Consider the following 60,948-nt stretch of genomic DNA (forward strand, 5'->3'; position numbering starts at 1 on the left):
CTAAAGATGTAGTTTTTAATTCTAAGCGAATAGCTGCATTACTAACGCACTGAGGAAGTTTTAGCAGTCGTCTTAGAAATTGATTTTGAATTACCTCCAAGGGCATCAAGTTTACTGCGGTCCCCCATAAAGGAACAGCATATGCCAATGTTGCAATTACTTTAGCTTTGAATACTTTCAGGGCATTCCTATGGGGCTGCTGCTGCTGCTGTGATGGATCTTGGGCTCAGGCTGAGACTCAGCAGAAGGCCCTGACCCACTGAAGATCAGGGAGCTAGATCGGGAGGCAGCAAACGGAGAGTAAATGCCAGCAGGGAGGGAGTCAGGGGGTGGAATTTCTCCTTATGTGCATTGCTGTGTACTTAGGCTGCTACTGGAATTTAATGGGAATAATGTGGGAGACAACTACTAGGAGTCTTTCTGCATCCTCCCTCCTGGCAGCCATGGCTGAAAATTCATGTTGAATATCAGCTGGAGGCGGGGAGGGAGCTTAATTGATACAAACCCTTCTGACAATTCCTCTGCGTTGATTTCTTTTAACCAGGGCAATGAATATACAGTGGTACCTCAGGTTACATACACTTCAGGTTACATACGCTTCAGGTTACAGACTCTGCTAACCCAGAAATAGTACCTCAGGTTAAGAACTTTGCTTCAGGATGAGAACAGAAATCACGCAGTGGCGGCGCAGCGGCAGCAGGAGGCCCCATTAGCTAAAGTGGTACCTCAGGTTAAGAACATTTTCAGGTTAAGAACGAACCTCCACAACGAATTAAGTTCTTAACCCAAGGTACCACTGTATACGGAACGCGGGTGGCGCTGTGGGTAAAACCGCAGTGCCTAGGGACTTGCCGATCGTATGGTCGGCGGTTCGAATCCCCGCAGCGGGGTGAGCTCCTGTCTTTCAGTCCCAGCTCCTGTCCACCTAGCAGTTCGAAAGCACCCTTAAAGTGCAAGTAGAGAAATATGGACCGCTTACTAGCGGGAAGGTAAACGGCGTTCCGTGTGCTGCGCTGGCTCGCCAGAGCAGCGATGTCACACTGGCCACGTGACCCGGAAGTGTCTGCGGACAGCACCGGCTCCTGGCCTTTAGAGTGAGATGGGCGCACAACCCTAGAGCCTGTCAAGACTGGCCCGTACGGGCAGGGGTACCTTTACCTTTACCTTACCACTGTATACATTTTTTACAATGTTTATGTACCCGACCTCCAACCAGGCACATGCAGCTTGGAATTACGTATAAAATGTCAGCAGTCAAAAAAGTTACCCTATTTAAAGAAAAAGGTTTTCAAGAGACACATTCCATTGCTAAAAATTAAGTTGAGCGATGTAATTCTAAATCACAAAGAGTTAGGAAAATCAAGAGGTAACCAACATGCCCTGCAATATGCTATATCAGGGGTCAGCAAGGTTTTTCTTGCCTGGGCTGGATTGGTCCCGCGAAGATCCCTCCATGGGCCGGATTGTGGGCCCATGTGAGTGCGCATGCCCGTGATTTTCGGCGCCACGGAAGCAAGTCCCTGCGCCATGCTGTGCCGATTTAGCGCAGCGGGCAACTCAGTTCGGGGGCCAGTGAAATGACCGCCACAGTCTGCTTCTGGCCCATGGGCCTTAGGTTGCTGACCCCTGTGCTATATAGTTGTTAGCACTTAGGCTAATGTGATACCAGGGACTAATTCCCTTTTGTTGTTCTGTACTTTGGGCGGCATTTGTGTTGGCTGAAAGTAGCCAGGGACACGAATTCCTGCTAGACCACAGAACAATGACCTTTCCTTTGCATCCTTTGAAGAATGAGGGATGCAGCCTGGTGATGCAGTTTAATAAACAGAAGGGGGAAATCAAAGTCTCAAAAATACTTCAGTTCTACATTGACAAATGTGCCACAAGGGAGACAATAAAGTGAATGCAGAATTGGCACTAGTATTGCTCTCCTTTTCCTGTTCCAGCATTGTATTTAAGTACTTAGCACCTAATTAAACAGGGACGCGGGTGGCGCTGTGGGTTAAACCACAGAGCCTAGGACTTGCCAGTCAGAAGGTTGGCGGTTCAAATCCCCGCGACGGGGTGAGCTCCCATTGCTCGTTCCCTGCTCCTGCCAACCTAGCAGTTCGAAAGCACGTCAAGTGCAAGTAGATAAATAGGTACCGCTCCAGCAGGAAGGTAAACGGCGTTTCTGTGCGCTGCTCTGGTTCGCCGGAAGCGGCGTAGTCATGCTGGCCACATGACCCGGAAGCATTACGCCGGCTCCCTCGGCCAATAAAGCGAGACGAGCGCCACAACCCCAGAGTCGGCCACGACTGGACTTAATGGTCAGGGGTCCCTTTACCTTTACCTAATTAAACATGAAAAGTGTCTAACCTTGGTCGCTGCTGTTTCAGTTTCTGGTATGGGTTAATGTTGCAAAAACCGTACATTACTCAGAAGCAAGCCCCACTAAATTCCACGGAGATGGCTCCCAGATACGACTGGAGCCTGAATTTGTTAGTCTTCGAAGGTTTCAAACAGAATGGTTAACAAGCCCCACCCCCTAACCTTTTCAGCCCTATGGAAACAGATTATTCCACCCAACCACAACTTACTCACTTTTCTGTGCCTTCTTTCCATAATGGGGAGGGATATGAAATGAACTAAGTGTAGGAGACCTGGGTTAAAATCACCACTCCCTTGGCCTGTGTTAAAATGTGGAAGGGGAGAATCATAACTGCCATGAAAAGAAGCCGGACTCGTTTGTTTTAATTGGTTCAAGGCAAAGCATGCTGGTCAGGGGAAAGTAGCCACAAGAACAAGCCCATTCTGTTGGACCTGGTGCCATGTCTACTCTGAATTCTACTGAATTCAATGGAGGGTAAGTGAGGTTAATATATTAAGTGCATGAAATCTCCCCCCAAAACAGGAGTCCTCTGGGTGTACCCCCATGCAGAACAAAACACTTTAAATTGTAAATTAAAAGTATACTAATACTTTTCCGAGAACACACACTTCAACATACAGACACTGCAAATATACCGTATTTTTTGCACCATAACACTCACTTTTTTCTTCCTAGAAAGTAAGGGGAAATGTCTGTGCGTGTTATGGAGCGAATGCCTGCGGGTGGCGGGGGGGGGGATCTGCTGCAGTCGTGAGCAGAGGATCCATGGTTCCCCTTTCTTACCTCCTCCGTGGTTACAAAGCATGGATCCACATGGATCCTCAGGATTTTTGCATTGGTCTACTCCAAACTCACTGTCAAATCACATGTCTGTGGCCACAGCATGAACCACAAAAATCATATATCCACTATTTCATTTAGAATATTTTTTTTTCTTGTTTTCCTCCTCTAAAAACTATGTGCGTGTTATGGTCTGGTGCGTGTTATAGAGCGAAAAATACGGTACAGTGGTACCCCGCAAGACAAACGCCTCGCAAGACGGAAAACCCGCTAGACGAAAGGGTTTTACGTTTTGGAGGCGCTTCGCAAAATGAATTTCCCTATGGGCTTGCTTCGCAAGACGACAGCCCATAGGGAAATCTCTGGGACAGCCGGACTTCAAGGGAATCCCTTGGCCCCCCGCCCGACTTCCCGAAGCTCTTTTGAAGTCTGGTGGGGGGAGAACGGCTTTTCTTCCCACCGCCAGCCTTCAGAACAGCCTTCTGAAGGCTGGCGGTGGGAAGAAAAGCCGTTCTCCCCCCGCCTGCCTACAGAAGAGGTCCGGGGACAGACTGTCCCCGGACCTGGTCTGAAGGCAGTCTCCATAGGAACGCATTAATTGATTTTCAATGCATTCCTATGGGAAACCATGCTTCGCAAGACAAAAAACTCTCAAGACGAAGAGACTTGCGGAACGAATTAATTCCGTCTTGCGAGGCACCACTGTATCTGTCATGGCTCAGACAAATTTAGTATGCATGCATTTTAAGATCAGTCAACATGGAAATAGCCTGAAATGTGCCTTTTAGCTTTAACTGTGATGTTTGAGAAAAGCTAGGGAGTGAAGATGCTGTGGAGGGAAATGCCATTGAAGAATCTGGAGGGGGGGGGAGAGAATGGAATTGCAATGGGACAGAAACAGCCTTGATTATGATGAATACCCATCAGAATGGAAATTCTGGCTCTCTTTTACATTCTTCATGTACACCAACAAGAAAATGATTCTTATCTTGCAAGGTTCTATGTTTGGTAAACTATTGGGAGGGATTGTATACACATTCATTTCCACCTTGTATTTTTAGCTGGTTTTGGTTAATCTGGGGGCATCTCCCAGTTGCTGTTGTCTAAATCCCAGCCTTTCCCCATACTGGGACTCACAGCAACTTATACAAATTACAACAACACAGATAAAACACAGATAATAGTTTAAAAGTAATGAAACTCTAATAGAATTTTAGATAGATAGCTGATAGATGATAGATAGATAGATAGATAGATAGATAGATGATAGATAGATGATAGATAGATAGATAGATAGATAGATAGATAGATAGATGATAGATAGATAGATAGATAGATAGATAGATAGATAGATGATAGATAGATAGATAGATATAGAGATAGATAGATAGATAGATAGATAGATAGATAGATAGATGATAGATAGATGATTGATAGATAGATGATAGATAGATAGATAGATAGATGATAGATAGATAGATAGATAGATAGATAGATAGATAGATAGATAGATGATATAGATAGATAGATATAGATGATGATAGATAGATAGATATAGATATAGATGACAGATAGATAGATAGATGATGATAGATAGATAGATAGATGATAGATAGATAGATAGATAGATAGATAGATAGATAGATAGATGATAGATAGATGATATAGATAGATGATAGATAGAAAGATAGAAATACAGATAATGAAAACAGCACAGCACTATTAAAAGCCCTTTCCTTAAAAATAAAATGGAGCCAGCTCCCAGAGGTCTGTCACCTGCCAGCAGGAGGACAGCAAGTCTGGCTTCTCCAGGGAGGAAGTTCCAAAGTTGTCTGGGAGGAGCCAGCACTGGGAAGGCCCTCTCCTGCATCCCACCAAGCGTGCCTGTGAGGGTGGCGGGATCGAGAGAAGGGCCTCCGCTAGAGACCTCAGAGCCTGGGCATGTCTGCAGGAGGGAATAGGGTCTTTCAGGAAGCCTGGAATTGTGCCTGGAAACAGATTGGTAGCTAGAAGGCAGCCAATTCATTAAACACCTAATGATGTATTGATGTGTAGATCTTCAACAAAGAACAATGAGTTGGTTTGCATGGATTATGGTTTGGCTGTACAGTTTTAGTTACTGGAAATAATGGTTTCCTAAGAAGCATACCGCATCAAACACTTTTAACTGGGGGTTTCCATAAAATATATTAGCTCACTAATAGCGGTTTCCTAGGACTGTATTTTTAGATGTAATAATCAAAGAACGTAAAAATTATTATTATTTTAAATTAATATTTATTAAGTTTCATAAACAAATTTTAAACAGATTTTAAACATAACAAACACCAATAGACTCACCCCAGAAAAAGAAAAAAGAAAATTATACCTCCAAATATTATATTTTGTTCACTAGTTTCTTGACCTCCTCACATCTACCTTTTTGTATTCCAATTCAAATATTTAGTTCAGCAAGTTCTTACCCTCTGTCATTTAACCTTATTCGACATCTTTAACTAATATAAAATTATAATTTCCATCAATATCAATCCAAATTTACATATTCTTATTAATCTTATTACTAACACCACTTATTTTCAATCCAACGTCCTTTTAACATTCATTAATTTTACAGTATTTCTGTATATAGTCTTTGAATTTCTTCCAATCTTCTTCCACCAACTCTTCTCCCTGGTCTCGGATTCTGCCAGTCATTTCTGCCAATTCCATATAATCGATCACCTTCACCTGCCATTCTTCCAGAGTGGGTAAATCTTGTGTCTTCCAGTGCTTTGCGATGAGTATTCTTGCTGCTGTTGTAGCAAAGAACGTAAAAATTAAACCAACCGTTTCCATCTTTTCTGTCAGGAAGTTCCATTTTCATGCAGAAGTTGAAAAAGTCTCAAAATACGCCATGCCACAAATGCACCGCTACTTTCACAACCTAGTAGTGTGAATACATACTTCCTCTACCCCAATATTTTATGAGTGTTGGCCTGCTTTTCCTGTTCCAACACAGAGCCAGGGGCAGAAGAAGGGGTGGGGGGGGCGGACCGCCCCAGGTGTCACCACTGAGGGGAGGTGACAAAATGCTGGCCGACACTCACCGTGGGGCCTGCAATGTGCCCAAGCGATGCGTCTCTCCTGGGAGAGATGCGGTGGCTTAGGCACCTGCAGGATCCATGCTGCCCAAACGGTCCGCCCGCTGCCTTCCCCCCAGCTGTAGGGTGGCTGAGTGGGAGGAGGAAGGCAGATTTCCGAGGCTCCGCTGTGTGCCCCACACCTATGGGAGGCTCGCACTGCCCCTGGGCATGCCGCCCCAAGCGCCCGAGTGGCTTCCTCTGCCGCTGCGTGACAGAGCATAGAGGTGAAAGAGACAAACATGAAGTACAGGGCTGAACAGAGGCCCTTCGCTGCTAATTCCCCATACCAAGGTCCACCCTTTGTCTCCAACTAGGAAAAATGGCATTATTTTTTTTATATAATAATATTTATTAAAGTTTCATAAGCAATCAATAACTTCAGAATTTAAACATAAAATACAAAAGCCAAGAAAAATAGCAACAATAAAAAAATACAAAACGAAACAAATACAAAGTATACAATAAAAAAGAGTTAACAAAATAAGAGAAAAAAGAAGATAAAAAAACACCAGTAATCAAAACAGAAAAAATATTAATATTTTCATATCTTGTATTTCCTTCACTAGTTTCTTGACCTCCTCACACCTTCCTTTTTGTATTCCAGTTCAGATGTTTAGTTCAGCAAATCCTTACCCTTTATCATTTAACCTTACTCAGCATCTTAACCTATAAGAAATATATATTTTCCACCGTTTTCAATACGTATTTACATATTCTTATTGATCTTTTTACCAACACCACTTGTTTCCAATCCAACATCCCTTTAACATTCATTAATTTTACAGTATTTCTGTAGATAGTCCCTAAATTTTTCCCAATCTTCTTTCACTGACCCTTCTCCCTGGTCTCGGATTCTGCCAGTCATTTCTGCCAATTCCATGTAGTCTATCACCTTCATCTGCCATTCTTCCAAGGTGGGTAGATCTTGTGTCAAAATGGCATTGTTTATTCCTTCAGTGCTCTGTTGCATAACTTGGGTAGATGAGCAGCAAAAGCCAAAGATCTTTTGACCCACCCACTTGCACAGCAACCCCTAGCATTACCGATGAGGAACACGGCACTTTTAAAATACGACCTGCTTGCCCCAGCTTTATTCTCCCCCGGTAAAGATATTATCACGGCCTGGTCTACATCTCAAGTTATTTAGCCTAGGTATAAACATATATTCTGCTCACCACAGAAATGAATGAAGTAGAACATAAACCAATAATTACAAACATGTACTCATTTCCCCCAAATGCCTTAAGGTGACAGGGTTTGTTTATGCTGTTGCAAGATGCTGAAATAATGGAAGCTGGTTTTTATATATATATGAAAACAATAACAAAAAAACAAAAACAAAAAACCTCTATTTCATGGAGGATGAACTGAATGTTCTGAAAAGTGATTGCCCACACATGCTGGCAAGGGACGAAAGCGTCAGCTCTGCTTCGTGGAGAGATGCCAGATGAACCGAGTACCACCCAGGGGGAGATGACGATAGGAGGCTGCCAGGCACCCCACAGGCTGTGCTTTTGGTGGTAAGAAGGGCCACCTCTGTCATTAAATCCCAATACTGTGCTGCTTGCAAAGGCCCAAGACTGCCAAATCGCTAAGGGTAAAAACAGCCCTTGAAAATAACAGCAGCTCTGTTCTTGAAGGCTTGAAAGCCATTATCCTGTTCACGCTTAGCATTTAGAACAGACAGAGGGGATGAGGCCCTCTCGATGCTGGTAGACTCCAGTTCCCATCAGCCCCTCCGGCCATCCCCTACTAAGAATAATAATAATAATAAATTTTATTTATATCCCGCCCTCCCCAGCCGAAGCCGGGCTCAGAGCGGCTAACAACAGTAAAATGATAAAACATTCTAAAACCATTTCATTATAAAATTAATTCAAATCAGATAAATGGCAACCATTGGGCTAGAGTTCTGTGAGGATTGCCAAAGGAGGGAGTCAGGACTAGCGCTGAGTGCCTGGCACTGCTCAGGTACTTTAGAATCAAAAAAAATAACGCGCAGTGGTACCTCTGGTTACGTACTTAATTTGTTCCGGAGGTCTGTTCTTAACCTGAAACTGTTCTTAACCTGAAGCACCACTTTAGCTAATGGGGCCTCCCACTGCTGCCACGCCGCCGCCGCACGATTTCTGTTCTCCTCCTGAAGCAAAGTTCTTAACCCGAGGTAATATTGCTGGGTTAGCGGAGTCTGTAACCTGAAGCGTATGTAACCTGAAGCATATGTAACTCGAGGTGCGACTGTACTTTTTAAAGATTTGGGGAAGTCACACCAAAGTCAAATTTTGGTTCACCATCTTGATTCAAAATGGCACTCAACATCCAAGCAGAGACTAAGGATGTCATTCTTCTCCTGGCAACCCTCATGGCAACGATGTCTCGAGAGGCAGCAAAACCCATGCCAAAAAAACAGGTGAGGTAACGGCAAAGATAGGAAAGGAAGTTGTAAGGGAACACCTAGCTACTTGAAATGAATTCAAATCTCCAGGGCCTGATGAGCTGCATCCAAAGGTACTAAAGGAGCTCGCAGGTGTAATTTCAGAGCCTTTGTCTACGATCTTTGATAATTATTGGGCCCAAGGGAGAGGGGCATTGAAGCATTCAGAGGACACAAAAATAGGTAAGCAATCTGGAAGCAATTCATAAATTTGTTGGCTAAAGGCCAGAAATGTTTAGGTACAGTACCAGTCCATAACAGGTTGTGAAACTGCCAAATTATTAATTTGTTGGTTATCGAAAGTTATACATCCAAGATGTTTTCAGTGCCATACAGAGAGAGATGCAATGAGTCAGAAATGAGTTCAGTTACTAAATTCCCTGGCTTCAAGTGAGCAAGGTGCTGATCTGCAACACACACAGGCCTTGCAGCTCACCTCCTTGAGAAGCTAAGTGCTACCAACACAAATGGTTCCCACATCCCATAATTTCATACTAGATTTGCAATGAACACGAGGCTTGGTTGCCTTCTCTGCAGCACAAACCACTCCACAAGAGCTATCATTTTCAGGAATAAGAGGCAATTTGATATATCAGAACGATCATTTATTCTTTGATTGCAATAAAACCATCATTTGCTTATAAATAAATACTGTAATTGAACCAGAAGTGTGGTTATTGGTGGTTCTCTGGAGTACACATACTAAGATTGGGCCATGCTAAATTTCCCAAATTAAGTGGTATCAAAGCCACTGTAATTTTTTAATATACATTATCATTGCTGCCAGACTCTGTTATCCAAAGACTTAGAAGTACACTCAGATCCTGTTGATGGTTGACCAGAGATCAAAGATGTATGAATATGTCCGTATGGAAACTTGTGAATTATGTAGGAGTAAAAGCATACCCACTCTAGTCAAAATGGTAAAGCATCCATTGGTCTTTGGGAGACGAACATCATTTTTCTTTATTTTAATATAAGTAATACAAAAATTAGAATTACATTATTACTATTATTATTACTACTACTACTACTACTATTATTATTATTATTATTATTATTATTATTATTACTGCTTCTGCTACTACTATTTTAGTTCAAGGCACTCTTTTGTGCTTTCTTATAAGAATTATTTCCTTTTTTCTTCCATCTAAACAATGAACAAATAATAAAAGTGGCTGATAGAGTGGTGCAGAGCTAACAACTTGCTCATAAATACAAGGAAGACAAAGGAGCTTGTGGTGGACTTCAGGAGACAGAAGAGCAACGTCCAGCCACTTCTGATTGATGGGGTCTGTGTGGAAAGGGTAACAACGTTCAGATTTTTGGGCATTGAATTACAAGAGGATCTGTCCTGGAGTGTCAACACAAGGGGGCTTGTGAAGAAGGCGCAGCAAAGACTGTACTTTTTGAGAATACTAAGGAAAAACCATCTTCTGCGGAAACTGCTGCTTGCCTTCTATCACTGTGCCATTGAGAGCGTGCTCACTTATGGCTTATGTGTGTGGTACGGAAGCTGTACTGCCCAGGACAGGATGGGGTTGTGCAGGGTTGTTAAGGCAGCAGAGAGCATTATTGGCTGCCCACTCTCCACCTTAGAGCAGATTTATGCCACAAGGTGCCATAGGAAGGCACTGGACATAGTAAAAGATCCATCGCATCCTGGTCACTGTCTCTTCGAGCTCTTGCCGTCGGGACGGAGATACAGGTCGATGAAGACAAGAACGAGTCGTCTTAAGAACAGCTGCTTCTCCAGAGCGATCTCGGCCCTGAATGGGAAGCCCGGACTTTGAAAGTCATCTAATCTCCCTTGCTGTATTATACTGTATTGTTTAATTAGTGTTTTTATGGAGCAGTCAAGTAATTTCGTTGTCCCCGAAGGGGGCAATGACAATAAAGATATTATTATTATTATTATTATTATTATTATTATTATTATTATTATTATTATTATTATTAAAAATATAACATGTCAGTTTAATTAAATGACCAATGCACTAAAAACAGTTTCCACCGTTCAGGTTTGTATTGGTAATTAATTAAACAATTAACTGCCAAACTTAGGAGCGCAGAACACTGATTTGCACTGTAAATGCATGTCTTCTGCTTTTTCTTCTGCAATCATTAATCTAAATACTCCCAGGTCTTACAAATTATTCAAGGCTAACATGTGGGGGAAATAACCCTGGGGCACCGGGAATGCTGAAAGCAGATGTGGAGCAAAACCAAAGGCTTATTTACCAGGGGAAAGTAAGGCTGAAAGATCTGGCCTTCAAAATAGAACTGGCTGACTCTCCTCTCCCTCCCCACCTTAAATGTACCAACATTTTAAAAAAATTCATTTAAGAATTTACAGGCTTGAGCTTGCGGCTACCTTGGAAGTTTTCCTGACTCCTGATCCAGTTGTATACAAACTATGAACCGCTGATAAGCTTGAAATCTCTGGGAATCTTGTTTCCAGGAGGAGTGGAAAAGCAACAGAAAAGAAAAAGGTTGGAGGAGAGGGAGGCTAAGCAAACGTGTGTCATGCTCTTAAGTACTAGGAGAGATGTTTAATTTGACAGAGCAGAACAACAGAATTATTTCTAAAGTGCAGCTAAAAATATTTCAAGTCACCGTTGGGAAAGCAAAGTGTACAAAGGCTAGGGCAGGGAGGGGGCGCGAACCTTTCCTCCAAGGCTCCTTGTCAGGCTAAAATTCAGCTGTATACACAGCAAGTTTGGACCTTTTTTCTTTTTTTATGCAATAATGTGGTATACGTGTAACTACTCTGAAATCAAAGCATGGAAGAGGGCTGTGGGATTTAGACACAGAATATCTGGATTTAAACCCTGGTTCACTTATCTCGCTCTCTCAGGCCCATAGTCATCATTAGTAAAGTGAGAATAATTAGGTTCACAGGCTTAAATACAGTTAAAAGCTTTAAAGGACCAAATTATACTCCTCCTTTGATTTGATTGATGTAACTCCATCTGTTGAAGGGAGTTTAATCTGATAAATGTTAGCATGGCCTGGAAATAATTTTCCTCTAGCGATTCTGCCCTAATTAGCAGCTTCTTCAGTTAATTTTCCATGGAGACATTCTTGTCTAGTCATTATTTTTCTTTTCAGTCCACTCTTCAAAACCAACATTATCTCTTGTGGATTTGAAGTTTCCATGGTGGAGAGATGGCCACTTAGCATTTTTCAGTGTTTTTGTATTCCTATTTACCCATCTCATCCTTGAAGAAGCAGGAAGAGCCTGACTAGCTGTGTGGTTAACCAGCCCAGCTGCACTATGCGCCCAGAGAACAAGGAGGCAGCGAGACTCGGACAGCAACTCTTCAACAAGGGGCTTAACATTTGCTGTTTGGAGTGGAGGCCTGTGTACATAAGACTGTCCTAAGGTGGTGTCTTTGTCAGCATCGCCCTTGAGCCAGTGCCACCAACTGGACTCACACACTTCAGCCCCGACTGGGCCAGGCGAGCTGGGTAGCACTTCCAGAGACCACCTTCTGCACAGTAACTGGTCAAAGTGCTGTGGACTCACAGCTTAGAGTTGTGAGCACCGGATTTACTCCAACAAGAAGACAGTCGTTGCACAGCAGAGTATAGCAGAGCATAAACGACTCGGAGAGCAGCTCTGTAGAATATCTTCTTTATTCTATCTACAACTATAATACACAACTATGTATAGAGCTAAATGAGGTCTAAGCAAAAAATGCTGAACTGCACTGAGTGTCTGCAGCTGCTCTTAGCAGCAACCTTATCTATACACACGATCTCTCTCTAACACTCAGTCTCTCTCTCTCTCTCTCTCTCTCTCTCTCTCTCTGATGAGAGGCTGGAGCAGAATAAGTAGAGAGCAGAAATCGGCCCCTCCTCTCTGGAGAATTAGCAGAGCACATCAGCAGATTCTTGGATATGGGAGGGGTGAAATCTCCTCAGTCTTGCTGTACCATATGTACTCTTGAGAATTCTTGGAGCAGGTGAGGTTCCTGCACAGTGGAGGTGGGCAAATGTTGTTCCCATCTTCACAAAGGGGGGAGGAGAAGACGAGCCAGGTAACCAACAACCAATGAGCTTGACATCAATACCAGAAAAGGCCCTAGAACGGAGAATTCAGCAGCTGGTATTTTGAGCACTTAGAAAAAGGATGCTGTGATTACTAACATGCGCTGCACTGTCCAGTATGGCAGTTCATCCTCAGAAACATCCCCCATAAAGAGCAGTGTGAAATAGGTGTTCTCGCTCCAGCTCTTTGGCATATTTTTCTGCCTGTTGGCTCTTCTATGCCTTCAGTTTGACTGAAGACGGTGTATACTTCCATTCAAGGAGTGACAGGGGTCTGTTCAACATGGCACAGCTCCATACCAAAAGTATGGTGGGTTCTTATCTGAGAGATGTGCTTTGCAGATGACGCAGCCTTGACAGCGCATTCTGAGAAAGCTCTACAGAAACTCGCCAGCTGTTTGGCCCAAGCGTGCGCTGAGATCAGCCTCACCACCAGCATGATAAAGACCAAGATCCTGGTCAGGATGTTGCTGGTTCTCCACATTATCAGCATTGGTGACCACACACTTGAGGTGGTAGAGGGTTTTGTCTACCTGGGCTCCACTATAACCAGCTTGATGCTGGTATTGGCAAGGCAGTTACAGCAATGGCCCGTCTCTCCAAAAGGGGTATGGGAGCATGTGATGCTAATGACCAATACCAAGATGGTTTACCGCAGGCATCCCCAACCTTCGACCCTCCAGATGTTTTGGACTACAATTCCCATCATCCATGACCACTAGGCCTATAAGCTAGGGCTCATGGGAGTTGTAGGCTAAAACATCTGGAGAGCCACAGGTCTACCAGGTTTGTGTGTTGAGTACCCTGCTTTATGGAAGTGAGTCGTGGGCAACTTACATTCTCCAGGAGCGATGCCTTCCATATATGCTGTGTCAAGATGATTTTGGGCATCACAAGGCAAGACATCAAACCAAGATGTGCCCATGTTCCTAGCTTGTTCACATTCCTGTATCAGCAATGTCTACACTGGCTTGGGCCATGTCTACAGAATGCAAGATGGCAGGATCACCAAGACGTTGGCTAGGCCAGTTGGCAGACCAACTCTGTGTTACAAAGATGTCTGCAAACGTACCATGAAAGCTGGCAACCTTTAAGCCCACAGTGTCGGAATTCCTTCCAGACGATCACAGTGCCTAGAGGTAGACAGGTCATACATCAATAGCAGTGACCAGAGGAAGAATGACTGCTGAGAGAAGCACAGAGGGAGGTGCCATGGTGCGCCCGTAGCAGCAAGACTGGATGTTGTCGTCTGCCCCACCTGCAAGAAAACATGTCTCTCCCATATCAGTCTGTACAGTCACAGCAGGAATTGTAACTCTCAAATGGTTTTATTTTACCTGCAAGGCCCCTTCTTCCATTGTCTCCCGAGACAGACGGATGCCAACAACAGATTCATAAAAGCCAGCATGGGTTTCTCAAAATCAAGTCATGCCAGACAAATCTTTGACTGAACCCAGAGTGTTCACTAATGGTTCTTCATCATCCTGGGAAAAGGGGACAAGTGGAGTGCCACAGGGTTCTGACCTGGGCCCGTTGTGGTTCAACAACTTTATAAACAACTTTGACAAAGGAATTGAGGGGCTATTCATCCTATTTACAGATGACACCAAACTGGTACAAGTAGCTGATGCCGTAGAAGACACAATCAGAATTCAAAATGACCTTAACAGATTTGGGAACTGGGCCCGAACTAGCAAAATGAATTTTTATAGGAGAAAATGAAATGTTCAACGCTTAGGCAGCAAAGGGATTGAGGGTTCTTAATACACCACAAGCTTAACATGAGTCAACGGTGAGATGCAGCGGCAGAAAAAGCAAATGCTATTCTAGGCTGCATCAAGAGGTGTGATCAAGAGAAGTAATAGTACCTCTCTATTCTGCCTTGGTTAGACCACACCTGGAATCCTGTGTCCACAGTTTAAGGATATTGGCATGGTAGAATGGGTGCAGAGGAGGGCAACCAAGATGATCAAGGGTCTGGAAACCAAGCCTTACAAGGAATGATTGAGGGAGCTGGGTATGTTTACCCTGCAAAAGAGAAGACTGAGAGGAGATATGATAGCCACATATCTAAAGGGCTGCCACATGAAAGCTTGTTTTCTCCTGCTCCAGAGGGTAGGATCTGAAACCATGGCTTCAAGTTACAAGGAAGGAAACTCTGCTTGTAGGCTTCCCCCAGACATCTGGTTGGCCACTGTGAGAAAAAGAGGATGGACTTGATGGGTCACTACTCTGATCCAACAGGCGTCTTATGTTCATTTAAAGGTAAAGGTAAAGGTACCCCTGCCCGAACGGGCCAGTCTTGACAGACTCTGGGGTTTGTGCGCCCATCTCACATCTAGAGGCCGGGGGCCAGCGCTGTCCGAAGACACTTCCGGGTCACGTGGCCAGCGTGACAACGCTGCTCTGGCGAGCCAGAGCCGCACACGGAACGCCGTTTACCTTCCCGCTGGTAAGCGGTACCTATTTATCTACTTGCCCCGGGGGTGCTTTCGAACTGCTAGGTTGGCAGGCGCTGGGACCGAGCAGCGGGAGCGCACCCCGCCGCGGGGATTCGAACCGCCGACCTTTCGATCGGCAAGCCCTAGGCGCTGAGGCTTTAGCCCACAGCACCACCCGCGTCCCTCTTATGTTCATTTAGGGCCAGTCTAATCTCTCCTCGCTGGTGTCGTTGCCTGAGTAGCAGTTAGCCAATGGATGAAGCCATCGTGTCTTTCTCCCTTGCTTCTGCAATCTCAGGGCAACTGGAAATTTCTGTAGCTGCTTTCAGGCAACATGTCTGAAACTACAAACGCTCCCATCCAAGAATCCCCATACAATTAAGTCCTACCTTTGTTTGGAAGAGGGGACGTGGGTGGCGCTGTGGGTTAAACCACAGAGCCTAGGACTTGCCGATCAGAAGGTCGGCGGTTTGAATCCCCGCAACGGGGTGAGCTCCCATTGCTCGTTCCCTGCTCCTGCCAACCTAGCAGTTCAAAAGCACGCCAAAGTGCAAGTAAATAAATAGGTACCGCTCTGGTGGGAAGGTAAACGACGTTTCCGTGTACTGCTCTGGTTCGCCAGAAGCGGCTTAAGTCATGCTGGCCAAATGACCTGGAAGCTGTATGCTGGCTCCCTCAGCCAGTAAAGCGAGATGAGCGCCGCAACCCCAGAGTCGGTCATGACTGGACCTAATGGTCAGGGGTCCCTTTACCTTTACCTTGTTTGGAAGAGAAAAAAGAAAACTAACAATTTCCCTGATAAATAACCAGAAAGCATTACACAGTACCTAATATGTTTATATATAATTTATTTTAAGAGACTGCTTCAACAAAGACGAGGTTAGTGCAACTTGAAATTCACATCTCACAACTAAGTGTATTACCACATTTCAAAAAACAAAAAAACAAAAAGTCGTCATTACGCAGGGAAGGGTCTTGTTTGCTTCATTCGCTACACAGAGATATAAACAACTGTTAATTATTCAAATTGCTTTTTAGCTGCATGTTACGCGTTTCCTGGACCGAAAGCACTTCTGCGCAGGAAGAAGTGTGAAAAGTATATGCAGTTTACACACGCGGCCATCATTCACACAAGTATCTGACACATCCTGGGAAGACAAGGAAACCACATTTCTGTGTTCTCCATGTAGGAAAAACGTAAGAAAGCAACCCTAAGTACTAAGTAAAATGCAGCTGTGGCAAAGCACCTCTTGCTTGCTGTTCAGACTAGGTGAAAACCAGGGCTTTAACCTTCACTTCAGCTTGGTTTTGGGGTGATGTAGACCTCAAGTCCTGTAGCACTTCTTGGAAACACCAGACTCTGTGAAGAATCTTGGAGAGGATGAAGAGTTCCTTTTCCAAGCTATCTTTCATACAGGTGGTGCTTCCGAGGCTCCATAATCCCCAGCTTTCTCATTTGGAGGTACGTGAAATACTTAAGTGGGTTTCAGAGTCCCAGGAGGAAGGCAGCAAGGGCTTCTTAATGTCCCTTTCCCAGCTGTTCTACAGCACTGCTTCTAGTTGTCATCCACTCCTCGCAACAGCTTCTGTGCCTTCAAGCTCTAGTCCAGGGAGAAAACTGAACAGGCAAGGTTTCTGGCCCTGCGGGTGTGTGCCATGGGAAACTGTACTTGAAGAATGTCAACTTGCCTTTTACAGGAACAAGATCTGCGCCACACCAAGGTGGCAGCAAAGAAACCATTAGGCTCAAGTGCAACAGTACTGTGGAGAAGGGGGTTCAGGAATTGATGCCTCGGCCACCTTCACTGTGATCACTGGGCTGGGAGCTCTTTCCTACCCCTCAAGCAGCCACAGATTTCATAGTACAAAGCTGTTAGGGGGCTAAAAGGGGGTCAACAGAGGGAGGCTGCTCTTCAAATTGAGGCCTCAAGATGCAAAAAGTGCAAAAAGTCAAAATTCATTGAGTGCCTTTATCAATGGCCAACTGATACCACAATCCTAAACAACATTTACTTGGACTTCGGTAGGATTTCCTTTGAAGTAAACTTCCTCAAGATCAAATCAGGCTGCGAGTTGCCCTAACTCTGCATAACTGATCCAACCAGCTGCCTTCCCAACTATCCGTAAATGCTTGGCATGAAAAAATACTCAACGTTACAACAGACAATAACAGCCTAAAATACAACTTCAGCTTTAACAGGAATGTACAAAGACGTCTCAAAACTAAAGTGGAAAAAGTGACCAGAAGCATGCTAAAATAATATTGAGAGAAGCAATGCTCAATGAAACATGGGAAATGCATTTTTACTTGAGGTGCCATAACCAGAATGAAGCTGAAGTCATAGGGGAGGAGCAGCAGCAGACTTTTGCTTCCAGATGCAGCAGCCCTCTTTGGGGATTTGATTATCAAAGATCTGCTCTGTTTTTGCTGGAGTGCAACACCAAAGCCGTACTGCTGCCCTCCAGCCAAGGGTAAGACACAAGGTAGTTGCTGTCCTAAGATTAAGCACTGATATGGATTGAGGGCAAAGCTCCACCCATCTCAGTGTCAAACTACGTCAACCTGTCCCAGACTGCAATGGCGAAAAAACCCATTGTTTCTAACCTCCTGTCTTATTCACACATTGCTTGCCTGTAGGGCATTCCCATGTTGAAGCAGGGGTGTGGCAACATTTTAGCCCCCCTCCCAATGCCCTTCCTTCAACATTCCCATGCTGAACTCTGCAAAGGCTTCTTGGACGTTAGCATTCCTTAGCAGGCTCAACAGACGACTGTCAAAGGAAGGAGGCGATGCATTTGGGGCAGAGCTCGAAGTATGGCCCCGATCCTGCTACAGCACAGAAATGTTCTGCATGTGGACAGACCTTGTCATTCCATCTCCAAAGTGAGTATATTAAAATGGCTGTGCAACGCTAATGCCAATTTTTCTTACAGGCTGTGATCCATCTACTTTAACACAAGCTGCTGTTGTCGCAAACCGTCCCAAATGTAACTTGCTTTATAAAAGATGCGACATTGGTCCTGGGACAGTACTTCAGAGATCAAAAGTCAAAGATGCTTCCTGACACCACCTCATAAACTACAAAAAATCCAGCTGTTGGTAGGCTATTAATTTTTGTGCATTTGATGCTACTGTTATATTTTATTGGGAGGCATTTAAGAATAACCTACTTATTTTTCTTCACATGTATTTGTTTCACATACAAAGGGGGGTTCATTTTATTTAAACAGAGCTTTTCATAGATATCAAAAAAGATATCAAAATTTAATTAGAGCACACCTCTGAACGCATGCTCTCAGCTCTCTCTAGCTGCTAAGAGAAGTCAATTTACAAGGAATGCAACCTTCCACCAGAGTCTTCACAGGACAGAGTGAGCAGACCTCCTATTCTGCTTGCATGTTCAGCTAGGCCTTAGAGGCAGCAGAGATCAACGCAGTCTTGCTTTGCTCTGGGGAAAGGGGCAAAAGCAAACTGCTAGTGGACTCTGAATACCTCTTGGAGCTTGTTAAGAGGAAAAGGACACAAAGAAAGAGGCAAATAAGTAGGAGGAGCGAGGTATAACTCTCTTTGTTTTGCCCTAGTTTAGCTGAAACCCTTATTACACACAACACACAAAAGCTCATCCTTCTCACTGCTGCTGCAGGCAAAACACAGCCTAGCCAGAAGTGCACACACACCGGCTGAATGGAGGGGCTTATGATGAAGATAAAAAGATGGGCTAAAAAGCATACAGAGCATCTCAAAGCACCTGACAGGACAGCTATGCTTACTTTCAACCCAAAGCTTATCACAATACAAATAGTACATTTGCTAATTAAAGTATATGCTACACATTTCCTTCTTCCCAAAGGAGGCATGAAGAAATCAGCGCATCTTCTCATACGGCATTCAGACATGTTCCTGAAGCCACCCAAAAAAGGTTTTGCTGCCTAGAGCTCTCTCCCCATCAGCAACTTTCTCCATTACTTCACAGTACTTCAGCACTGCTTGAAAGAGGTCTCCCACTTTCCAGCCTCTCTCTTGCAGTTTCTTTGAAAGCTGGGAAGAGAAAGCAAAAACAGGTTACATTAAAAAGTAAAGCTGAAAAGATAAATTACAATACAGTGGACGCTCGGGTGATCCGTGCAGAATGCATGTTCGCAACCCGCAGTGTTCGCAACCCACATCTGCGCATCTGTGCATGCGTGGGTTGCGATTCGGCACTTCTGTGCATGCGCAAAGCATAATTTAGCACTTCTGTGCATGCACGACTGCTGAAACCCTTTCTGGTACTTCCGGGTTTTGGCGGTCCATAACCCAAAAAACGCGGGGACGCGGGTGGCGCTGTGGGCTAAAGCCTCAGCGCCTAGGGCTTGCCGATCGAGAGGTCGGCGGTTCGAATCCCCGCGGCGGGGTGCGCTCCCGCTGCTCGGTCCCAGCGCCTGCCCACCTAGCAGTTCGAAAGCACCCCCGGGGGCAAGTAGATAAATAGGTACCGCTTACCAGCGGGAAGGTAAACGGCGTTCCGTGTGCGGCTCTGGCTCGCCAGAGCAGCGTTGTCACGCTGGCCACGTGACCCGGAAGTGTCTTCGGACAGCGCTGGCCCCCGGCCAATAGATGTGAGATGGGCGCACAAACCCCAGAGTCTGTCAAGACTGGCCCGTTCGGGCAGGGGTACCTTTACCTTTACCTTTAACCCAAAAAAACGCAACCTGAAGCGGCTGTAACCTGAGATATGACTGTACTATGGTTCACTGCGCTTCCCTTTGGCTTAAAACATACCCTGTTGGGCTTCCTTATCTGGTCCCAGGTTTCTTCCTTGACCTGCCCCTCCACTCAAACTGGGACCCTCAAAAATTGCCCCGACACTGCAATTAGGCTTGAAAGCACCCCTCCTCTCCTCAGCTGCAATTTCCATGAAGATCTCACCCAACACCCCCGCTTGGGCAGCTGGGCTTGAAAAAATGTTAAATGCTTTCCCCTGAAAGCCTAACCGCTGAATGAGGGGATGGGGGAGGCAGAGAGCATGTGGACGGGTGGCCAGGACCATATGTGTGTCATGGAGATGAGCGTGCCATTTGTATATATTAACGTGAGCATGTTTGGAAGAGAGTGCAGGGTGGCTTTTCCCACAGCTAGTACACAACCCCTGCAGGGCTGCTTGAGAAAGAATGTGGCTTTCAGGACAAAAATTGTCTTGCTTCCCTGACATAAAGGACAACTTGCTTCCACTTCACTCTCTGCTTCAATCCCAGCAACAAAGGAAGTATTTCTAACCAATGCATTAGCCATTTGTTTTCTTTAACTTATAATTTGCAAGTCGAGTAATTTTAAGCTTCTTTCCTTAAAAAATATATATCCAGACTAACAACCACAGTATTAAAATTACAAGCCAGAAACGTTTTGATATTTTACAGCTGTAAAAACAAGGCACTCTCAAAGTCCAGAATTTCCTCTGATTTTCTTAAAGATGCCATTCTTAAGGGTGACACTCCCAAAAAATCTGTACTACATGGTAATGTAGGTAGCAGATAACAGCCCCCCCAAAACCAATGCTGAACAAATATTCATACATCTATCATCATCCCCAATAAATAAGCATTTCACAGTTGTACAAATTAACACTAAAATATGCATGTCCAAAAAGTGTGGTTTCACTGGTATTATTTACTCTATTATCAAATGAAACCACTGACTCCAAGTTAAATTTTTAAGAAGCATGAAGTTCCACAAAGCAGAAAATTAAATTTCCAACTACAAGCCCAGCCACAAAGTTCTGTCATTTTATTTAGTAAATTTAAACAAATTTATTAAATACCATCACAACATAAAAACATAGTAACCATCAAAAACAATAACCCCTGCCACAGTTTACAAAACCATAGATTATTTAATTAGCCAAAGGCCTGGGAGAAGATGAATGTTTTTGGCTGATGCCTAAAGATATGTAATTGTTTCAGCACTTCCACTGCCTCACCCGCAGATGTAAAGGAGAAGCAGAGCTGTTTGTCATCAGCATGTTGCTGACAACTTACTCCAAACCTCTGGATGACCCCACTCAAGTCATTTCATGTAGATGTTAAACAGCACAGGGGGATAAAATCCAACCTTGAGGAACCCCACATTGAAGGCTCCATGGGGCCAAAGAGCACTCCCCCGGCACCACCCTCCAGAGATGACTATCCAAGTTGGACTGGAACAGTGTTATCAAACCAATCTACTAACTTGTTAGTTGAGTTAGCCCAGGGGTCTGCAACCTTTAAGACAAAAAGAGCCACTTGGACCTGTTTCCGAAGGGAAAAAAACCTGGGAGCCGTAAACTCGTCATTATAAAAATAACTTTTTGTCACTTTTTTGATTATTTCTTTGTTTGACTCCTCAGAATTACTCCTCCTCATAGAAATAAACGTTAAATTAACAAGTTATCTTTTTGTGTGTGTGTGTTCTTCACTCCCCTTCAAAACAGTGACCAGCGTACATGCCCCCTTTCAATGTAGCGGGCCGCCGGGAAGGTGACGTTGGGACGGTGTGTGACTAACGCACGCACCGCCCCCATGCGACATCACAGCCAGTACAGCGCCCACCACAGTGGGGAGTGTCGGGGCGCACAATGCGCCTCCTCCCCTTGCTAGTATCCGCCCCAGAGCCGTGGCAAAGGTGTAAAAGAGCCACAAGAACCACAGAGCCTAGGGCTTGCCGATCAGAAGGTCGGTGGTTCGAATCCCCGTGATTGGGTGAGCTCCCTGCCAACCTAGCAGTTTGAAAGCAGGTCAAAGTGCAAATAAATAGGTACCGCTCCGGCGGGAAGGTTAAATGGCGTTTCCATGCACTACTCTGGCTCGCCAGAAGTGGCTCAGTCATGCTGGCCGCATGACCCGGAAGCTGTACACCGGCTCCCTCGGCCAATAAAGTGAGATGAGCGCTGCAACCCCAGAGTGGTCCGCAACTGGACCTAACGTTCAGGGGTCCCTTTACCTTTTATTAATTATTCTATCCATGATTAGACCTGTGAAGGTATCAACTCTCGCTTATTGCAGTACAATAAGCCAGTGTGGTGTAGTGGTTAAGAGCGGTAGTCTCGTAATCTGGTGAGCCGGGTTCGCTTCCCCGCTCCTCCACATGCAGCTGCTGGGTGACCTTGGGCCAGTCACACTTCTCTGAAGCCTCTCAGCCCCACTCACTTCACAGTGTTTGTTGTGGGGGAGGAAGGGAAAGGAGAATGTTAGCCGCTTTGAGACTCCTTCGGGTAGTGATAAAGAGGGATATCAAATCCAAACTCTTCTTCTTCTACAAAACGTGATAAACACAGCTGAAGGATGGCAACTGCAATTTGTACAATGACAGCCCTTTCATTACTCACAAGAACAAACTCCTTTGGAACACCGTCACGGAAATGCAGCTCATCCACCCCTGCTTCGGAAGCTGTCAGCCACTGCAGGGCCATTCTCAGCTGGGAGTCCACAAGGCATGGCCCTATGTCAACATTTATGATTACCAATGCCTTTCCTATGTTTCCCAACCCTATTGCAAGCAAGAGAGAGAATAAAGATGAAAAGCCTAATACTCCGTGAGCATATTTTACTCAATGAATTATGGTGGCCCACTCAGATAACAGCAATACAGTAAAGCAATACAGTAAAGCCTTGTTCACACATGATCCGAGGGCCAGGGCTGAACAGGGAGGTGCTCAAGACTGCAGATATAAAATTATTCAGGATAGCGAAAACCAAATCCGACTGCAAAGAGTTCCAAAAAGATCTCTCTAAACTGCCTGAATGGGCAACAAAATGGCAAATGCAGTTTAATGTATGAAAGTCCACTGTCCAATGTGGTGCATGCTGTGGTTAAGCAAATTAAATAAATCCTAATTTTGACATATACACTCAACTCTAAGTATCTAACCTGAGAAGAGAGAACTTCACCGATTCATCTGGCTGACCAATAAAAATTTCAGCATTCTAGGACTTTAGGGGGAAAAACTATTTCCAAAGTCCCTAAGATGGAGCTGGGTCATTCCCACATACACACTTTGCTTAGAAAAAAAATGAATTGGAATAGCTTCAGCAGAAGCCGCCCAGAAGCTATTACAAAATATAGAGGTCATTCTTTGAAACAGCTGAGGGCTGCTCTTCTGACACAAGTCTCATACAAACTGATCCATAAATAGAGCATTCTTACATCAACTACAGAATAATAGATACATCCTGTTAAGGTTACCTTCAATTGTATCTTTAAGCTCTTCCTCTTTGTCTTCTGTTCCATCACTGTAGGGGAGGAAGGTAGAATTAATGCAAAGCAGGATAATATTAAGGTCTGAAACTTCAATAGGACATTCAAGGAAAACATAGTATGAATTAACCAAAGTATCAAGGAATGATTGTGAAAATGGAAGCTTTGCTTCTCACGCCATTTTCTGTCACGTGGCTTGTAAATTTCCCAGATAAAACTTTAAAAGAAATTCTACCTTTCCCTTTCAAATATGGAGTTTTAAGAAGGAGATATGTTATTATTATAATGCACTGAATTATATGCAATGGTTCTAATTACTAGGAGAAAATAAATGATTAAACAAAAGGGGAAACAGAAATATTGTAGGAAGCAAGCTCTTTTTTATGAAGAGATAATTGGAAGCATTTAGAATAGCAAGCAGAACATGCACAAAAGTGTTGCATTTTACATGTTTGTCGGGACAGTCACACTGTAGCACAGTAAAATGGACCCATTCAGTATGAATTTGTTAAGGAAAATCATGATCAGGTGAAAAGCGTGTGGGTAATGAATCACATTTCATATATGCCAGTTTATTCGGTCTTGAAAAATTATGACTTCATGCATTAATATATGAGGGACTAGCCTGTTTCAATGTCTTGGTTTGACCAACCTGTCTGATGTTGGAAAGGATAAATTCTCCTCATACATATCTCCTTCTAAACCAAGACTGCTCCAGCTACTGCTGTTACCATTACTGCCAGGGGAAGAAGAGAACAGAGCTGAACTAGAAAAAAGTTAGCCCAAACCAGAACCCAGAATCTTCATTTTCCTTGATGCGCTCTGTCCAGATTCCTGAGCTGTGGCACCATTTTCTTAATAAGTATACAAAAACACTTTGGGGGGAAAGAGGTACAAAGAAACAAAATGAAAGGGCACCTATTAACACTGCTCAGAAAAATAAATGTGAATTCACGTGGCACTTTTCTCCCACTGCCAAACGACTTCTGCAATCCTCATGTGCTGAGCTGGTCCAGGTCAGAACAGGTGCAACACAGCTTCAGCAATGCAGCAACTGACAAAGGAATAATTTGGATTTCCTAATCGTTTACATGAATGTCAAAGTGCTGAACCAGTATCAGTTTCTTTCGCAAACAGCAAATTCCAAGGCTTGCATTCAATTAAGTTTTAACCAGAGTAAACTGACTGAAATGAATGAACACACCTAAGTGCATTGATTTCAGTGGTCTTCTCCGAGTAAATATGGTTGAATGCCACACTCTATAGTTTCTTTGCAACGCTGTTTCAAAAATCAGTGTGTTGAGAGAGAAAAAGGTTTTGTGAAGGTATCTGAAGTCGCCTTATACCAAGTCACGCAGACCATTAGTGCATCTAACCAGGTATTGTCACCAAACGACAGTAGTGCTTCCAAGGTATTTGGTAGACGTTCCTTGGCCCTCTTCTAACAGGGACAGCCCATAAACCTGAGACATCCAGGACTGAAAACAATATTTGTGCTGAAAACCTGTAGTGCTGGAGGTGGCTAGGATGAATCAGGTGTCTCTTCTTCTGGCTCCGCTAAGCTCCACCACTGGGGAACAAGGGCTCTGCTGCCATGAAGCGCCCCCCCCCCCACTATCACCAGCAATATTCCTGCTGTAAAGTGTAAAGCCATCAAATCCACTGGGTCCTAAACCAAGTCCAGCTACTGTTAATGGGGCTGATCCAGGCTTCTCTGCTGTTCTCGGCAGGAAGTGGTGCAGAGGAAAGCAGCCTTCCTACTGCCCTCCTATCATCTATCCTGATCAGCAGGAGCAGCAGAATCCCAAATGCAGGGATGCCTCTGCCATTCGCTCGGCCCCACTGCTCTTGCCTTGCTCAGACCGTCAGAATTACAAGCGACGTTTACACTGCTAAAAAGGAAAGAAAGAGGAATTTTAAAGTACCTCTAAGGCCAAAGTTCCTTTGCTAGAGATCTTGACCACACACTGAATAAATTCGTAAGTAAGCCAGTATTTATAATGCAGATGAGGAGTCAAGTGAGAAAGAAAAGTTTGCATTGGAGATCTAAGTTAGAAATTTAAGAAGCCCTGCTGTTGTTCTGTTGCCTGTCAAAACACTTTTAATATACAGTGGTGCCCCGCAAGACGAATGCCTCGCAAGACGGAAAACCCGCTAGACGAAAGGGTTTTCCGTTTTGGAGGTGCTTCGCAAAACAAATTTCCTATGGGCTTGCTTCGCAAGACGAAAATGTCTTGCGAGTTCCTGCGGGGGTTTTCTCTTTCCCCCCCTTTTTCCCAAGCCGCTAAGCCGCTTATCAGCTGATCCGCTAAGCCCGCTAATAGCGCTAATCCGCTTGCTTTGCAAGACGAAAAAACCGCAAGACGAAGAGACTCGCGGAACGGATTCTTTTCGTCTTGCGAGGCACCACTGTATATAAAATATGTCATGACATGGGACTCCTCAGCCTCAGGGGAAGAGGTCATGGATTGAGAACTTCTTGGACTAAGAACCAGTCTTTGATATCTGCATGCTGAAGTTCTATAACGCAGGGAGCCGTAAATGCCAGAACTTCTCTGGTCTGAAGAAGCTGCACTACCATCTTCTGATTCTAAGGACTCCAGCTCAGAGGCCATACGCAACCAACTTCTCCAGTGCCACCAGAGGCCCTCGTTCTTTAAATGGGCTAGACTCCCCTCATCAGTGGAGGGGCTAGCTGTTCTAAGGATGCTGCAGACCTTTAAGGCCCAGTCTGAATTTGCTGGTTGCGGGAGCAACAGTCAAGCCTAGCCTGTCTGCTTCTAGCCTAGGTTCTACTTGGTGCTACCCAAGGTTCATCCCACTTTGCTTCTTTGCCTTTAGGACTTTAATCTCTACTTTGCCTGGCTTTGTTTATCTGGACTTTGCTTTCCTGGAACTTGACCTATGCTTGACCCAACTCTGCTTCTTCAACTTGGAACAAATGCTAGTGTATGACCTGGTGTCCCAGGACACTGTGCCCGTCACAAGTCCCATTTGGCAAGAACCTCATCCCCCAGCTGGGACCACTTCCTTTGGCAGAACCAAATGGTGTCAATTTAGCAAAATATTATAAACTAGAGTGATGTACTTCTAAAAATAGGAAAGTGGTTGTCAGTCTAGCTCACATTTGCAACCAGGGGAGTTAAGTCTGCACCAAGTGGGGGTGCACAAAGCTGGGAGTTTTAATTAATCAATCAATCAATCCCCCACCTTTTTCCCTGACAATGACTCAATTAAAGACCCACACAAGTGGTTTAAGTTTTTTATTATATATATTGTGGTTTCATATTTTGATTTTGTTCTGTGAACTGCCCTAAGACCTCTGGGTACAGGGCGGTATATAAATTCAATAAATAAATAAATAAAATTGTCTGAGGCAGCTTTTGACTTGTGTTTCTTGCAGGTGGAATGAAGGGTATATGTCTCTTGTTCAAGGGCAACCAACCCAGAACTTTGCTGAGCATGCCCAAGGCCACAGTGTGTCCAACAGAGCTCTTTGGATTCCAGCCAACGGCATTAAAGTCTGTGACACAATGTCAATTTCCTGCATATAAAACACCAACCATTTCTAAAGAATCTTGGGGGAAAATAATTTGCTAACTAAATTAAAAGCCGATTCTCAGATGGAAGGCATTGTCGGTCAAACAATTAGTAAATCCTTATGGATAATTACAAATCTAAATAGCAGATGAAGATTCACTCTCCACTTTATGCTGTACATAGGCAGGAACCTTGTAACTGTAATCCGAAGTCAAGTGCTCATGAGTTTCCCCTTCCTTCTTCCTCCCCTTACAGTTTAAATGGTTAAATTACTTGTTTGATCAAACCAGTTTGCCATTGCCTTTAAAGCAGCAAACTGGTCTGAGTGAGTTGTCCAATCAGAGATTGCAAAACAAGATCCAACTGTGATTTGAAATCCTTGTTTGGGGGACTCACGGAAACAATAATTTGTTAGATCAGACATAATGTCAAACTATGGTTGGCTCAAATCAAAAAGCCATTAATCTAAGCACGGGAAGGAAGGCAGAGGAGCACAGTATCACAGGCTGAATGCCTTCCTGAGCCCACTTATGAATCTAGTTCATCTCCTCAACAAGAGACGTCCAACTTTCAGAGGCCATCAGTCCACAAACCAATCAATCCAAACAGTCCAAACAACCTACAGAAAGTGAAAAGACGGCCAGAAATGTATCTTGTGGCACAAGTGTAAGTGCTCAGAAATTATATTAGACTCCGCAGTAAAGCTGGTGCCATTTAGTAGTAACTAGAATTAAAGAACTCCAGGCTCCCAGGCAGTCTCCTATCTAGGAACTGATTAGACTCAGATCTGCTATATCAGATGCTGTATCATTTGTCTTTAGACTAGAGACACATTTCATCGTCCCATTCTCTACCAGAGTCTCCATCAGTCCATACTGCTTGAGCTTGCATGGGAAAACATCATGAGCACTATATCAACATCAAGTTGGATGCCAGGTATCTACTGTTGACAGTGTTTCTTTATAGAATCTAAATCAGTGTTTCTCAACCAGGGGGCATATGAAGATCTCAGGCAGGATGGGAATGTTGTTTTTTTTAAAAAATGTGGATAGTGTACGAAAAAAAATAAGTCACAAACTTTCAATCCAATTAAAAATTCAAATAAAATAATTACAGGAGCCAGGTTTGAAAGGGTGTGTGGGAGGTTTATGTTACCTAACCGTTTAAAAAGCTTGAGAAACACTGATCTAAGTCATCCTTAGCACCAGCTCATATGTGAATGGTCACACTTGGTTATGAAAACTGTCACTTACAGATAACAAACCCACAAGAACTCTTTATCCTTCACTGGTCAGGTTTGCTTGTTCTTTCGAGTGTATATTTAAGAAATGGTTTAATTTTATGTTTGTATACTCCAAAGATAGCTTATTATGAGTTGTTAATGTGCAGGCACTATTTTAGTTACTTGCTTTGTGAGAAATGAGTCTTTTCCCACTTTTCAAGTGTTTTTAGCCAAAATGTGAAATCAGAGCTGTCCCTGATTTAGTCACACATGCACCAGGAAAGGACAGCAAATAGCTTCAAAATAACCCAGGAAGTTCCTTCTCCAGACAATGAAGAAAGGACTGTCTGATTCATTTTGAAGCTGCTCTTTCATCTTGCAATAGTGTTCTGGGAAAATAATTGAGAAATCCAGGACTTTAGCGTAGCTGTGACTGGGTAGTTGTGCCCCAACCCAAAGGCAAAGAGTAGCAGCACAGACAGCAGGAGGAGTTCATGGTCTAACTCAGGTATATTTCCATGGGAGGAAAATAAATTAACCTACAAATGCAAATAAAGTCCGTCATTACTATAACCATATTGCATAAAGAGGGGGGCATTGTGACTGAGCAACCCAGAGCAGCTATACTAAAGTGGGGAAGGGCGGGGCTGAGAAAAAGTTGTATGTGAAAACTCTGTGGTGCAGTCCAGTGTTGTCATCTAGCCTCTTGGCTTGTTAGGGAAATGACTGCAGCAGCAAAATGGGGGAGAAGTGATTGCTTCCCCCCCCCCCGCAACCTCGCCATGGAGAAAAATAGGGGGGTTCCTGGGTTGTGTTGTCACTGCTGGTATAAACCAATTGGTATATTGATATCAAAGGCTTAAATCCTTTTTTGCTCAAGAGAGGTGGTGTTATTGTTTGTTATGTGCTGATGATAATATTAAGAGTTGTTGTTACAGATAGGTAGCCGTGTTGGTCTGCCATAGTCAAAATAAAAAAATTCCTTCCAGTAGCACCTTAAAGACCAACTAAGTTAGTTCTTGGTATGAGCTTTCGTGTGCATGAAAGCTCATACCAAGAACTAACTTAGTTGGTCTTTAAGGTGCTACTGGAAGGAATTTTTTTATTTTGATTAAGAGTTGTTGTTATTCTGATTTAGAAAATTTCTTACCCATCCTTCACCAGAAGATCTCAGGGCATGTTACGGCAATGCAAAAATTCAGTATTTTAGCCTCCTCGCTCCCTCCCTCAACTGCCATCCCCTGAAGGACCATCTCACTCCCTGAGAAAGAGGAAAAAAAACTTTGCTGAGTTGCCACTATCTAGTTCCCAGCAGGGCCCCTTCTGCTGCCAGTTGCTACTGCACACACTTCTGGAAAACCATATTGCCCTGAGGGGAGCAGAGAAGAAGCAGTTCCAGCTTTTGCTTTAACAAACGCCTGCATTTGAAATGTATTGCAACTTTTAAAAAACCCACACTGCTTGTAACCATCTTTTGTGAACTGCTCGGTGTCGTCTGCCTGAAAAGTGACATAATAAATACCTTAAATAAATAAATGTTATGAAATACAAAAGATGCCCCTAGAACAGTGGTTCCCAAGTACCTAGGTACTGCAATACCCCATTTTTCAACAGCTAAGACATGGAACGCCTGCTTTTGAAAATGTTGTTCTCGCTATGGTAGTTTTTGTTATGTGAATGGTGCCACAGAGCTCCACCCGCCCAGGTGGGTTACACAGACCACCAGTTGAGAACCACCGCCTTAGAATACACTGCTTGCTTTAGCAGTTTGCAACTGAATTTGTCCAGCAGGGGCATCTGAACCTGGGCTGCGCAAAATCTTCATCCCCTCTGAAGTACCTACCACAAGCGTTCTTCCACCGAATATGGCTGGGGAGTTGTGGCCCTGCAGATCCTCCTGGGCTACAACTCCCATCACCACGAAGCCCTGGCCCTGCTGGTTTGGGCTGAAGAACCCCAGCAGCTCCAGGAGGGCTACCTGTTCCCCATCCCTAGAACACAATATTGACAGCCTAAGATCCACCGAGGAAAGACTTTCTGTAAGGTAACTGCTTTATAGCAGATGGAGTTTTTCCATGGTTTAAGAGTTGCACTGTGGGGGGAAGTAGAGCTCTTGTGTCTTTAACAGCAGTGTGACAGGCAGAAATGCAGGTTAAGACTTTGATTATATGGAAATACAATTGTGGGGAAAGCTTCATCTGTTTACATTCTGTCTGTCAGACACCTTAGTTCTAAAACTGTGGTTTAATAAATTGCTGGAAGCCACCCAGAGTAGCTGGGGCAACCTAGACAGATGGGTGGCATAGAAATAAATTAGTAGTAGTAGTAGTATTACTTGTGTTTTGCCCAATATATTTTTGGGGCCTCCACCCCAGCCACAAAGAGGATGCAAACTGCATATGCAAATTGTATCTAACTTTGTCACTGACTACAAAGGAAACAGAAAATATTGTAAGGGCACCTCTGCCTAGAAATGCCAAGCCAACAGGAGTTATAAGTAGGAGAAATGCAGCTGGACCTTCCACTAAGGATGTGTTCTCTTTTTAAAAGTTGCTTGTAAAATTAGTGCCCTTTAAAATGCCTACAGAATGATTCATCTGATATTTGGGAAGTCGGATGTTGCGGATGGGCAACTAAATGTCAGGATGGAAAATGCCAAAGTTACAGGCTGCAGAAAACTGGCTGAGTTTTCCACTGATAGCATAGAGAAATGATGGGGAAATAGATGAAGAAATGGAATTAAAACAATGGTGTCATGTAGATCTCTTCTTATCACGGTAGTTCTACCACTCCAGTCAACAAGAAGTCTCCACTGCCTCGTTTGATCTGCATTGAGATTCTTGCAGTGAGTTTATGTTTTGCTCCTGCACAGGCACATATTAATTAAGCCATACATTACATTATTTACAATGTTTAACTCTGACCGAGTCACATCCCATACAAATAATATTTTGAGGAATTTTCAGAAGTCACACTTGTATACCATGGTTTAATTAACCATGTGTGAAATTTTAATGTAAGGTTAATTTCCCCTTATAACACCAAGATTACCGTGGTAGCTCCCAAGGGCAAGAATTGCTTGATTTAAGATTTCTTTTTACATAATGGTGTTTAAAGTTTCATTTGTTTATTACTTGTGTTTTAACTTTTTGACTATTGAAAATAATATTTTCCCAAAGCTGAATTCAAGTAAAAAACTGAAACTTTAAAAGAAATGCAGGGCTGAAGGATAAACCGTATCATTAAGGCTGTGAGCATGTACAAAAGGTATTTTAGTTACCTATCACTGAGGTGGAGAAAGCTGCTATTCTCATCAGGATGCTCATCTTCAAAACTCAGGTTGGACCAGCTGCCAGTGCTGTCATCACCAGTGCTGAGACTCATCTGCTGGCTGACTATGGATTCAGCAGAATTAAACCCTTCTTTTCCCACAGAGCTAGGTAAAGATTAAAATGATAGGATCACTATTGTGTTGCATATAGTTCCATGGCACTCCCAGTTTGGCTTCTTGCCGCCCCCTACTGTTGCCCACTGGGGGAATGTGGATGTGCTGATTAAGATAAATAAAGCTGCAGGAGACCTTTTTTCCTCTGAGCAAGGAGCTCCTTGACAAACCTTTCCCTGCCAACTGCTTAAAAAATGAATCAAGACCTAAATCAACTACCTTCAGTTGGTAGAAAATGTAGGAAAGGTAGGCATTAAAAAGGGAGGGGGAAATCTGCTCCATTCCTATTACAAATGCAGCTTGAGCTGCCATCCATTCTAAAATCTTGACTATAAACTTTGACTCTTCATCACATTATTCTTGCTCATCTGCAATCCTATGCATATTTACACAGAGCAAGCTCCATTAAATTCAGTGAGACTTGCTTCTCATTTAGAATGCAGAGGATCAGACTGTAACACTGAATAGTTGCCTCACAAAGCATCTTCTGCCAGCTAGAGTTTCAAAATGCTCATTTGGTTCTTCTAGTTTCAAACTGCTACTCTGAACGTGACACTTTCTCAGAAAAGAGGACCAATTTGTCTTTTCCCTCTCTGCTTCCTCTATTGCCCCTGCAAGCTTGTTCAGTTAGGAGTTTAGCCTGAGCAGACACTTTCAGCTCCCATATTGCTTCGGAGTGAGTTGCCCACAGTTCTGCAGCACCATGTCTTTGGAATCTGCATTAATGATCCAAACAATCATAGACATAACAGTGTGATGGCAGCAACAACAAAAAACATAATGCTATTCTAGGCTATATCCACAGAAGCAAAAAGATTCCTGCACTGCAGGGGGTTGGACTAGATAATGCTCTTGGTCCCTTCCAACTCTACAATTCTATGATTCTAGTGTCCAGTGTCCAGATCAAGAGAAGTAATCATACCACTCTATTCTGCCTTGGTCAATCCCCACCTGGAGTCCTGTTCTGGGTACCATAATTCAAGAAGAATATTGACAAGCCAGAATGTGTGTGCAGAGGAGGGTAACCAAGATGATCAAGGGTCTGGAAACCAAACCTTCTGAGGAATGGTTGAGGGAGTGAGTTATGTTTAGCCTGGAGAAGAGGAGACTGAGAGGAGATACAACCACCATCTTCCAATATCTAAAGGGCTGCCACATAGAAGATGGAGCGAGCTTGTTTTCTCCTGCTCCAGAGGGTTAGAATCAAACCAATGGCTTCAAGTTACAAGAAAAGAGATTCTGACTAAACACCAGGAAGAACTTTCTGATAGTAAGAGCTATTTGACAATGGAAAAGACTCCCTTGGAAGGTTGTGGACTGTCCTTTCTTGGGGGTTTTAAAACAGAGATTAGGTGACCATCTGCAAGGGATGATTTAATTGAGATTCCTGCATTGCAGGGGATTGGACTAGATGACCCTCAGGATCCCTTCCAACTCTACAATTCTATGATTCATAGAATCAGATGGTGTCCCACATCTTATATTTGCACAGTTGGTTCTTCCTGCCTAACTGCAGAACCTATTGAGATTTATTTTGTTAGTTTGAGCCCAGTTCGTCCAATCAGTTAAGGTCACCTTGTATCCCAATTCAGTCTTCTGCGGCATTAGCTACCCCAGTTTGGTGTCATCTGCAAATTTGATAAGCATCCCATCAATAGCTTTGTCCAAGTCATTTATAAAGAAAATGAACAACAATGGGCCCAGGCTGAACCTTGCAGCACCCCACTTGCAATGTTTTTCCAGGAGGACAAGGAACCATTGGTGAGTATTCTTTGGGTTCGGGTCAGTCAACCAGCTACAAATCCACCTAACAGTTGCCTTGTCTAGCCCACATTCTACCAGCTTCCTTGTTAGAATATCATGGGGACTTTGTTAAAAGTCTTACTTAAATTAAGTTACACTATATCCACAGCATATGGATCCCCTGATCCACCAAGCTTGTAACTCAATAAACAAAGAAAAAGATTTGTTTGGTATGACTTGTTTTTAAGAAACTCGTGCTTGGTTTTAGTAATCACAGCATCCTTTTCTAAGTGCTCACAGACTGATCTGTTCTATTATCTTTTCTGGTACCGATGTCAAGCTCACCAGTCGGGAGTTACCTGGGTCTTCTTTTTTCTCCTTTTTGTAGATGAGGACAACATTTGCCTACCTCCAGTCTGCAAGGAGCTCACCTGTTCTCCAAGAATTCTCAAATATTATAGACAGAGGCTCTGAGATTACATCTGCAAGCTCCTTTAGTACTTTTGGGTGCAGCTCATCAGGCCCTGAAGATTTGAATTTGTTTAAAGAAGCTAGGTGTTCTCTTACCCCCCTCTATTCCTATCTTGGGCTGCAGGTCCCTCCTTGCACTGGGCACTGCTTTCCTACTGAGTGAAGACAAGAGGCAAAGTAGGTGTTGAGCAGTTCTGCCTTCCCTGTCACCTAGTAGCATTTCTCCATCTTCTACACAGAGGACCTACCACATGCTTGTTCCTCTTGATTTGAACATAGCCAAACAAACCTTTTAAATCATTTTTAACCTCTCTTGCAAGACTGAGCTCATTCTGAGCTTTAGCCTGCCTGATATTCACCTTTGCAACTGCTGGCTATTCATGCATTCTCCTCCTTCATGATTTCTCATCTCTTCCATTTCCTATACATACCCTTCTTAAAGCTCAGCTTATCTGTAAGATCCTTATGCAGTCATACTGGCTTCTGTAGATGCCTTCCACTTTTCTTTCTTTTTGAAATTGTCTGCACTGGAGTCTTTATTTCACCTTTAAGAAACTCCCATCCATCTTGGACTCCCTTCTCATTGATTCATTGATTTTAGAACTCCACTTTCTACTTCCCTCCATACTGAGAACTGTCCATTCATTCCTACTCCCTGCTTCCTGTTTCTTAACTCACTGCTCCCCTTCTGTATCTTGATACAGAGCAGTGAGTCTGCAGGAGGAATGTGTGCTGGGCCCGGGGGTAACCCGTGCAACACGGTCCAGGACTGGTCCAGAATCCGAAGGTTCCGCTAGGAGTCAGTCCGACAGGGCCAAGGCAGGACACGAGGCAGGAAACCAGGCAAGGACAGGTACAGGATCTTGCATACAGCAATGTTGCTCCCGCAACCTGAGGCAGGCCCCGACAGCCTTTTATCTTTGTCGGGGTAACGGCTGGTCCTGACTCACCTCCCTTTTTCGCCCGAAGGCGAGCATTCCTCCTGCGAGTACTCAGGTCTCTCCTTCTCTCAGACCTCAGTCGCTGCAGCTCGGGAGACATTAGTAGGTTACTAGACCCAGGGGCCACCTCAGCCTCCCCTGACCAAACCGGTAGTGGAGCAGCTGTAAGTGATGGCCCAGCTGAACGCAACGAGGTAATCCCTGCATCGGGAGCCAGGGCAAGCTCAGGCCCCTGACTTGGCCCAGCTGGTGTTTGTTGCAGGGGAATCTGTGCAGACTGGGACTCTTCAGGATCAGGCCCCAGACTTGGTTCAGGTGATGCCTGAGGCAAAGGATCCGGTGCAGACTGAGTTTCCTCTGGTTCCGAGTCCAAGCCCGAGTCTCAGGCCATCACAGAATGACAGGAACAAAGGTATCATGTTGAGGAATGTGAGTGCAAGAGTGCTGTGCGCTTCCCAGAGGCATCTAGGAGCTCCCTGTGGGAACAAGATGCTGGACTAGATAGGCCTTTGGTCTGATGATGAGTCCAGATCAGGGAGCGCAAATGACATCAGCTCCTATGAGCCAAGAGAACTGTAGTGGCAGCTCTCTCTATGCCTGCCCGCCCCCACCTTCCCTGGAGGATGCTGAAGACCTCCATGTCCTGACACAATGGTGCCCAGCTCAGGAACCACACATACCATCAACTAACTGTTGGCATGAGAAGACTGTCTGTCTTTGGATTATATATTCTTATTGCTTAAGTGTTTAAATTGCAAAACGTCTTGGGTGCCTTGGCAGAAAAGCAGTATATAAACCCAAAAATAAATAAATAAAATAATAACAATAACTAATGAATTCCTGATCCACAAGAAGACCTCTCCTCTTACTCTGTGACTGCTTATATGGCATACTTTGTCAAAAGGTACATAACGTCAGTAAAATCATCTCCATCTGTATGCTTTGTTGACACTCTCAAAAGACCTCTCATAGCATGTTTCTTCTATATGGTTGGTATTTTTATCTTTGGCGATGCTTTCCACTACTTTTCCTGGAACAGATGTTAAGCTAACTGGCCTGTACTTTCCAGGATATCCCCTGAATCCCCCCTTTAAAAATAAAATAATGTGTTACTTCCCAGTCTTCAGGTACTGGTTTTAGGAAGAAGTTACGTATTTTTCTTAGACAATCAGCAATTTCCCATTTGAGTTATTCAAGAACTCTTGGGTGGATGCTATCTGGATTCATCAATTTGTCATTTTTATTTTGTCTATAAAGTCTGTAACTTTTTTGTCACCACTGTTTGCATCAGTTCTTCAGACTCTCCACCTATGGAAGTCAATTCAGGCACAGGGATCTACATCATATCTTCCACTGTGAAGACAGATGCAAACAATTCATTTGTCTTCTCTGCAAACTCCTTATCCTCTGTTAGCACACCCAAGGTACTCCTGTCATCCTAAGATCCAATCGCCTAACCAGCTGGTCTTCTGCTAGTAATGTATTTAAATAACCTTTTGCTGTTGACCTTTATGTTTCAGCAACATGCTCCTCAAATTGTTTTTAAGCATCTCTTATGGCCTACTTGCATTTCTTTTGCCAGAACTGAAGTGTGTGTGTGTGTGGAGGCTTTTTCTTTTTTCTTTAAACCAGGATGAAGCTTGGACAGCAGGAAATGGGACTGGAATATAGAGAACTGAGTACGAATGAATGAAGACATAACAAGCAAATAAGCATGGACTACTACACTATAAAAATGTGTCAGAACCCATGGGGAGAAATCCATCATACCGGACTAGAGAAGGGCTATTCTGGACACTTAATGACAATTATAATTGAAGAGTTACTTTTGGACTTTTTGAGTGAAAAAAGGTGGACCTGGGGTGCCTGGGAGTGAAGACTGAGAAAACAACACCTAGCAGACTGAGAAAAAGCTGGACCCTAAACCGGCTAGAGATTACTTGGAAAGCATACTCTGAATACCTTGAACAATTGTCATTTACAAAATTGTCAAACAGAAAATCAAAAGATGCTTTTTCTTCTTTATTTCTCTTTTTATCTTCCTTTTCTATAATCTTTAATTTTTGTTTTCTCTCCATAAATTTTATCTATATTTATGCTTTGTTTATTGAAGTTTCCTATCGTGGATTAATGAAGATACACACTAAGGTGACGGAAGGAAGGTGAAAGGATCTCTGAGGGTGGGAGCCTGGGGGAAGAAGGGGAAGCTCCCAGGTGAGAGTGGGGAGGATTGACTTTTCTGTGTGTGGAATAAGGATTAAGATATAATTGGGATAGAGGGTCTGATATTTATTCTCTCTTCTTTCTCTTCTCTTCCTTTATTTTCTTCTTTTGCATACAGTGGTACCTCTGGATGTGAATGAGATCCGTTCCAGAGCCCCGTTCACATCCTGAAGCAAATGTAACACGCGACTGCGTGTGCTGCGTTTCACCGCATCTGCGCAAGCGGCAAAACCCAGAAGTAACGTGCTCCATTACTTCCGGGTCTTCGCGGAGAGCAACCCGAAAATATTCATCCTGAAGAATACTTCAACCCGAGGTATGACTGTATTCTTGTTTCTTTCCTATTTATCTTCTTTAGATTAGTTTGGCTTTGATTGTCTTTTATGTTGAAAATTCTTAATAAAAATGATTTTAAAAAATGAAATTGAACTGCACAGGCAAATAAATGTTGTTCCTTTGCAGATTGACTTGTATTGAAGCTGGTCTGCAAATGGATGTATTTCACTTGATGTAATGGAAATGAGACAGGTAGGCAACCCTACTCACCTATCTACAGGGACAGAAAGAGGTTGGGATCGAGTTCCCCACCATGGCCTCAGAGGTACCTTGTATTTGGCACCAGCTGAATTCGTATATTTTTATCCAAGTTTTTGGGGGTTGGCTGATTGGGTTTTGGCCACCTGCAACTGAGAAATTCCTGCCTGTGGCATGCCTATTTTATTTTATTTTAATCTGGTTTAAATTTCTTATACTGTGTTTTTATAGTTTTAATGGATAAGTAGCTATGTTTATAAACCACCCTGGGATCACATGTGGTAAAACAATGGTGCACAAATCAAATAAAGAATACATACGGAAACACACACACAAACTATTTCAACAAGATCAAAGATGCCTTCATTTGAAAAAGAAAAGCAAACATTTTGCTAAACCTCCAGAATCATTTCTGCCAAGTGAATCACCTAAATTTATCGAGACTGTATATTCTTCAAAAAGAATGAGACTGGTTTCATATCACAGTGGGTCATTTAAAAAATAATGATGAGGTACTAAACTGTATAATAAGGAACTATGCCTAGAATAGGGATTCCAGCTAATTTACTAGCAAGTTCAGTCACATTTTAATGTCATCTTTCATACTGTTATTTCTTTAAATACGTCTATCTTCATTAGGCATTTAACATAGTTTCTGTGGTGCTACTGACCTTGCCAGTGATCAACCTCACTTCCTTTTGACTACTGTCTGGTCAGGCAGAAATTGCTAATTAATTAATTAATTGCCGTATTTACTCGAATCTAATCCTCACTTTTTTGGCCATATTACGTTGTGAAAATTAAGGTGCACATTAGATTCGATGGCACATTTACATTCGCCATCAAATACATTTTTTGGTTTCAAGGTTCTGAAAATCTAGGTGCGCATTAGATTCGATGGCACATTAGACTTGAGTAAATACGGTAATTAAATTTCTATATTGTCCTTTATCCAAGGATCACAGGGCAGTTTGCACACTCTTTTCTCTCTAGATCTCATAACATAGTAACAAACAAAAATAATACCTGCCCTCCATTGTTTAATTAGCCAAAGACCTGGGAGAAGAGTAACACATGTGCATGCAGAGCACTGGACACATTGACTTTTCTTCTAAGAAAATATTTCTTCTACCATGGGAACCGCAGGAAACATACAACAACTAAGGGACAAAAGTGGATTCTACTGAAGTTCCTAAGCTGTATTATTAATGGCCAAACCAACAACATATAACAAACTGTGCTTTCTATTTTAATGATAAATTTGGAAGCAAGATAAGGGAAACAGCTTCAACAGTATTCACATAACCAAGGAAGGATCATTTCAACCTTCACAGCCAACACTTACGGAAGTTTCAAAATCAGCTTCTGTTTACCTCAGGATTTTCTTTGATCAAATTTATTAGGATTTATGAGTAGCTCAGCAATACTATTTTCTACATAACTACATGTTCTGTGCTTTAATTTGATGTTTCATGTATCTCTCTGCCACCACCTAAAAGATTATCCAAACCTGGATGTGACTTAGCAGAAATCAGTGATGTTTTATCTTCTACCATTTATGCTTCACAATGGCTTCTACGTTTATGTTAGAGCAAAAAACGAGAAACAAAAAGTTGGCCAAACCTGAAAGATGACAAATACTCTAAGGTTATCACCTGCATTTTAAATTTACTTAAATCCTAGCACCCTTCATGAACACAGTAAACAATTCTTCCCATGGCAATACTATTAAATGCCCTTGTTCTTAAGCTTTATCATAAAACGAAAAGCTACGTCCTTATGACTTTCTTGCAGAAATTAAAATTGTACTAATACTGAAAAATGCATATAGTTTTCAGCACCTTACATATATTAAAAGCAATATAAAATAATTTAACTTTACCTTATGTTGGCAGGTGGACTAATGTTTGTCATACAGGAAGTCATTATTTCTGTAGTGAGGCTTTCAGCAAAGCTGACTCCATCCTGGCCAATTCCACTATCCGCTGTCAAACTTGTGTTGCTAAGCTGCCTTTCTGCTTTGTCAAAAACTGTAGCAACCACATTTTCAGCAAATACTACCTTCTCATCCATATTAATATGAATTTTTGGAATATCCAGGTGAAGAATGCGAGATTTAGGACAGATTCCACTTATTCTGGGAACCTGATGAACTTGAGAGTGGAGTTCTTGCCGAGTCAGCTGCAAAGATGAACTTCCAGCACAGTATTGATGCTCCTTCATACTACAGTATCTGCAGGCTGTTGCAGAAAATGGAGACAACTTTTCTGCATATGTTGTTCTATCTCCATTTGTCCAGTTTTCAGTAGTTTGCAGCGTAGCAGATTCCAAGCTAGCTTCTAAAGTGTCATCTACTACCTTCCTGGCATACTGTTCAATGGCATGAATAATGCCATTTCTGTAGGTAGGTTCATTTAAACTGCCTGTACTATGATAAAGCTTTTGTTTGCAACAGAAAGGAGAAAGTGCTTTAGAAAATGTTGCTTTAAGATCAGTGACTTGATCGTTCTTAGATTTTTTATACAAACAGGAATCAGTTAAAGATTTTGACAGACAAGCTCCTCTCATTATTTTTCTTCTGACATCAGATGTTATGCTACAAGCAAGGGATTCTGAAAAATCTAGCAACTTTGTACATTCAGTTCTGTGTGTGCTACATTTGTTTCCACAGGCTTGCTGCCCCAAATGACAAATGTTACCTTTTTTCTGTTTCTTTCCATCCACACTCCGATCAGCCTTACTGTTTACCTTTGAGCCCTCGGAGGGAGCTATTTTACTTTTATACTTCATCCTGAGTTTCCCAGCAGCTTCCTGCATTCCAGATTTTATAGATCTGTAAGCAAGTCTACTGGCAAACTGATCCATTATCAGTTCACTGTGGCCACCTTCTCTTTTCAGAATACGAATTATGTGATCTGCATATTCATCAGTTACACTCTCACAACTTGGATATTTAGAGGTCAGACCTGGAGCTTCTGGGTGCTGGGGTAGAGAGAGTATAGAAGAGTCTGTCTCTCGAGACCCCTGGTCTGCCCAGGGACACCTCATGTCTTTGGACCAGCATTTATGAGTGTTTCTTTTAGGACGAACACCATCTGCCCCGCAGTTCACTTGCTTCAGCCTTAGAAGCGTGCAATGTTTGGATTCAACTATTTTCTTAGCTTCACTAATGACCTTTCCAGCCATATTACCAGCATAAACCAACAACGTATGTAGGCTGGCTTCTGAAACGTTCACAAATCCACTATGCCCACATCTTTTATTTTCCGCACTTATTTGAAAGCATTTATTATTCTCCATTTGAACCGCTTTATAATCTAAATGTGAAGCAGCCATTTCGGTTGCCACAGCAATTATGCGAGTGGCTAGATGATCAGCATATTCTGTTGTCCTTCCTGATGCTTTCATTCTCTCGTCCAATGCTACAGGCTCTTCATCTTCGCTGCTTTCAACTTCCTCAGAGAGAGACCGCATCAGTTTCAACATGAACTCTTCCTTTTCTAAGTCATGACGTTCATTTTCATACACTCCACCGGTTTCTGATCGGTAAGGGGTAGAAGGGGGCGTCGCGGGTGCAAACTCCTTTGCTAGTTCACCTTTCAGTTTCTTTGATAGCTTTCTTAAATTCCACTCTGAACTCGTTTGGGTTGCTATTAAAGGTGTCGGTGGAGGTGTGTCTGGTAGGACACAAGGAGTTTCATCTCTGATACTCAATTTGTCTTCCATCTGAAATGCATCTTCACCGTTAGTTGCCACAGAAGTGAAGGCATTAATGCTAGGAAAAGTTCTTTCAGGACCAAATGTAGAGTAAAGTGCAGAGTGCCCTGCTGATTTGTATGTGTTGTGTTTTCCCAGTGGGTTGCTTAAGGATTTTGCTGAACAGCTTTCTGCATCTGGAAACTCTTCAGCAGATTTCACAAAAGTCACTGCAGAACAAGGAGATGACGTGGATGTGGAAGTCCTGCAACCCATATGTCTCTTTTTCCCCTGAATGCCATCTTTAGACCCTGAAAGCAGACACCTATTAGAGTAAACTGGCGATACATGAAATTTAGATGAGCTGTTCAAGGGCATCTGCTGCTGTCCTACAATTACTGGAATACTTTTGTTTGTTTCTGATGCTTTTATTGCACTATGCAATTCTTTCCTATTGCTTTTTTTACTGGTTCCCAATCCCACACAATATGCTAATTTCTCACCGGTAACAGAACATGCAGACTTAGTCTCATCTACAGACTGTTTCACTATTCGCTTGGCTAAATAATTTGCAAACATGTTCTCACAGGCATCTTCACCAATGCATGGCAAATATGACGTTTTATCCAATTTTAGTATTTCTGTGTATTGCTCTGCATTTTTGGATGTCTTGGAAGAGGTTACTGCTTCATATGCCTCTGTAACAATCATATCTACCATTGTTCCAGAAAAATTACCGACGCTTGGCATCCTAGTTGTTAAGTCTGAAAATTTACTGACTTCAGGGCTATTTGCTTGCTTAAAGTCACTTTGTGTACATACAATATGTGCATTATATTCACTGTTCTGACTGCTATCTGTCGTCAAGTAAACATTTCTAACTGATGTCACTTCATCTTGTCTTTTTTGTGTTGCACAACACCGCTCTGCTGATTTTTTATAAAATTTCAGACTGCCTGTTGACGCTGAATGTTTCCTTACCTGTATGTCATTAAATAAAATCTGATTTTGACAAAGTATGCTTCCAGCTAAGGGCACCGGGATTGAACTTGCAATGCCAGAAGTACAGAACAAAGCTTTATGGACAGTATATTCCTCCCTGAATTCCTGTATTGAATTCAAGGCTATTGGTTCTTGATCATGAAACTCAGAGGAAGCATTGGAGGGCTGTGTTGACTCCAAACTACTTTCTGCACCTATGTACTTTATATTGTCCGTGGAAATACTAATAGCTGCTTGTGTTGTAAATGCCACCTCAACCTGTGATAACTCAATAAAAGCTTCCTGAATAACTGACTCAGACAAGTCTTTGGAATATGACTGTATAACTTTATCATCATAATGGAAGGACCAGTTCTGAAAAGTTGTAGGAGTTGATGGGTGTGAAAACTGGCACACTTCCATGATCCCCTCAAAAATTAGTTCCTCAGCCAGGTTTGCTGCAAATTTTGCAACTGTGTTGGTAAATATTTGTTGCTTTACAGAATGTAGCTCTTTTAAAGCACCTGTTAACGCTTCACTCACCAAAAAGCCTGCTAGTCCATTAATAGCTTTCTTCTTCAGTGAAAAAGCTTGCTGCCTCCCAATCTCATAAAAAGCCGTTTGAAAGATGGAAGAAGTCAGTTTTGCAGCCAAGTGACAGAGTGCATTAGTACATGAAGAAACACCTTTCTGAAGATCTTTAAAAGCACTGCCAAAACTCTTCTCAACGAGCTCTGATGCAAATTTCTGGATGTGGTCTTTAATCATTAGTGATTTGCATTTAGATTTTTGTCTGTTATCTAATTCTTTTCCAGAAGTTTCCCCTTGGGTTTTTGCTGACTGGGCTGTTTCTTCTTTTGAGACAATCCTATTACTGTTAGAAAATTCCTGTGTGCATCTACATGACGATGGAGATCTGGAATTAAAGACCGAACCTAAGATTTCAAAGGAAATATTATTTGCAAAATCTGAGTATGGGTGACAAACCAGATTGTGCTTTTGGTTAATGGCATCTCTACTGACACCCAACTGACAAGGACACTCTGTTGAAAGACAACTGCCTAATGGACTGAAAGCTGAAGATCTGATAGGGCTGAACAAGCCTCCACTGTCATCCCCTGATGTTTTCAATGGCCGGGGGGAATCAGGAACATCCAAGAGGTTGCTATATGGAGATTCTGGTTTGCGAGGAGTTGGCTTCCTCACATTGGCTGGAAGAGTGGGATGATCAACCTTGAACCTTTGAGGATTCATTGCAGTGGTTGCCGAGCGTGGCCTTTTATGCGAAATCGTTTTCAGATGAGATGGATGTTGAAGGACAGGACCCCTAGCATGTTTACAACCACTCTCCAGTGTTTGTTCTTGTTCATCAAATTGGTCAAAGCTATCGAAAAATTCACTTACTTCAGAGTCTGAATCCTCTATGCCATCTTTCATTACTGGGATTTTTGGTAGCTGAAGTTTTGCCTTTAGGCTTCTCTGATACCCTTCTTCATCTAAGAAAATGATAGGGCTTGGGCTAGAGCAATCTGACTCTGAGGATTCAGCAGGAGAGGAAGAAAACAGTGTTTTACATAAAGCGTTAACATTCTGCTCAGAAGAATTCTGTGGCCTGAAGAAACTCCTCTGCAGCCAAGGATCCGAAACAGAAGTTGTGACAGAATTTCTTACAGAAGACGACAATTCTTTTAATTCCAAGATGTTAACTAGAGAAGTTGATGACTTGACAGATGGCTTCCGATGTAGAAAATGAAACTTTGGATCAAGAGATTCCAAACGTTGAACAGATATGGTCTGCAAAGCAGCATCTTGAAGTTTCTCAGGTGTAACTAGGCCTGTGCCAACAGGGAGGGAAAGGAATAGTTAACATACAGCACGTCTGAAAGCAAAAGATTGCAGCTGTAGCAGAAATAGGTTAATAGCATAAAATGTACTTGAATTTTGGTCTGATCAAAGATTGGGCAGCCCAATCCTATTCATGTTTACTCAAAAGTAAGACTTATTTCATTCAACAGGGTTTATTCCCAAGTAAATATGAACAGGATAAGAAGTAGAATTGTCAGTGAAATTCTCCCAAGTTGGGCTCAAAGAACAACTCTGAAGGCTTGGAAAAACCACCTTGAGTATGAAGTGAGCATAAATCTTGGCCACATAAGAAATCCTGTTTTTATTCTTGACCAGCATTTCCCATGTCCGAAATGACCCAATCCCCCGACCCCCGCTTCCCTTTATTTACCTGGCCAATGGCGCCAGTACCGGAGACACCTGTGTTGCACAGTGAGGTCTGCCCTGCCCCCATTTCCTCTGTCTACCTGGTGCACAGTTTACACAGTGGCCCAGTTCACATGTCATGCTAAGCCAAACCATGGTTGAACATGAATGAGTGCTGAGCATTGGGAGAGGAGCTCATAGCTACATTGCTTCTCCCCGGTTGTTCTGCTGCTTCATTATGCTGAGCTAAGCCATGATTTGGCATAGCATGTCATCCAGACCTGGGCTTGTGGTTTAGCTCTCCCAGACAAACAATGAGCCACAAACCATAGGAAAACCTTTGTTTACAGCTCGTGGTTAGTCTGGAAAGAGATAAACCAGGAGCCCAGGTTCAGATGTCATACCTAGCCAAACTATGGCTTCATTCAGCATGGCGCAGCAGAAAGACCACGGTGGAGGAAAGTGGCTACAGACTCCTCTCCTATAGTCTATATATGTTCATGTAAAGCCATGGTTTGGCTCAGCAGGATGTATCAGAACAACTGGGCAAGAGAGACGACACAGACTTCTCTCCTCCCTTCTGCTGGCCAGATAAGAGAAAGGCAAAATGATATTTGGAGGAGAGGAGCACTGAAGAGGAGGCTGTTTTGGGGACAGTCCTCTGTGTGTCTCAGAAAATGTAAAGTTCTTCCATTTTTGTTGAAAAAGAGCTTGGATCACCTCTGTGGTGAGATGGAAAGAACCTGCCCATCTTTACTTAAGAAGCTACTAAAATCTTAAAGTATCAACAACTTATACATCTCCTTTAGTAGAAAAGGGTAAGACTGATAATTTAGATTGACAGCTTGGATTCTACTTCAAGAACATCTCATATTTATGCAATCACAAACTGTTGCTTCAAGAAAAAGGCCAGAGATTACACAAGATTTACAAAATCTGAGCAAGCATAGTCTATTATTGTTTATTAGATGGGTCATTCCAAAAAATCAGAGTTCATCACAGGGGCTAGTATTGCTTGATAGGTTTTTTTAAATATATATATAAAAGATACAGAAATCAATAGACTACTGTATATACAAGTATTTCACTTTTAAAAAGCTAATCATGATATTCAATCCCTTTAAATCCCAACTTATTTACGCTATCAGAATATTGCAGGAACACTAACCAGAGTTTATCATTTTTGTGGGCTCATCTTCATCTAAATGTTCTAACGCAGTAACGAAATCATCCTCAATTGATGACACTGATTGATTAGTATCATCATCCTCAGCATGGGGTATGATGGACAGGTGCTTCTGCAATGAGCGTATTTCCACAGTACATCTTATACCAGCAGCATATTTACTCAGTAAAGTAAATAAAGAATCCACCTCGTGTCTTGCAAATGATGGAGACAATTTCATCACACACAGAATCCTTGAGGGGTAATTCTTGAGAAAGAGAAAGAGAGAGAAAATGTAATTTTACCCATTCAAAGATTATTCCTTCTTTTCTAAACTGCAGTGACATCAGTTAAGAAAATAAAGTGAAGTTTCTGCTAATAATTTCAAAAAATTAAAAGCATATTCCCTGAGTATAATGAGGCACTCGAATCTATTTACCCGTCTGCCCTGACCATTGTGTGTGGAGATTTCAACGCTCGTATAGGAACAGATGACAACAGTCTACACACTCATTTCAACCAATTTTTGGACACTGAAGAACAGACGGATATTGGCGCGACACGTCTGTCCAAAGATAGTAGAAGTAATTTCCCAGGTCTCTGCTTAGTGCAGGCTGCTAGACGGAGGGAACTGCTGATATTAAACGGCAATATAGAGGGGGACCGCCCCGGGGAATATACCCATTTCTCCAAGGCTGGGGGAAGTGTTATAGACTATATCTTAATCTCAAGATTTGCTCACAGCTTTATAAGGAAGTTTCAAGTGGGCCATAATACTCTGAGTGATCACCTACCTCTAATTTTAGAGCTTGCAGGCGGGCCTTTTGACTATTCTATTGCCGAGCCACAATATATACCTTCTGTAAATTTGGATATACCAGCCCCCAAAAGACTCAAATGGTCCCCAATATTGAATGAAAACCTAACCCTCCTTCTTCAGTCAGTGGAGTTAAAGCTTATTCGCTCCGCTATTGTATCAGGAAATTCAGCAGCTGCGATTATGGAACGCTTTAAATTACTCTTGGAAAGATTGAAACCCCATTTAACAACAGTGATACATAGCTCCGCTACAAAGAGGGCAAAGGACGGAGCTAGCTGGTTTGACCTGGAGTGCAGGCAAACAAGGAGACAAATGAGAACAGCCTACCGGAGATACAGGAAATCAGGGACTGCTCTCCTACTTAATGCTTATATTTATCTGAGACGGTCGTATAAACAATTATTAAGGAGAAAGAAACTGGAAGCTGAAAGAGCCGCATGGCACAGGTTGGTTAAGGCATCGCACGAGAAAGATACTACTTGCTTTTGGCGAACCATATCTGGTCTACTGGACCAGGAGCGCACTAATTCCATCTGTACAGTGGAACCAATGGAGTGGTTGCGCCATTTTCAATCTTTGTTCTATGACCAGGAAGCCCAACATTACAAACTATGCATTCAACTGGAGGACCTACCTCATTGGCCAGCAGTAACTCCGAAGGAAGTTGAGAACTTAATCGTACAATTAAAGAACAACAAGGCCCCAGGGAATGATTACATCCCTGCCGAACTTCTGAAGTCCAACATTGGCTGGTGGGCCCCCCTGCTGGCGTCTTTATTTTCTGGGATCGACTCAACGGGTTTACTCCCAGATGGTTGGACTGAGGCAATAATTATCCCAATCTACAAAAAAGGTCCCATGACAGATCCGGCGAGTTATAGACCAATCAGCCTTCTGCCTATACTCAGCAAACTATATGCCAAACATCTTTATACCAAGCTAACTAGCTGGCTGGAAACTGAAGCTATTCTAGCGGAAGAGCAAGCGGGTTTCAGGCAAGGCAGATCCACCATAGACCATTGCTTCACCCTAGCCTATTTAATTGACAAATATGCCAAAAAATCCCGTGGGGTGTTATATGCAGCCTTTATTGATCTAAAGGCTGCTTTCGATTCAATTCCACGTGTAAGACTCTGGGACAAATTGAGCACCTCTAGCATAGACAAAAGACTATTATTTCTGATCAGCTGTTTATACAAAGACACGGTGCTGCATGTAAGAACTTCGTTAAATGGCCATCTTATAGGACCAGTTCCTGTCAGTAAGGGGGTCAAGCAAGGCTGTATCCTGGCTCCAGTTCTATTCAACATCTACATCAATGATATGGTTAACTGTTTGTCATCTCCGGACTTCCACGCCCCCAAACTGGCTGACAAAGCAATATCAGTGCTTTTGTACGCTGACGATGCGATACTCCTATCCCGAACAAGAATAGGTTTAAATAGGCTCATAGATGAATTCTCAGCATACTGTAGAAGAGAGCAACTTGCAATAAACTATCAGAAAACCAAAATCATGGTTTTTGCAAGGAAACACAGACAGTACAGCTGGAGGATGGATAACCAGACAATTGAACAAGTCAAAGCCTTCAAATATCTGGGTATCGTTTTCCAGTCGACCGGGTCCTGGGATGTCCACCAAAAATGTGCCAAAGAAAAAGCTGCTCAAAGCATCAAGATGCTGTCCCGCTTCTTCTATACGAAGGGGGGCAGATACATCCCAGCAGCCCTTGAAGTTTATCAAGCAAAACCTCTGGCGCAGTTATTGTACGGGGCGCAAATCTGGACGGGGACCCATTGCTCCAGTCTTGAAACTGTCCAGTCCAAATTTCTAAGGCAAATACTCGGTGTCCCCCCCTGTGTTCCAAACGCAGCATTGCGACTCGAGGCCTGCCTTCCATCTGTGGAAACTCGGACCTGGCAGAGAACATTTAATTATTGGCTTCGTCTTAATCTGAATCCTCCTGGTCTACTGCCGTTAGTAATGCAAGACCCTCACGAAAGCAAGTGGTTTAAAACTGTGCATAAAAAACTCCTTACATGCGGTCTGCACTCACAGTCCCTACTATCAATGGGCCTCATCAAAGCAAAGAGTCTAATAGGCCAGCGCCTGAAAGACATCGAACGACAAAACAACCTGACTATCTTAAAGAAACTGTGCCCATGGTATACCTACTTTCCCCCTTCTCATTTTGACTCTCCAGCCTCATATTTGTCTAAACTAACCATCCCAAAATACAGACGTGCCTTTACATTGGCTAGATGGGATGTTCTTCCCTCTGCTGTACTCGAAGGTCGTTACCAAAAGACCCCATTTGAAAAACGACTCTGCCCATGTGGAGATGGTAACACGGAAACAGTGTCCCACGTCCTTTTTTCTTGCCCTCTTTACAAAGACCTAAGGAATGAGATTATTACTCCACTCATTCTCTCCAACCCCGGCCGTTCAACAGACATTACACTGCATTTTCTATTATCTGATACGAACAGTCAGATAACAGAGAAGGTCGCGAGGTACATCGAGAGAGCTGTGAAATTGAGGGCCACCATCTGAGTGACAGACCTGTTCACCCGACGGACCTCCTTTTGTCTGTTCTTTTCTTCCTTTTATCCCTTTTCTCATTTTTAACTTTTGTACAGCTGTGGCCTGTTGGCTTTGCTAATAAAGTTTTGATTTGATTTGATTTTCCATTATCAAAATATTGACTTTTAACTTTTTTAGCAACACTCCCAGCCTTTGACAATTTGTAGAACTGAGTAATACACACACACATTTCATATTTTATATTCAGAATGTTGTGTCACATTAATGCAATTAATTTGAAAGGCAAATTAAATGAAGTATATCACCAATCATACATTTTTGTATTTTAAATCTCTCTTACCTTCTGCTTAAGAACACTGGTCTCCAATGGTTTATGAATATCCTTTAGAAAAATGACATCATTTTCATGTAAAGTGCACAAATGGAGGGATTTCAGAAGATCGGGGAGCTCAACAGACATGGCTGCCAATTCCTAAACCAAACACAGAGAATAATACACTCATGCTAGGAAAACTTTCCTTTAATGTCAGAGGACTTGTGGCAAACTCAGCCGAGCATTCTTTCACCCAGCGCCTCTCAATCACCTCCAAACAAGGTTTGGATGCAGAGGTTATTGTGCTGGAGTATCACCAGTGGGCATATATCATGGTGCTTTCCCAGTTTGCTCTGCCAATCAACTAAGATATCTTATGCAGACACCATACCTTAGGAGCAACAGCTGTCTCATCAGCAAAGCACAGAAATGTGACCTGTAACAGAAATACATATATGTTGTATAAGCAAATAGATTTGTATCAAAGCTTTCAATTCTACACTATATAGATGTAGAACTATACAGATATAGAATAGAATATCGATTTCCTCTAAGACACATTTTACCACGAGGAGATGGGTGGGTGTACTTTATTACTTATCCATATTCCCAGAGTGCATACTATTTCTGTTATTAATATGCAGTTTGGCACTGAACAGAAATGGGCTGCCCAGTACCTTTCTGTGAGGTGTACATGGGTCACATAATGACCAAATGTGGTGCATCTGAGATTCTGAAGGGGTATGCATACCCCCGACACACACCCTTGTATGTCCCCTGCAAAAAAATGACAAGGAAAACAGTGGGCAAAGAAGCTCAAAGAAATACTGTTGTGCTACAGCCAGGAATCTTACCCTTACCTAGGCAATTCAGCAGGGTAAACTCAGACCAGGAGACTGAGCAATTGTTTGATTACACTCAATTGTTCAGTAAGTATTTTTAAAACACTGAAAATTGTTCTGTACTCCAATTTATTATTTGGTTTTATTTTTAGGATAAGTTTTTGAAGATTCACTATGCAAAACTTTTCTCACAACAATATAATGGAAGGTTTTTTGTTTGCTCACAATGCATTTGGATTCCTCTTAAGGTATCATAACCTGGTTATCAAGGAGCAGGTTTTCATCTATGCTCAGCACTATTCCTGCCACTTCCCAGAGGAGGAAGAAACAAGTGGTGGTGGAAAGTGACTCCTTACTGAGGGGGACAGAGGCAGCAGTGTGTAGAGGTAACAGGATATTCTGGGATGTGTGCTGTCTTCCAGGTAAAGATTCAAGATATGAAAGACAAGTTGCCAAGTCTTAGAAAGCCTGCTGACTTTTACCCTTTCCTTCTGATTCATGTGGGTATAAATGATACTGACAGACAGGGACTACTAGGCAATGGGTAGGAAGGTGAAGGGCCTAGGAGTACAGACAGTTTTTTCATCACTGCTTGCTGTTGAAGGTCGTGACCCAGGAGGAAAGAGGAAAATACTAGAAAGAAAAAACTGGCTGTGCTGGTGTTGTTGTTGGGAAAGATATGGTTTCTCGGACCATGGTTTCTGCTATTGCACCTCAGAGTACATCATTATTATTAAGACAGTGACTGGCAACAATGTGCTTTCTAAGAGTCTTGTGAACCTGATCTTGAGAGCTTTCAACTAAATCCTCAGAGGGAGGGAGACAATATTACAGACAACAGGGGAAACCTGGTAATGGGGACTTCACAGGAATGGTGCTACAGGAACCTACTAATGGGTAGAAAAGACAAGAAGGAAGCTGCTGGATGGAATAACTCATGGTTTCAGTTTTCTATATACTGATGCATACAGCATGGGAAACAAGCAAGACGAATTTGAGTTCTTACTAAAAGGTAAAGGGACCCTTGACCATTAGGTCCAGTCATGGCCAACTTTGGGGTTGCGGCACTCATCTTGCTTTATTGGCCGAGGGAGCCGGCATACAGCTTCCGGGTCATGTGGCCAGCATGACTAAGCCGCTTCTGGCGAACTAGAGCAGCGCATGGAAATGCCATTTACCTTCCCGCCAGAGCGGTACCTATTGATCTACTTGCACTCTGACGTGCTTTCAAACTGCTAGTTTGGCAGAAGCAGGGACTGAGCAACGGGAGCTCACCCCGTCACGGGGATTCGAACTGCCCACCTTCTGATCTGCAAGCCCTAGGCTCTGTGGTTCAACCCACAGTGCCACCCGTGTCCCCTGAATTCTTACTACAGTAAGTTTTTACTACAGGATAGCAAATATTACCTAATAGGCATTACTGAAACCTGGTGGGATGAGACTCATGACTGGGATGTAGAAACCTGCTCAAAAAGAATAGGCCAAGCAGGAAGGGAGAAGGAGAAGGAATAGCATTATATAAGAATGATGTGCACACATGTGAAGATACCTATGACCTGGAGCATGGAATATTTGGGTAAAAATTGTAAGAGAGGGAAACAACAGTGACCTTCCTTACTTTGGGTGTCTGCTATACTCCTCAAAGCTAGACTGAAGTCTTGGATGCTCCCTTACTACAGCAGATTACCAAACACTCAGAATGATATCTGTTGAATATCTGTTGGAACTAAAACATTGCCAAGTATGCAAGGTCTACTAAATTCCTCCATGTGGTCCACCAAGAATATAAGATCTACAAAATGCTATGCTAAGCTGCATCAACAGAAGTGTAGTCCTGATAAAGGGAATTAATGGTACCACTCTATTCTGCCTTGGTCAGACCACACCTGGAGTCCTGTGTCCATTTCTGGGCACAATTTAAGAAGGGTATTGACAAGCTGGAACATGTGCAGAGGAGGCTGACCAAGATGATTAAGGGTCTGGAAACCAAGCATTATAAGGAGTAGTTGAGGGGGTTGGGTATGTTTAGCCTGGAAAAGAGGAGACTGGGTAGAGATATGATAGGCATCTTCAAATAGCAATGGGTTATTACATGGACGATGGAGCAATCTTCTTTTCTCCTGCTCCAGAGAGCAGGATACAAACCAATGGATTCAAGTTATAAGAAAGAAGATTCTGAATAAGTATTAGGAAGAACTTTCTGACAATTAGAGCCATCTGACGGTGGAATGGATTATCTCATATGGTGGTACACTCTCCTTCATTTGAGATTTTTAAGCAGAGGTTAGTTGCACATCTCTGCAATTCTATATAGATATCATTTTGAATCAAGATAGCAGGCCACACCTTTCAAAACTACACTGATTTTTTGCTTCTTAGAATTCCCAAGCAACATCAGTTACAAGGTTGCTAGTTAATTATACAAAACATAGCACAAGCCTCCACTGCTAGTAGTATACTCAAGCAGCACACATTTATGATGTCTTTATAATGAGCATAAAATCAATATTTGCTAGCATGGATGTAAGTGAAAAGCATTTTTCAAATTTATTTTTAAAAAACCTGATGTGTAAAAACAAAGCCAAACCTCATTGAAATTGTCTTTCTCTGCCTTCAACTCTTCTGCTGATACTGTGCATAATTCTTTTTCACTTTGCAACAATGCCTTCATGGGAGGCATTGAACATTCACCAAAGCTCTGGAAAAAGAAAACAGGAAATGAAAACACACCATATATTTTTCTAGCCTTTTAAGATTCAGGTTTTACGCCAGGTAACTAGATGTGTACATACACTCAATTCAGTCTAAAGGTAAAGGTAAAGGTACGCCTGACTGTTAGGTCTAGTTGCAGATGAATGGATATTTGAAAAGGCAAGAATGTAACATAATATGAAATATTATGTCAAACCTTTATCATGGCTACAAGACAGTACAAGATAGATTTATTCAACAACAGGATAGCCAAAAGAACAAGACTTCACCTTTCTCACTGGTACCCTTGACATCCTATGACTGCTTCGGATCCTGATAAGACCATCCATTGCTTACTTTTTGTTTCTAATGATGAATCCAACAACTTCTAAAGAAAAACAAAAGGAGAAAGCAATAGGATAACTTTACGAAATCAACTGCTGCTTACATTTTTTAATAATCATTTTGCTAAAAACAATGAAGGGTGTGAATAGCAGAAAATTAAATGAATATAAACGGCATGCTAGCCAGACAGCTTTGCCATTAGCAAATAGTCAGGATTATTTGACTAGGGATATGATCCTCACTATGGGAGAGACTCACTACAGGAAAGGTTCTGGTGTTGCAGATAACACAGGAACACATCTCTCGGATCATATACTTTTTTGTAGCAGATGTAGAGAATCCCTTGTTTTATTTTGCAATAGCTGAAAGCTGTTTTTAGAAAACTCAGGAGACAGAGTCCATATTACTCAAATAAACTCAGAGAGAATATGCTTAGAGAAACTAACAGCTTAGCAAGAAGATACTTAAAAGGGTACGATTTGTTAGCAGCAACAACTCAAACCCTCATTTTTGTCTAGGAGAGGAAAGCTCCCCATTTCAAATGCAGTAAGAAAGAAAGTGTAACTCTGAAAAATCTGGGTTTCTAAGGTAACCTAAATACTGTACCTTTAGAACATGGAAACACCTCCACTTGCAACTGGAGATTTTACCAGGTTTTATTCCTCCCAATGCACTGGCTATGTGTATTAAAATTGCAATAATTCAGTGCCAAACAAAATAATATCTGACCAGTCTAGCACTGCCATTCCCCAGCTGGTTGTGTTTACTTCCTGACTGAATATGAGTAACATGAATAGTATAACTGCAAGCCAAAAAAATGTGTTCCCCTGCCAGAAACTTGAACCAAATCAAAATTTGGGGTGGGATTTGGAGAGGACAAAACAAATAAGCTTTTTTGTATTGTTAATGCCTTCTATAAACACATTTATTCATAATGCAACTGTAATTAAAGGTAAAGGTAAAGGTACCCCTGCCCGTACCGGCCAGTCGTGTCCGACTCTGGGGTTGCGCGCCCATCTCGCTTAAGAGGCCGGGGGCCAGCGCTGTCTGGAGATACTTCCAGGTCACGTGGCCAGCGTGACGAAGCTGCTCTGGCAAGCCTGCACCAGCGCAGCACACGGAAACGCCGTTTACCTTCCCGCTATAAAGCAGTACCTATTTATCTACTTGCACTTCAGGGTGCTTTCAAACTGCTAGGTGGGCAGGAGCTGGGAGCTCACCCCACCATGGTGATTCGAACCGCCGACCATACGATCGGCAAGGTTTTACCCGCAGCGCCACCCGCATCCCGCAACTGTAATTATTAAACTATAAAAGGCGCTAGAGAGCACTTAAATTTTAGATGTATGAACAGAGCTTCAGTGCACTAACTAATCTGATTATTAATACTTTGATGAAAAATAAACAACTGGTATAGAAAAAGTAAATAAACAACTGGTATAATGTGGTAGCTAAGAATCACAAAGTTCCTAGTTTGACTACTGCGCCTGCTATGAAATTCCTAGTCTGTATGGTCAGGCTGAAACACAAATGACATTCGTCAGTGGCCAGCAGAGAGAGTGGGGGGGAAGCTGGGTCTTCAACCTTAGCAACTGCACAGCAACCAGAACAGAACACTTACATGAGTTTGTGTGTAAACAGGTTTTTGCTTACAAGGGGGCAAGGGGGTGGTGAGCTAAGAAGCAGGTGAGCAATGCCAGCAATCTAGACTTTCACTACTTAAACATGCAGAAATTTTGGGCCTATACAAATGGAAGATGTTCCCATGCAGGTGCAGAGAACAATATTGAGACAATTCAAACCTGAATCTTGGCAGGGAAGAACTGCCAAGACATTTGGATTTCTGACTGAGGCAGTGCCTCATCAGCCCATGTGTATATAAACAAAGCTGACTCTCAATGTCATTTCAGAAAACCAATCCACAAAAAGAACCACAATTTTTGAGGGTATTGCACAGCAGAGGTTTTGAAAGGGAGCACTTGAGGGCAGCACTTCATTCTCCCATCTTACTATTCTTTTTTTTTTTTCAAGGCTCCCTGGCCAAGATCCTATTTGTGAGTATTCCCCCCCCCTTTAGCGTGTGGATTAGGGTTAGTTAACTAAATAGGGTAATTCCTTCCCTCTAAACTCTATCCCCCTTTTCCAGGACTTCTTCTTCACAAGGAACCTTTGGACCTTCATTTTTAGGCTGGTTATTTGTCCTCATATTCCTTTGCAATGGAAAACCACAGGTTGTGTTCTGTTCATCTGCTATCCTTTCATCCATTTTAGCAAAGAAAGATTCCTGAATGATGTTACTCAGGCCTGATCCACTTGGCACACAAGCACTAGCCAGTTCCATCCCCAGACTGAGTGGTGACAATATACCTGACTGAAAATTGTGGGCAACGGCTATTTAGCAAAATACCTGACAGAGGAGAAGAGGTACCAGGAATAAATGAGCAGTTTGCAACTGCTGTGCACATGTCAGGTAAATTACCATCTTTAGTAAGGCCAATTTTTAAAATTAAGGGTTTTCTCATTACACAGAAGTCTGCAAAGAATGCTTAATTTTCAAAACAGGTTAGATGGCTCTGGTCTGGTTAGAAACTGCACTCTGTCACCTTGAAATCTCCTCCCCATCCCCTGTATTTCAAATGAGTGTGGGAGGCTGTTGTTACCTGGCAATAAGAAAAACGTACTCTGTCCAGTTCCTTTTAGTCTTTTTATTACTTTTAGTCTTTTTATTACTTCATGTCTACTGAGACAGAGGTCTTGTACTAAGAGAGTTTCCAAGGGTGCAACAAGGCCCAACAGGCAGTTAAAGATAACTTGAATTGCATATATACATACATATTCACTAGCAATAGCTGGCTCAGTAAGTTATAACCTTACTAATATTTTCATAGTGTGTTGCACAGTGCAATTCTATACTTAAACGTAAGTCCTATACCACTGAGATATTACATCTATCAGGATGGCCACCAGAAAACGAAGTGAAGTAGGAGCAATTATTTATTTTCAACAAATAGGCACCAACATTTATTGGCAAACCCTACTTGTCCTTTTGCGTTCTATATATTGATGATGAATTTTTATATAGACAACCCCCAATTTACGTGGGGTTTGTGTGCCAGGTCATCGTGCATGATGGCAGAGCATGCATAAGCCCATAATGCCCTCCATTCCACCAAATTCTGCATGCATGCACAGTCATGCACATATCGAATGTGTATAAATTGATCACAACCATAGTTGCTGAGATTTTATATTCTACAAGTATTTCAAGATACAGAAACCCCATTCCTCTTTACATCTAGTCATCCCAGCAATAAAGGCACCTCAGTTTTTAAAGGCATAAGGTAAACAACAGGTTGAAAGAGCTGAGACCAAGCTGACTGACTCTATACTCTTGTCAACCCAGTTTAGCTCAATTTATAAGAGCTTCATCATATGGTTTGAATTCAATCCTTTTTCTTTTTTTTTCTACCATAACATTCTACACTGCATAAACAAGTAATATATAGCAAAAATCTAAGCAGAGTGTGGCTTGAATTAGTTTCCTTGTTGCCTAAGCCTCAGGGCCTCACCAAAGACATGCACAGTCCGGGATTGCAGGAAAATTTGTCCCATTTTCTCTTCCCCCCCCCCATTGTTATTTGCCCCAAAGATGCCATGGGGCACCTTCAGGGACAAACTGCAACTTTGGAGATGGGGGGGTTGCTAAAAGGGGATGTGGGGAAACAAATTAAGGTCCTCCTCTTATGCTGCGGTCTGAGTCCAGATGAGATGACTTTATGCAGATGGTAGGGAGAAGGGGCACGTTATGTTTTCTGCCACCAACTTACTAGGTGGCTTTACCTTTTACCTTTTAGGTGGCTTCAGACAAGCCATTATCTCCCACTCTTTTAATATATGGATGGCTATGGCTACCTAAGGTGCACATGGACTTCTACTGGGTGGCAAAGAGATGCGGGTGGTGCTGTGGTCTAAACCACTGAGCCTCTTGGGCTTGCCAATTGGAAGGTTGGCAGTTCGAATCCGGACAACAGGGTGAGCTCCCGTTGCTCTGTTGCTCCTACCAACCTAGAAGTTTGAAAGCACGCCAGTGCAAGTAGGTAAATAGGTACCGCTGCGGTGGGAATGCAAATGATGTTTCCATGTGCTCTGGCACTTGTCATGGTATCCTGTTGCATCAGAAGCGGTTTAGTCATGCTGGCCACATGACCTGGAAATCTGTCTGTGGACAAACCCCAGCTCCCTCAGCCTGAAAAGAGACGAAAAAAGAGAGCTCCCTCAGCCTGAAAAGAGAGACGAGTGCCGCACCCCAGTCGCCTTTGACTGGACTTAACCATCCAGGGGTCCTTTACCTTTACCTACTGGATGGCAAACAGAGCCCCTTAAAGGGATGTGCATGGCTTTCTTTTTATTAACATTTATTGAATTTATATACCACCGTATACCCAGAGGTCTCAGGGTGGTTCACAGAACAAAATTATTAGCCACTGAGTCCGTTCTGAGGCCTTGTTACTTGCACAGGAGGCACTGAACGACTGGAGCAGGTTACCTAAAAGGCTGACTTCCAATGCAATGCCCAGTAAGGGCACCAACGGACCCCTGTGAGTTGCGTCCTGGCCTGAGGATGACCGGCTTGCACAGCAGAGGCAGGCTGGGGTGCCAAGAAACCCTTGCTGTGCTGGAACAGGAGAAGCCCCATCTTTACTGCCTTCCTGCCAGGTCTGACAAAGGCCTCAACTTGACCTCTTGGCCACTCTCCTGTTCGAACGGCTGTGCAATCCCAAAGTGGATTGTTTTGCTGTGTACGTTCCCAGTGTGTTTTAATTGTGGTGTATCTTTAATTACTCTGTATTTTAATAATGTTATGTGATTTTGATTGTGTGTGTGTGTGTGCATATATATATATATATATATATATATATATACATACATACATACATACATAAATACAGTGGTACTTCAGGTTACAGATGCTTCAGATTACAGACTCTGCTAACCCAGAAACAGTACCTCGGGTTAAGAACTTTGCTTCAGGATGAGAACAGAAATCATGCTCCGGCGGCACGGCAGGCCCCATTAGCTAAAGTGGTGCTTCAGGTTAAGAACAGTTTCAGGTTAAGAACGGACCTGCGGAACGAATTAAGTACTTAACCCAAGGTACCACTGTATATGTATATATGTGTGTGTGTGTGTGTGTGTGTGTGTGTGTGTGTTTATATCTATAATTATTTATAATAATAAATAACATTTATTATAAATAATAATGATTGCCCCAAGTGGATAATACATAATATTCATTACAATTATAGTGATGATTTATTAAATATACAAAAGTTACATATATATCCACACACACACACACACACACACACACATACCCCATGTATATAAAAAAAATAACAGTTTTGTAAAGTGCTCCGAAGCCACCTGAGCACTGAGCTAATTCACTGCTCCTACTAAGAATAAGAAAAGCAGCGGGCAAAGCGACCCGTCTCTCTCCCTCCCCCCCCCCCGTGACATAGAGACCCCCCTCCCCCCCGGTGCAGCTGCGAGGATCCCGCGGAGCATCCTCATCATCATGATGCGTGTCGTGGCCGCTGCTCCTCTTCCTGCCCCCCCCGGCCGGAATGAGGGAAAGGGGGGAGGGGTCCGGAGTGACGTCACGAGTGGCAGGAAGGAGCGGGGGGGGAGGCCGAGAGCCGGGCGGGGGGAGGGGGCGCCGGACCGTTGCTCTGAGGGGGAGGGCGGGGGGCGCGCGCAGCCCTCCCCCCCCTTCCCCGGAGTCACCTGTCCCTTTCGAGGGGGTCTCGACGCCCCCTCGCCCGGCTCAATTCCGCCCGCCCCGCCCTCCTCACCTGAGGCGTTTCCTTCCTTCCCCCCACAACTCGCGGACCATCGCCTTCGCCGCCGCCTCCTCCTCCGCCTCCTCCTTCTCGCGAGAACACACACAGGGACGCCGCCGCTAACGTTCGCCCCCCCCCCCGCTGTCACACACACACCCCGCATGCGCAGTAGCCGCGAACGAAGCCGCCGCGTGACGCTTGTGTTCCCCCTTCTGCCCGCCCCGGCCTGCTCTTACGTAAGCCGCCTGGAGTCCCTGTCAGGGGAAAAGGCGGGCTATAAATAAATGTAAAATTACTACTGTTACACTTCAGTCCAGCCCTCACACTGGTCGTTGGGCTGGTGCTTGTGGTTCTTTACCCCCACCCCCACAATATACAGTGGTACCTCGAGTTAAGTACTTAATTCGTTCCGGAGGTCCGTTCTTAAACTGAAACTGTTCTTAACCTGAAGCACCACTTTAGCTAATGGGGCCTCCTGCTGCCACTGCGCCACCAGAGCACGATTTCTGTTCTCACCCTGAAGCAAAGATCCTGAAGCATCTGTAACCTGAAGCATCTGTAACCCGAGGTACCACTGTACTAGAATATACAGTGGTACCTCAGGTTACATACGCTTTAGCTTACAGACTCCGCTAACCCAGAAATAGTGCTTCAGGTTAAGAACTTTGCTTCAGGATGAGAACAGAAATTGTGCTCTGGCAGCAGGAGGCCCCATTAGCTAAAGTGGTGCTTCAGGTTAAGAACAGTTTCAGGTTAAGAACAGACCTTCGGAACGAATTAAGTACTTAACCCGAGGTACCACTGTACTAGACTATACAAGCTGGCTCCTGAATAGCAGGGGGTTAGACTAGATAACCCCTGGGAGACACTTTCCCACTCCATAGCAAAGTGGTTCTGAGCCCGGCCCTGCGTTAGTCAGTGGCTGAGGAGGTCAAAAAAAGAATTATAGTCCTCCAATATATCTAAAGTCTTTGTAACATTATTCACAGCCTGCCAAAGAGTTCAAGTGTTTCCAGTGTTCTTTTAAATACTATCCATATTTGTCCCATTTTCTATTGAAGTTTTGATCCTCCTGATTTCTGATTTTCCCAGTCAATCTAGCCATCTCCAAGCAGCACTGAAGGATTTGCAACACACCCAACTCTCTCTGGCCAACAACCTGCATAAAAAGCAATGGATTCTATTTTAGGGTTGTATTCTCTCCAGTTTCAACCCAATGTGCAATTAAGGTCTAATATTCCTGAACAACACAGCAGGGTTGTTGTAAGCCAATCCAAAGTCTGACCCGTAGCATTTAGGATGAATTGCCTGCAAGCCCGTCTGGGGCATTCGCTACCTGGAATATGAATTTCGGGATCCGCCGTCTGCAACACTTGTGCTTTTGGGTGGCTAAGGGGTTGGGCCATTTCTAAAACCTTTAAAAGTTTTTACACACCTTTGTTCTGGGTCCTCACCCAGTGGGGGGGGGGCTGTTGCAACAGAAAAATAAACATTTCCTTGCTTTCCTTCTGTTGGTTCCTGCCTCCATTCATTTCTCTCTGACCAATAATGGGCTTAAGGGACACTGAATCCCTTGGGCTGTGAATGCCAATCCTAAATTTTTCAACAATAGTATGGGGGTCTTGGGTTGAAGAAAGAATCTGCTGTCATACTAGGCTGGACTTCCACCTCTGCTTTTTTTGCACTAGATCTTCCCATGGTCTTCACCATGTTGTTGTGGGTTACCAAGTGTTCCCCTAACATGAAACTGTTCTTTGTGAGCACACCTGAAGAAAGGGAAGAGGCTGGATGTGCTGTTAACTCCTGTTGGTGCTTTAGTCAGATTCTTCTCTTCTCCCCACCCCAAGATATTTTGAATAGTTATAGTTTGAGACGCAGCTCATGTTATGTCTTCTATGGTATGTGTTGCAGATGAGTCGAAATTAACTGTACAAATGTGTAAGATAAAACTAACATCGCATAAAATAAACT

At 43.1% G+C, this 60,948-nt stretch overlaps 1 protein-coding gene across 6 annotated transcripts; it reads right to left on the minus strand.

Annotated features, from left to right (window-relative positions):
* Positions 1–16,032: 16,032 nt before the first annotated feature.
* AKAP11 (A-kinase anchoring protein 11) lies at positions 16,033–59,075 on the minus strand. 6 transcript variants are annotated; one of them, XM_082234147.1, is made up of 13 exons: positions 58,990–59,052; positions 53,744–53,814; positions 53,083–53,180; positions 52,689–52,799; positions 49,651–49,695; positions 49,287–49,418; positions 45,586–45,850; positions 39,412–44,041; positions 31,453–31,608; positions 24,063–24,146; positions 23,399–23,445; positions 22,542–22,702; positions 16,033–19,240 (listed from the first exon to the last, which is right to left on the minus strand). In XM_082234147.1, the coding sequence occupies exons 3-13, from the start codon at positions 53,140–53,142 to the stop codon at positions 19,091–19,093; spliced, it is 5,841 nt and encodes a 1,946-aa protein (XP_082090273.1). In that variant the 5' UTR covers positions 53,143–53,180; positions 53,744–53,814; positions 58,990–59,052; the 3' UTR covers positions 16,033–19,090. The 6 variants fall into 6 exon arrangements, with proteins under 6 accessions (XP_082090273.1, XP_082090272.1, XP_082090275.1 ...); XM_082234146.1 differs by lacking the exon at positions 53,744–53,814 and having other exon boundaries at positions 58,990–59,075; XM_082234149.1 differs by lacking the exons at positions 31,453–31,608; positions 53,744–53,814 and having other exon boundaries at positions 58,990–59,075.
* Between the last annotated feature and the right edge of the window lie 1,873 nt (positions 59,076–60,948).

Source organism: Podarcis vaucheri, assembly GCF_965113315.1.
Source record: "Podarcis vaucheri genome assembly, chromosome: 8".
Lineage (NCBI taxonomy): Eukaryota > Metazoa > Chordata > Lepidosauria > Squamata > Lacertidae > Podarcis > Podarcis vaucheri.

Bases quoted from the DNA above. Each gene is read 5' to 3' on its own strand.
- AKAP11 (XM_082234146.1), bottom strand. From the start codon at position 53,142: ATGGATGGTCTTATCAGGATCCGAAGCAGTCATAGGATGTCAAGGGTA. The intron at 31,609-39,411 runs GTAAAGTTAAAT...ATCTTTACCTAG, and splicing joins AGTCCACCTGCCAACATAAG to CTCTGTGGGAAAAGAAGGGT. The intron at 24,147-31,452 runs GTAACTAAAATA...TTCCCCTGGCAG, and splicing joins TTTCTCCACCTCAGTGATAG to TAATGGTAACAGCAGTAGCT.